Below are 62,494 nucleotides of genomic sequence, written 5' to 3'. Positions count from 1 at the left end.
TCATAGATTATCACCTATAATTAGTTATATTTAATATTTCGATCCATATATCTTCAAAAGTTATATTGAGATTATATACTTACGAAGGTGAAACATTTAATCTCATTTCTTTTCACACCGTCAATCATATTGACGAAAATATTGTAGAATTTACTTATGATTTATAAGAAGAAATAAGATTAAATATCTCAATATAAACTTTAAAAATATATAGATTGGAATGTTAAAGATAACTAATTACATGAGATAATTTATAATTAGCCTTAGTTTGTCATTATCATCGCTAAGCCTTTTTATTTTCTTTGTGAACCATGGCCTAGGCAAGAAATAGATGATAAGCTCATTGATGATGATTCCCCTACAACATGATTAGCTTCCTTTTCTCTTACTTTCTTTCTTTGTTCTTTTATTCTTGTTGGTCCCAAAAGACTTCAAGTGGGTGTGTACATCATGACTCAAAAAATGCCACCCACTTTTTGTTTGATCTGGTTGGATGTCCCATTAATCATTCCTTGGATTTCTAATTGATCACTTCCTTTTGGATCCAGTAATCTAGGATTCTAAGCTACCATTTTCTTGCTACTGCCTGGCAGTTCTTGGATTGCATTAGTCTTGCTATGCTCATTTCCTAGAGCTCACTTCTTGGTCTCCCACAGAAGGTTAAAGCAGTTTTAATGGGCATGAGATTTTGATCAGAGTTGAGCACCACAAAACATGTGCAATTGAGGATGATAACACAAGTTTTCATGAACATCAATTCCAATATAATATGGGAGAAGCCTTTTTTATGTGGGAAAACTTCTAAAAGCAATGGTTTGGAGCCCCCCAAAAAGGAATAAAAAGAAATACCCCATTTTAAAGCTAATTATAGTGCTTTCTTTAATCATCTTTCTTGTGGGTTCTAAAAGCAAAACTCAACTTTATATTAATGGCATTGGTTCATCCAAAAAGCTAAACATATTAATACTGATCTCAGATGATATTTTGTTTCCTTTTCTTCAGCATGAGAATGAGAAGAAGAAGTGAACTCAACCAATAAGCTGTCCATATCTCATCATAACTTTAGTGTGAGTCTAACAATGCAATTCCTATTGAAGAAACCAATGGGTTTTGCACAATATGAAACCTTTCTACTTCCCTTATTATTTATGAACAAGCAGCTATCTAATCTCCATAATCAAATGTTGACACCTGATACTATTTGATTTGATTGCTGAACTGCTAATATTTCTTAGGTCAACAAGGAAGATTAAAGAAATAGTCATCTCTCCCACCAAACTTGGTGGTTTGTCTTTATTTAGGTGTTAAACTACTCTTGGATTGAAAATAATCATCCCCAATTCTCAAACAAATCAACCACTAACTTCTCATCTTCAGATCAATCATATCAGTACACTCATTCAAGTTGACAATTTATCGGATATCGGTGCCTAATAAAATCATAAAGTCATAGCTATTTAGGGTTGTTATATTTATAGTCCTATGAAAATTTATATTTTTTATTATATTAAAAACTTAAAATTTTTATTTATAGTTTCTAAAATTCTTTTTAAAATTTTTTTCGTCTCTTCTCATACCACTATTTCATATCTTTTACGAGTATAAGTTTCATTTGCTTACAGTCATATCATCTAAAATGATATTCTCATATTTTATCTTTGGTTGAAATATGAGTTTATTTCTTTCGTAGCAACTTTTGTTAGCAAGACTACTTGATTATAAAATTAATCTCTTTGTTCTAAGGACAAAGAGTCAGATCATTAGAAAAAACCACTAAATTCTTTTTCAGAAACATGAATGATAATATTTGAGTTTCCAAAGTAGATTCTTCTTTTCTGATGCAAAGACTGTTGTCTGAGTCATAAGAATATTTCTTCAGCATAAGTAGTCAAGTCTTTTTTTTTTTCTTGTTTGAATTGTGGAAAACAGATGCACATCTCAGTTAATCCAAGAACAAGTTCTAGCCTCCCATTCTCTCTCATCCAATTTCTTTGAGCAGCCAAAGCTGACCTGCTCTACCTTATCATTTGTTGTTTCTGACTAGTATTAGTCAAAGCAATGGAAGCTCCTGAAAGAAATCCCCAACCCCTTCAAACTTAAAACATGGTTGTTGCTGTCACCAGCTTCCCCTGTTCTCATTTGTTTATAATCCCCCCTCCCTCTCTCTCTCTCTCTCTCTCTCTCTCTCTCTCTCTCTCTCTCCACTAATTCTCAAGCACAAATAATAATAATAATAACATTACAATCTCATACTTCTTGTAAACACAACAAGATGTTGTCTGCATTCAATCCTTCAATACAAGGAAAAACAGAAATTGTAGAACACCAAGCTTCATTGTTTAACTGTAGCATAGATGAGACAGAACAGGATGTCTTCATTTGCTCATTCCACTATGGCTGAGAGAAAATGACAGAAACTCAACAAATTAACCACCGCCAAGAACAATTTTTACTGCACTGAGGAATATCTTTTATATGCTCTCTTTTATTTATACATATAATCAAACACCAACAGCAAAAAAAATTGGCACCTAATGACTAGTTTTATGATACTTTAGCCTTCCTTCATCTTAAGTTACCTATCCTTGATTACATTGACTTTTAAAGGTCTTGACTGTTGATAAATATTCCTTCTCTTATCATTTTGTCTAGTAATAACATTTGGATCAATGATTTTAGTTAAATTCATTCTGAGTTCTATCCATCCACCAAACACAACAAGATGACTAATTTTTTAATCATTTAGTCTTCCCCTTAAATTATTTATACAACATTGAACACATCAACCACATTTGACTATTGATAGTATTTTTAATTATTTTATTTTGAGGAAAAATTGTTGCATTTCGAATTATGATATTATTTTAAATTCTTTAATTTTATCATTTCATCTGTAAGCTTAAGTCAATTTTTATATATACAATTTGAATTGTTCAAGAAATCATTCACATAAAATTAATTTGTAGAGAAGAGGTCAAATCATGATGAACTAATTTTATGATGAACTATTTTTCCTCCTACAAATTGAAGTAATTCCACTGTCCAATTACTACATGCTTACAAAGTGGAGCTGTCTATTCTCACTATTACCTCTCTTTTCTACTGTGCAAAAGAAACAAGCATTTGAACTAAACAAGGGGAATCGAAGCAGGTGTGCCTTCCCTCTTATCCTGTTCCGGCAAAACGACGCCCCCCCACCGGCGACCCGACGACCGCACCGTTACCGACTCCGTTTCACTTACGCCACACTGGTCATGAGCCGGCATCGAGAATGACGTCGTCAATTCTCTCACCTCGTGTCTTCTGTTGGGTTGTTGAAAGGGACGCCGAGGGTACACCGCACCGCGGTCAGCCTTCCCCTCACAGCTTAGAAAAGTCGACGCTTGAAAGCACGCAGCAATCATTCTTGCCTGCCTGCTTTGATCCGTTTCTTGATTCCCAGTCCCCCTCTCTCCCTCTTCTCCCATTCTTCCGCATCCTCTCCAATCTTGGTAAGCACTTGTTGCTCTTGATCTATTTGTGTGGTCGCTTGATAAATATTTTAGGTGGTTGTGATTTACTATTAGCTTTCTTTTCCCCCTTTGAATTTTGACTGGTTAAATGAAAAGATCTTATGATGTTTTGATTTGATACTTAAATTGTCTTGGGAGATTTTCGTGCGTTGATGCCCGGCCGTGATTTTGTTGCTGGTGTTGTAGTCGATAGTTTGATTTCGAGCTTTTGGAGCTAAGAATCAATCACCGGGAGGCATCTCGTAAATCATTCTTTCAGAAAGAAAAGAAATATGGATTTGCCTGATGACTAAGATTGCGGTGCTTTTCGATGGATGCTATTGTAGCTAAATTGATTGTGACTCATGCTTTGTGTTTTTGTGAGAATTAAATGGTCTTTTAGATATGGATGCTGTTAGCGGTGGCCAATTGGATTCAGATGGTGTTGTTATCGATTGTGTTGACTAGGGTCTCTTAGGTTGGGAGCAGAAAATGTCTGGAGGAACGCAGCAGAGCTTGAGGAAGTATTTGGGTGCCCTCAAAGACACGACCACTGTCAGCTTGGCCAAAGTGAACAGTGATTACAAGGTTGGAAGTCATTGTTACTGCTTTTACCTCTACAACTTAATTCTATTTTATTTTTCTTTGTTCCCTGATCTGGTTAGCTTGATTTTCTTTTTCTGTTAAACCAGGAACTGGATATTGCCATTGTGAAGGCCACAAATCATGTAGAGCGTCCTGCCAAGGAGAAGTACATACGAGGTAGGCACGGCATCGTTTGGTTCATTTGGCATTCAAAGATAATTGGAGCTTCTATGATGGGCCATTTTGTTTGCTTTTTTAGGTTATAGTGTTTCTTGGTGATGTTTTGTTGGAGTGGCATCACTTGTTAATTATTTCTTATCGACATACATGGTTATGCTTCAACATGATATGCCATATTTTGAAGTCATATAAATCTAATTACACTATGTAATCTTTCATCAGGTTGACAAAGATATGTCATCTTTGTGCTAAGTATCTAAAGCTAATTCAGATGAAATGTCCCACTTCACTGTTATCGTACCACTCTCTGTTGGTTCATTCTCTTCATCCTTCTGATGAAGAATATATACAGATAATTACATTTAAAATATATATAAGATAGGGCACACAAATTAAAATCATATTCTTGTCTGCCATCAATAAGATGACTTCCTGTCGTTCTATTGTACAAATTTCGATCTGATTCTACTAGGCATTCGAAACCTATCTTGTTACACAGATTAAGAAAGAGGCCAATGGACTAAAAGTTCAAAGGGCACCATTTACTGCATCTGCTATCCTTTTTGCTGACAATGAGAACTTTTTTAACCTCAAACAAAGATGGAAGCTAAATCTTGAGAGCTGAAAGAAAGAATCTCTGGAGGTTACCCACCTTTCCATTGTGGTAACCCCATTACACTTATTCTGGAGTTCTGGTGAATATTGAGTTTGCGCATAAATGCAGTAATAATATGGTTTCCTCCAGAAGAATTTCCTTGTTGGGCACACCTCCTCTTTGGTTCATTTAAGTCAGTTCCAAATAAGAACCACAGTTGATATTTGGAGTTCCTTTTTCTAAGTTCAGTGTTTATTGTTTTTTGTTCATATATTTTTGACTTGATGCTTGGTTAATTTGTTATTTAATATTTTTGCAGCCATCTTTTATGCTATTTCAGCTGCCAGACCTCGGGCAGATGTAGCTTACTGCATTCATGCTCTTGCTAGGCGTCTTGCAAAGACGCACAATTGGGCGGTATATACTCCACTATGATATTTTCTCTGCAGTGGTTCTATTTTTTTGTGCATAGAATAAAAACTGAAAAGAAAAGAATTTTGATTGTGCTGTTCTAATATATGTCTGGAACTAAGCTTCCCTTGCTATAATAAGTAGTTGATTTCTAACTCCTTGATGACTTGATCTCGAGGGACAATTTAAAAGATGTTTTTAATTTTGATCGAGGGTGGGCTTTGGTACAACAGTAAGGTTGTTTCTCTGTGACATGGGTGACTAGGGTTCGAGTCACAAAAAAAATCTTTTTAAATATTTAAAGGCAAGGTTGTGTGCATTGGCCCTCCCCAAACCCCGTATTGGTGGGAGTCTCGTGTACTGGATATGCCCTTTTTCCTGACTTTGATCAATTGATGCAGCAAATAATTTCACTTATTGCACCATTTCACCATTACATGAGCATTCACTAGATCATATATTGCATGGCAAGGTTCAATACAGAGAAAGACTTTTTTAGTAGAAAAGTAGTTAGAAACTTGTGGAAGAAGAACTCTAACTGGCGAGATATGAAGTAATTAACTATGTGCAGCAGAACAAGATTTGAGAGCTGAAATTATGATTTGCCTTTTCTTTTGCTTATTACTTTTAAACTTGTATCTTGTTGGAAGCTTTTCTTTCCTGGACTTTCCTTTTTATGTAAATCTCAATAATGAAATGTGGAAGGATTTGAAATATCCATAAAAAATATGAAATAAATTTACAAGTTAATATTTTTATGTTTATTTTCAATTTCCAACTCAATGTGCCTTATTAAAAATTACTTGCAGCATATGTGCAACTTACTTATGTTTGCAGTGTCACTGATTTAATATTGGTTGCAATTCAGGTTGCATTGAAAACCTTGATTGTTATACATCGTGCTCTGAGGGAAGTGGATCCCACATTCCGTGAAGAACTCATTAATTATGGGAGAAGTAGAAATCATATGCTGAACTTGGCCCATTTTAAAGATGATTCCAGTGCATATGGTATTCATCCTGCTCAGCAGACTGTAGTGAGATAAACAAACAACTGTTTTATTGTTTTACATGTATGTTCTTATTTGAATGGTTTTCAGCCTGGGATTATTCTGCATGGGTACGTACCTATGCGTTATATTTAGAGGAGAGGCTCGAGTGTTTCCATGTTCTCAAATATGACGTAGAGACAGATCCTCCGGTATGCAAATGTTAATTTTTTTTTTCTTTTGTTTCTAGTTTTGTGTACGTAAGTGCTTTAGAAGCTTCCTCTGGTGATTTTGTTGATTCAAGACAGAATTATTTTTGACTGAGCATGGCAAAAAGTTGGGTATCATAGAACACCAAAAACTTAAGAGTTTCCCGTGAAGCCTCTAGATATATCAAAGGCCTGAAGGGTGAAGGACAAGTACATCCTTCCCTTTTCTAAGAACCATTATCTTGAGAAACATATTCAATTTATTGGCTTATTCATAACAATGAGTCTGTCAGCTGGGATTTCAGTAGATCAATCAAGACGCTGCATAAAGAGAATCCTGAAACTTCATAGACATAAATGATTTTTGGATATGAGTTTTGTGCATGCTGGAGATACTATTTTGAGATACTTATTAACTTGTTTATGGAATAATTTGACAACTTAAATAGTATCTAGTTATTTGTAAATCGAATTCCTTTTGAGACCATTTTGTGCATGCTAAACCTTGTGGAATGGGAGTGTCATTTAGTTAGATTTTTTCACTTTGTTTTAAGGATACATCTGATATTATATTGGTGGGATGCTTAGAGCCAACCTTTTAGTACTTAGCAAATTGCGGTTTTCTCATCTCAAAATATTTGCCCTCTAGGTGGGTTCGGCTCCAAGTAAAATACCCTGAGATTTTAGCATCTAAACCCTGTCAATTTTACCCATTACCATTGTTTATATATTATTATGATTTATCTTAGACACTAGAGATTGAGCTTTGGCATGACAATTATGTCACTCCTTCACTGTATAGATGGTTAGAGTTTGAGTCACAAAAACAACTTTGAAAAATCTTTTTGTATAATTCTAAAAGTCTGGACATAGTCAAATTACCGGTAGGATTTTTTGTAGACCCAATATTTTTCATCATACACAGAAAGCTTATAACACTATGCGCAAGTTAAAAAAAATTTCATACAGAGAATTTTTAGTCGAGAGTTTTAACTTTATTCTGAAGTAGTTAATTCATTGCTCCCGCCATGAGGTAGAAATTAACATTGCATGGTAGATAAGTAGCTAAAATGAGGGCTAACATATCTCTTTTGACACTTGGGTGTCAAGAATTTGAGTCACAGATATATTTGAACTTATAGGGGTAAAGTTGCTTACATGGACTGTACCCAACATCAAGTTGGAAGTATAAGCCTTATTTTTTTGGACTGCTGTAAGATATTACTGTTGTTGAGTTATCCTCAGGAGATATCATCATGGATCATCATAATGAATTATTACTTTTGCAGCACTAAGTATTGATGTGCCCAAATTATCCTCAGGAGATATCATCATGGATCATCATAATGAATGGTTACTTTTGCACCATTAAGTATTGATGTGCCCAAATATTATAGTTAGTTTTACTTGCTACAGTTATATCAGAATTATAGGAAAACTGTTTGGATCAACTTTATGCAACTAAGAAACCCTAAAACTATATACTTCCTAATAAGGGCAGGTGATTGAAACATAAATTTATTTTCTGTGACATTCCTTAGACCTCATTTAGATGATACATATTGGCCCCACATTGGGAGGAGTCTGGTTCACTGGGCCAAACTTGTTTCCTTTTCTTTCCTTTTTGTTAGCATGGTTTCAGTTACAAACTCAGAAAGATAGTTAACATCTATGAGTTTTGTCATATACATTCCAATTCACTTTGTAATTTATTAACTGATACATTAATATGTGTGATTTCTACAGAGAACTAAGGATCTTGAGACTGCTGAGTTGCTTGAACAATTGCCATCACTACAACAACTGCAACATCGTCTACTTGGCTGCCAGGTAAGCAAGCAAGATGCACTAGTTATTATATGAGTCATTAAAGAATTTAGTTTGTCGTGTTAAAGAGTGATTGATTCTATTGTCAACATTTTGCAGCCACAAGGAGCCGCATGCCATAATGTTATAATTCATCTTGCACTTTCTATGGTGAGTGAAGTTTGTGTTTATTCTGTATAATGAATTATTTACTGATGATTCTCATGACGCTTGTTTTTTCTGACTTGCCACTGCTAGGTTGCTGGGGAGAGTATTAAGATTTATAATTCCATTAGTGATGGTATAATTAATATGGTTGACAAGGTATTGGAATTTCATAAGTTATTAGTTGAAGGAACCCATTAGTTTGAATTTGTTTCTAACTTGTCTTTTGGCAGTTCTTTGAGATGCAACGACATGATGCAGTAAGGGCACTTGATATATACAGAAGAGCAGGTCAACAGGTACCTAAAATAATTAACCTGACTGAGAAATGTATTGAATTTTCATGTTTGAGAAAACCACATTTTATTGTATATTATATCATGTAACGATAGAAGATGTTTGTTGCTATATAACATCAATGCTAAAGTAACTGAAATAGGAGGATTTTTTGCTTTGGAAATTCAATTCAGATTTAAAATTTAGAGCAAAATGTTGCTTGATGGACAAAATAGAAACAAGTTAGTCTAGAAGAATGTTCTTTGTATAAGTATGGTTTAGATGTGTCAACTATTAAGTATATCTGGATTATGAGGAATGATGATTATCGGGATAATGGTAGTACTGATGGGAATCAAAAAGTAACTATCCAATAATGTTAGGAGTAGGATAAATTTAAAGGACTAGTTTTCACTGAGAGATGGATTACCATTTTGTTTGGCAAGTTGATCTTCTTGCTTGAAGTCAACAGACTTGCATCAATATCCTAGAGATGTCCAACTGAATTAAAACTTCAATGTGACTACCTGAAGAGACACTTCAAATAGTATCAGGCAGACATTTCTTTACCCTCTTTTTCCAATCCTGGATTCTTTATGGTCCAATACTAGCCATCAGTACAACAACCAGGTTATTTGAGTTCAGATGATCCGAGAGACTGAGTTGGCTTGGCTTGGGTGAACTTAATTGAGAGGTGATTGGACTCAGTCCAAGCTCAACCAAGCCTTGAAACATAAATTCAGGCTTCATTCTGTAGTGATTTGATTAAAAAAACCAAATAATCAACCTGAAATAACTTCTGAAAACTACAATGGAACAGAGCCTGAGCTGAGCTTGCCATTAGCCTATCCACTCAACCTTGTTCAATCGTGGCTTATTTTTGCAATAAATCTTGAAGTAATATGCCAATGACTAGACCTGAATTTAGAGCAAGTGTTTCAATTTGTTTGCAGCCATACTAACACAAATTTTTTCTGACCTTTCTGCAGGCAGAAAGATTGTCAGAATTTTATGAAGTATGTAAAAGCATGGACATCAGACGTGGAGAGAAGTTTATAAAAATTGAACAGGTCCTAATACTTTAGCTCTCTCGTCGTTCTCCTGTTGGTTAATATGACAAGGAGTACTTTGTACAAATAATTGCCCAATCTGACGGAAGTTACCTTATTAAAAAATTGCAGCCTCCTGCATCATTTTTAACAGCCATGGAAGACTATGTGAGAGACGCTCCACGAGCTTCCACAGTTCGCAAGGATCAGGTTGGAAACCTACTTAATTGTTTGATTTTTTTTTTTTGTCTGATTATGATCAATATGTTCTGCAAGCCTGCATATCAATAAGAAGAGTGATTTCTGTAATCTTTTCTATCAATACAACATTTAATAATATATTTTTATATCTAGTGTTGTAAGCAAGCAATAACAATTTAACCTACTTATGATGAAAATTGGAGCATCACTTGCAAGGCAATATAGTGATAATGGATCAATGATCTTACCAGGCATATAAAAAATAGACCTTCATTGTGCATGTTATTATATTGTTTTGGTTGATGAAAGTTTAATTAGGAATAACCCTAAACTTGAGTTACCGAGACAAATTTTAGAAACTAAAGGCTAAGCAGGCTAAAGGTCGAATTCGTAAAATGTAATTTAACAAGGTAAGAGAAGAACTGAAGGTGACTATTGATTAAGATGGAGGCATAAAAAGTTTCTACAAGTAAATGCTTTAGGTATATTAGATCTATTATTCAACAAGGAGATATGAAGATATTGCTCGTAGAATAAGAGCAAAATGGTAAAGTGGAGCAATGCATTGGGAGTTTTATATGATTATTGTATTCCTTAGATTTAAAGAAAATTTTCCGATAATTGTATGTTGATCATGCAGTGGATTGAAGTATTAGTCAATTGAGTTGTGTAGAAAAAATTAACATAGTTGAGATAAGAATATTGAGGTGGATATACAAATTTACTAAAAAAAGATAGAATAAAAAATTCATGGGCAAACAATTAAGTATAACTATGATAAATGATAATGTGAGAAAAAAAATATTTAAGATGGTATACAAATATTCAAAAACATCTATAACTATCATTGTTAGATGAGGTGTGAGAACAGATTGAGGAAGAAAATGTTACCAGAAATCATAAAATGAATTTGATTGCTCTTCATTAAATTAGGAATATTGTCCTGTGTAGAGTTCGGTGATGGGAAAATATCCATGTATCTGACTCGGAACAAAATAAAATGTTACTATTTGTTGTTGTGTTATGGCTTTAACATATAACTAATTTTAAAATTAGATGAAACTTGAATTCCTGATATGACTTGTGGCATGTGAATTGTTTAGTTTAAGAATTCACAAGTAAAATCATCATTTAACTTTTAGTTGGTAGTAGTCATGGAATTTTGCTGCTAAAGTATTTATGAGATCCTTTGACAGTGATTACATGATTTTGTATAGAACTTATTTCATGGGAACTTATTTCATGGTGATGATATACATCACTTATTCTGATCCGTCTTCTAAAAGGAACTTGACAGTACTTGATGTCCGTGCAACAGTACTTAGTGAGAAATATTTGGAATAATTGTTAAATCCTGAACTAAGCTCTATTATGTATTTGTCTGAATATCATGTGGTTTCATCTGAAAATTTTTTTTTATCCTACTTGATTACTGTTAACTGTTTGTTTCTTGAAAATGTAAACGATCTCTTAGTCAAGAGATGACAAAGATGCTGCTTCAAAAGTAGTATTGGCAATAGAGTACAAGAAGACCCCTGAAGAGGAAGAAGCACCTCCACCACCCCTTCCACAACCAGAACCAGTTAAAGTGGAAGCCCCTGTATCTGTAGTATCAGAACAGACAGATTTGCTGGTATGAAACAGATCCAGAATCTCAATTTTCCTTTAGCTTACAATATCTCTGAATCTTATCTCAACTTATTTGTATCAGGGGCTAAATGGTGCAACTCCAGTTGCATCAGAACTAGATAACAAGAATGCTATGGCACTTGCCATTGTTCCAGTTGGTAAACTCCCTAACCAGCATTGCTAATGTTCCTTATTTAAGCACATGGACTGGTCCCTTGATTTCTTTTCTCCTTTTAAATGCAAATCATTTCAGATAATGTTCCTAGCTCTGCTACCTCCAGTAGTCTGAATCCAGAGAATGGAACTACAGGCTGGGAATTGGCACTTGTAACAGCTCCCAGCTCAAATGAAAGTGCTGTGACTTCAAGTAAATTGGTAAGAGTTTCTTATACTGCAAAGATCTGCGTTCTGACCTAGGTTCTCAGTTCCCTGAAGGACTCACAATTAGCACAGATAGATAGCTCAGTTGGGATGCCACCCATGCAAAATTATGATGATTGCCTTCTTGACTATTATAAATGCAATCGACTATCGTGCAGGGTGGAGGATTTGACAAGCTCACATTAGACAGCTTATACGACGATGCAGAGAGGAGAGCAAATCAGAATGTGAGCTACAACCCGTGGGAGATGGGTCGGATGGCAGGTCCAATGATGCAACCAGTGGTTCATGACCCTTTCTATGCCTCAAATGCAGTCGCTGCACCTCATTTTGTGCAGATGGCAGCAATGGCCCAGCAACAACAAGCTTTCCTACTCCAGCAGCAGATGATGATGTCTGGTCAGCAGCCTCAGCAGACCCCTTTGAACCCTTTTGGTAATCCATATGCAGATGTCTCGTATGCTTCAGGAGTGCCTCTTCAACCATCCAATGCATATACTCGCCTCATCTAGATGAGAGAGGAGCATCTTTGTATTTTGTTCTTCGATAGGATTATTGTTAATAGTGGTCTGCTGCAATTTTTAAAGAGTATATTGGTCGATAGTCTGATTTATTTCTAGTGGTGATTGTAAGATGTGCTTATATATATGCATTTGCTTGCAGTGTGAGGCAAGAAGAACAAGATTCGATTTGTTACAGTAGATTGTAATAATGGATAATAAGAAATATTCTTTTGTGAATTTTATGACCTTTGTTCCAGCAACTAAAGTTGTAAACTACAATATTAGTGCTTCGACTGTTAGAATGAAACTGTGTTTATTAATGAGTTAATTTAGTTTTTATTGCTTTGTTGATTGCCGATAATTCTTGTGAAAGATTCTTTTTGCTAGTGTCACACATTGGTTGAACGAACAAGAGATCCGACTCTCCCCTGCTTCTTTATTTACATGATTTGATCACTGAATGGGAAATAAGAATTAGTGATTCACATTCTTGACATAAGATCCAGAGGAACATGATTCTAATTCTCACTCAGGGGAATCCAAACACCAGCAGGTAAGATTTCGATTGGCATTTCAGAGATGGACTGAAAAAATGCTTTCATATAACACCTCATTAAGCGATGGTGTCCATCACTCTGACTTGTTCAAAAGAGTCAACTTGGTCGAAAGAGGATTAATTACGTAGTTTCTATAGTTACAAAAGTGAAACATCTAAATTTATTTATCTTAATGACGTTAGTTTTACTAATAAAAATATAAAAATAAAAGATAACGACAACATCGTTGGGCCACGAGTGGTTATTATAGATAAGAAAAGTGATTACGAGCTGAGGATCGCTTTGCATCAACGCTAGTAAGTGAAAGGACTGTCAATGTAGATGCAGAGTGATTCTCACCAGTTAAAAATATTTTGTTATTTTTACTTTTATATTTTCATTGATTAAATTGTTATCGTGAAGTTAAATAGATTTATATATATATATATATATTTTTTTTCGTAACTGGATATCAATATAATATTTTAAAATATAAAAATCGAGATAACGAAGATAGCTAACTACATATTAGCGATCTAATTAGTCCATCTAATTGCTGATCTAATCAAGATTAGAAAAGACTGCAAACTAGTGTTCGAGAATGAACCGTTGGATCGGGTTAGAATTGCCCCCTTCAAGTCAGGCAACAACTCAGTGCAAGCCCGTCGGCGGGCACCTACGAAGACCGAAGTCTCAAGCCAGGCAGGATTCACGAAAGAGGCGCAGGTGGCAGTCTGTCTGTGGTCAATCAACATCAGACCCTGTTGACAGAATACGGGGCCCATCTGAACCCCAATTCGATGGTTCATTTCGGTGAAACCGGTCTCGAAGGTCACAATTCGCGGGGTAATCATAATATAGGCGTAGTTTTAGCGCAATCCTGCAACCAATCCAACTTAATACAAATATCAAATGTTCCGAACGCATTGTTTCAACGCTGAGAAATTGCATATTAAGCCATCTAAAGTTCAATATAGCATATGTATCCTCCAAATATTAAAATATTATTCATATAATACCTGTAAATATTTAAATCCTCCATACGTGTGTACCAATAAACAACCACTATTAATGGTGACCGATAAATTTAGAAAAATCGAAGAAAAACACATTCTTATAGTTTCATTTATTATTTCTTATTTTATGCTATACTTAAATTTGTAGGAGCAAATACAGAAAAAAATACTTTAAAGGGGTATATATGAAAATTTCCTTAAATAAAACCACGCCCCGTTGCCTCTCTTGCTTTCTTTACCTCTCTTCCTCCTCACCGAAACCGTCGAAGCCCTAGCCATGGCGGTGCGTGGTTTTCGTGGCGTGAGGGACGACCTCTCCGAGCTCGGCCGCCACCTCCTCGACATCGCCTGCTTTATCTCCCCACTCCTCCCCCCGCCCCATCACGACTCCCCCCCACCGTCGCCCCGCCTCCCCGCGGCACCGCCGCCATCGCCGCGCCTCTCCTCGAGGGCCCTAGCCGGAATCCTCAGCGACCTCGCGGAGATCGGAGGAGGCTTCCGAAGCGGTCTCTCTCGCCTTTCCGGCGCGTTCCGGAGCCCTGCCGATCGCTACGGAGGGTACCCCGATCGCGCCGGCTATGCGGGTACCGTCGGGGTGTCTGAGGAGCTGCTTGAGTTCGTCAGTGATCTCGTCAAGTGCCCCGAGTCATGGCTGGACTTCCCGGTGTCTGTGGATGACCGTAATTTCCTTACTTCATTAATTGAAGGATGCTTTTGTTGCAATTGAATGTGTGTTTTTTTGGTTGTCTTGATTTCTTGAATTTGGAGGTTTCTTTTTTTGACAATTTATCCCTAAATTAGAAAGACGTGCGAATCATAGTGGACATCAGCTCGGACGATAAGGGTAAAAAGTTGTGATAATTGCGGGCTACGTGTTGCATATTATCTACTTCCTTTCAGCTTTGTCTACTAGCTATAATCTATCCACTCCAAGTATTGCTTATGGCAGCATGCCGTTGTAACGGCCTACTTTGGTGGACACCATTTCTGCTCTATACTTTTACCACAAAATCTTAAGCCTCATTATCTTCCAATTAAATGTAACACTTATTCCACTTGTGATTTATCTTGGGCAATTTGCCTATGTTTCATCTGCCAGTTTATCTGTGTTACTGGGTTCAGTTGATGTTTTCTTGCAGGTTCAAATTCATATGTTTAGCTAGGAAAAATTCATTTTTTCATTGTAACATTGGTTACTTTGCAATTAATCTATTTTATAAACACAGGTCTATGTGGTATGGCCATTGTTGGCTTGACTAATTTATAAGAGGAGTCTTGTTTAGTTCTTTGCCCCTGGAGTGCTACCTAGGAGGTCCAGCCAGCTAGACCCTAGTTAGGTTCTAAATAACAACTATCAACTCTTTTGCATGTTCAACTTTAAATGTTTGTATTTGATGTTTCAAATCTGTAAATGTTCAGCTGTTTTGATCAATTCCAAAGTTGTTCTTCTGTGCTGTTCATTGTTTCATCTTTTTAATGTTAATATGTTTTTTACACATTAATTTTTTTTTGTTTTTACATTCACTGTCATCAAGATTTTGAGTCCAATGATGCCAGTCAATGGTTGCCGTGACATGTCAGGATATTCCAAAATATAAGTGTTATGAATTATAGCCCGGAGATAATGTTGAAAGGAAAGGAAGAAAAATAACACAATCACAGACCATGCATCACAGTGGTGGATATATGTAGCCACTTTCTTTTGCTAGTTGATCTTCCCTTGTCATCCTGTACTTGTGAGTTTGGCAGTGCAACCTCCGCTCTCACATCCTACGAAAGAGACATTGAAGGAGTGGGTGATGTAGGACAAGTAGCAGTGGATTTCCTTTTGATGATAGAGAGGTAGAGAGAGAAAAGAAAAGAGATAATAACAGAAAGATAATAGAAAAAAAGGATTACTACCAGGGTTGCTCTGGCTCAAGGAGCAAACTCCTAAGATAAAGGCCTCGCACCTCCGTACGTCTTGCACATGGACAATGGAATGATTCCATTGTAAAACAAACATGGCCTCACACCACTCACACACAAGGTGGGAAAGAACTCACCTTCCTTGAAGATTTGCAATCTTCAATCAATAACGAATTTGATTTCTTCCACTCTTTTCTGCATTTGTTTCCTTTTTCTTTGTCTTGAGTAGATGTTGTCATATAACAACTTATGACGAATGCAAAATATTGCTAACTAATAAAATTTATTCAAATAACATATAGACTAAATTGCTTCTGCATCAGTGGGTTAGAAAAAAAATGTGAAACCTGATGGGTTTGGCTTGGTTCTAGGTACGTCAATCTTGAATATTGCCATTATGCAAAAGGATACAAATTTTTTCTAATTTGATAACCCAATAAGATGAGGGTAATAGTGTTTTATGGAAATGCTTCCTTATCTAACAACTGAGATTAGTTATGCAATATTCTATTTGCAAACATATTCAAGATAATACAAGGGAACAACGCCTGAAATGAGCGGAACCAGTGTATGAGGCTCCTACCAATGCAGGATTTGGGAAGCATCAATGTACATAGCTTTTACCATTGTCTCCCATGTTAAAGGCGGTTTCCATGACTCGAACCCTGATTTACCAATTCACAAAGGGGTAACTTTATCATTGTGCCAAGGCCCACCCTCTATCTTAAGATGAGGCTAACAAAACCTGAAATACAGTTAGTATTTTAGATGTTCAAGGATTAACAAGTTATTGGAACATTACTAGAGATGCATACACTTCATCAGTTCCACCTTTATATAATATTCTTGGGAGCCATGAAGGAATGGTTTGTTAAAGAAAACTATTGGAGATTAACCTGGATTTTGTCTGATTGAGCTATTTTTTAGGATAGAATTGTATGCCCTGACCTTCCTCAGACTCCGCGTTGGTAAAAACTTGGGCTTGTTCTTTTCAACATACTGAAATAACATAGCTTATTGATAAAGAGGAATAAAAATTAACATTAATTTCATCAAATTAGAAAAAATTGAACTGATGAACATGTTGAGAATATCATTGACTTGAGTCAAGAAATAGAGTATTTGAATCCTTCATGGATATCATGTAGATATTGCCAGAGGCTGCATTAGTAGAAGCCTTGTGAACAACATCTGTTGTTTTTTATAATGATATATTATGGTGGATTGTAAGAATAATTCCCTCATAAATTTGGTTTTCTTGATGTCATCTTAGACTAGGCAGGGTTAGCAGGACCCTTGTGCAAGCCTTTGTTGTTTTTAACTCTATATATTATGGTGGTGGATTGTAAGAATATTTTCCTCTTAAATTTGCTTTTCTTGATCTCATCATAGTTTATGGTTAATCTCGTTAATTTCTTTTTATGTCCTTTTTGATAACATTTGTGAAACAACTTTTTAGTTTTATTTACTTCTTACGCTGCTTATTCAGGGCTACAAAATGTTTAGGGACATAATAAGTGTTTCAAAACTTAGAGGAAGTATCTGCATAAGTACTTAGTACCAGTATGCACGTCTATCAAAGATGCACAAAAAGGCTAAAATTTGCTATATTAACCATGGTTGTCTTTAATTTACTTCTGATTTTGACAAATCTGGTGTGGTTTACTGCTGATAGACTGACAATGGGAAGCGACAACTAAATTGTTGGTATAATTTTGCAGCGTTTAATATGTCTTGCACTCAAAGAGAACACATTTCAACTGTTGAAGATGCTATTCCTGATTTACAATCTCTTCGACTCAGTCTTTGTCCCACCTACATGAGTGAGGAATACTTTTGGAGAATATACTTCACATTATTGCATCCCAAGCTGAGCAAACATGATTCTGAATTGTTATCTACTAGTCAGGTATGTAATTAAATTCTTCATAGTACATATGAACTATACTTAAGAAAAATTCCCATGCTTCAAAATTTCCAAATGATTTTCTTGCTTATTGGTATATTCAAGTTATTAGCTTATCATGCTTCAAATAGTGGGTTTCCATGTAATTTTCGTGAAGGTAGTAGCCACCTGGCCTTATCTGGCATATTAGCTTGTACTACTAATCTGAACAGCCATTAGATCCCAAACGTACGGTCTGATTTGTGCAATTTATGTTAAATTGATCAAAACTCAAACATATTTAGGCTTTGTTGGTCAAAACAGTCCAAATTAGCTGATGCACCCCTTAAAAACTATTGTGGGTCTTTTTCTATTTGTCTTTTTTACTGAAATATGTTTCGCAGCCCCCCTTGTTTTTCCTCCTCTCTAGCTATCTATCAATTTTTTAGATCTGGCCACCAGTGTCCACCACCACTACTTTTTGCTGGCTAGAGGTCCCATTTCTCCTGTTAGATTTTGTTTTTAGATGTTGAACTTGTAAATCTATGTTGCTATAAAATAGACTCGTCCACCTCCTCTGTTGTCCTTCATCCTAATTCTTCCTGATCTAGCGTTGACTATCACCATAGATGCCTGTAGCTGGTGACCTGCCAACAACTAGGTAATGCTTTTTTTTTCTTCTTTTGTTGTTTCATGTACTGAGAAGTATTATATATGCAAGAATTTCCTTTTATTTTGATCTGTTTGTGAGTTATTAATTAGAACTGTATAAAAGTAGACTTTCATCGCTTGTATGTTTTATAGTTACCCATTTTTGACTGCTAGCTTAAATAAATTTTCTGTTATTTGCTTTACAATTATATATGTCTCCCTCGTCATTCTAATATTTTACTTATGCAATTATACATGTTTCACTTGACAGAACAACTTCCATGTACCGAACTGGGGACTGCTGAATGTCGTTTACTGGAATTCTTTAATCATATAAAACTTAAAAGTGCAGCTGCATAGAGATTAGAGATGGACAATATCTTGTGCTAGATAGATAGCTTATGTTGATGTTAAGAATGTGCAAAATTGACCATCACCTACTGACCAAATATCATACCTCAGACTATGTTATCCTATTATTTTTTTTAAAAAAAATCAAATAATATCTGAAGAAAATTAAATATAGAATTATAAAAGAAATATCAGTACTTAATCTTTCATCTTTTGCAAGGATTGAGGAACCCATGAGGAGGCTGATGAAGAAAAGAAACTGCACCGACAAGCAATAGACAAAGAGGATTGAGAACATTTAGGAAAAAAGGAATTCCTTACACGTATGAGTAGGCTTTAAATTTTCTATAACAATTTCTCCAAACAAACATATTTAAGACTAACAGAGTCACATAAAGTCAGGCTGAGGGTCCCAATTGTCTGGTTCAGCTAAAGATATGGTGGTAGGTTCTCCCAGTGGAATAAGTCTCTTTTGGGTTTTTCATAGTGTCAAAATTCCCTTAGTGTATTTCCTATAATTTTAATTTTAATAGGCATTTTTATGACAATTTGATCAGTATATGTTTAGTTATGTGGGAGAAACTACTACTGTGAGTGTTTCATGATAGCACTTGAGATTACTCGTCAATGTTGAAAAGCATGTATATTTATTAGCATTTATAGGTTTTGAGATATGATTGAACCTTGTGATTCTGCATGCATTTCAAATGGAATGACAATCATGTTCATATTTCTTAATTAGCTTTATCACGATTTTGCTTGATCGAAAAACTGATTCATTAGCTTGATATACATGAAACTATGCGACGTCAAATACTTAAACATAAGTTGAAGATGGTAGACTCAACCAATCTAATACTCCTCCCACTTCCAATCTGGGATTAGACTAGGGTGTTACAAACTTTTTTACATAATAGGCCTTCCTACTTGTGTGTCCCCCATTAAGTATTGGGTTAATTCTGATATCAATTGTCACAATTCAGTGTCATGAGAGAACTGGCTAACTTGATAGGCTTGATAGTATGTGTTTCAAAATGTTTAAATCCAAGTTTATAGTAATAGATCCATCTTCCATTTAAATTATGTTTAAATCCAGTTGATGTTTAAATTTTCCCACTTCCACTTCCACTTTATAAAGAATCTGGTTTGATGTTATCTTTCAACACTCTTCAGTTTACAACTAATGTGGCACAGATGGTTTAATTGTTTTCTTTGTTGCCTCAACACACACACACACACACAGATTATTTTTGTATGTTCTTTTATATTGTTTTTACCTCATCGAGAAATCAAATACATAGATAGTCATCTTGCATGACTCTTTGTCCATGTCACTCAGTGTTGTCTAAATCTGCTCATGTACTTGGTGTCTTGGTTATCATGTTTGCTCTCTCAAGTTCTCCCCTTTTGCTTGCTAAATTAAAATTATTGCATGTGTGGTATTCTGGCTCATACGCCTATTTACTAATTATTCCATCTCTTAGATTTCATGGTTAGAATTTCTTCAAGAATTGATTCTCAATATTAGAATAAAAACTTTGTTCTGAAAACAAGAAATATTGTGACATACAAAGCTGAAAATTTGCACGAAGGTATTTGCAAATGTTACTTTGAATCTGAATATTAATGGAATTTCCACAATTCTAGAATGCTAATTACATTGTCCAACCATGTTATCTTGTCAGTCTGTGTTTCTGCTGGCTTGAAAAGTTACTCTTCCATTTGATGTGCCTAGGTGATAAAAAGTTGACAGCCTAAATTTACAGTTATTGTTGCTCTGGTGCAATATTTTCCAGACACAGAAACATGCTTGTAGCTATATCTTGTTAATATGCCTGCGATATTTTACCAACATTTGGCCTTTCTGTTGACTCTTGAGAAATGGATGTGTGTGATCATTTACATCATCCTAATGGTAACTAGTTAAAGCAAATATTTGCTCCTCTCCTGGAGGTGACTTATTCCTAAGCAGTCTTTCTATGACTTATTGAACTCCTATGGCTACTCCTACTGCCTATAACACCCGGGTTTAGTCCTACACTGGAAGAGATTTACTTGTAAGGGCATATGATGGATGTGCTATATTAGGGAGTTAATTGGTTGACTTATAAGGAATGTCAAAGTATGGAGCTACCCCTAGGGTAGGCTAGACCTGATCCAGTTTGGTTCGAACCAGAACCAAACCGGCCCAGTTGTTCATTGGTTCCAAACTAAACCAAAACCAGCCCTTGGCAGTTCAGTTTCGGTTTGAACTGGTGATTCCAGAATTTAAATGAAAAATCAGGTCAAAGGGGCCTTGATTGACCGTTTGAGCCAACTGTTCGAGGCCCAATGGTCTAGTGGTCGATTGTTTAAGGCTTCAAGGGGTAAATTACCTATTTGCACTCCCAATAGTGATATAAATGCATTTTGCAAGGGTGTTTTGGTTATTTCATAGTGATTTGATCATTTCACTGATCAAAACTTAGAAATAAAATTATGATCTTTTGTTGCTTTAAACAAGGTTCGTCGTACCACATCGTATCGCTTAGTACGAGCGGTATGTATTGGTTCGACTAGGGATCGATATGGGTGGTACATATTGGTACGTCAGTATGCCCCACCATTCTGTCTATCAATATGTCGGTACAGCTCTGTACGTACCATACCGATGTCAGACGGTACACCAATACGGACCGGTAAGACAAACTATGGTTTTAAATTATTTTAATTAAAAATTAAAAGTAAAAAAAGGAACTGACAGTTTAAATGGAAATCAGAACCACCAGAACCGAAATGGGCCCTGTGTGGTTTGGTTTCGATTCCCAAAATTTAGGAATCGGAATCGTCGATTCTAGAACCGGGGTCAAGTCTAGGGTAGGCATCATATGCCCCTTGCTATGCATTTATCTGAGCTATGTTGGTACTTTGGTTTAGTACCACACAGAAAGTGACTTAGGTTTGATAAGTGGATGAATACGGTTAACTACAATTTAAGCATTTTGGGCATTTTGACTAGTGGTTTGGGCTCAATAAATAAACATGTCAGCATCCTGCTGGGCCTGGTCATGATACTGTTTAGCTTTTTTTTCCTAGTGTTTCAGGTCAAGGTTCTTGAACTTCAATAATGCTTCATTGCAAACATGCACCATATCTTAGCGAATTAACTGATCAGCTTTGGGCTTATTGTTTCATCTCCCTTTGATCATTTTACTAGTCTCTCGACAGATTTTGGACTCAATGCGCATAACTGCCAAGGAGACATGCAATAGGCCATCTACTCAATCTCAAAACCTTGACTCGGAAAGCTTACCTTCATTGATGAGTGAGAAATGTAGCACTATCCAGCAAGAACATAATGAAGCATGGCAAGATGCATTGATGGCCAAGTCGAGATCTCAATTAAGCATTGATCAGTGGTCTGAGGTAACAAATCCAGCGGATGCTTCCAGTGACACAATAAAATTTGTACCTGATGATGTTTCGTTGAGGGACACTACCGAAGGTAATGTTTTAGTGATGGAGAAGTACATGGATTCCCTCTTGACAGAAGAAGAGCAGGTGTGTTTGCCCTACTCCTTTAGGAGGAAACATGTCTCTGCCGGTGAGGAGATCATGATAAATCGAAAAATGCCAAAATTGAAGATGTCTTCTGATGAGGAATCTGGTGATTGGCAAGCAGTTGAAGATTCTGACTTCGAAATTCTGGAGAAATCTTCAGTTAATAAGAGCACTGAAAGTTTCCACCGCCATACATAAATTTCCTTTTTCCCGTTTATTTCTGTAAAGTGCTCGATCTGCTGAACCATCATATGTCTGCTGTGGCACAAAGTCTATCCCTGTATATTTCTGTAATTAACTATGCTTTTGTCAGATGGAAATCTGATGTCAGCTTTCATTTAATTCAAGCGGTTGCATCCACAATATCAGTTCAACAAATAAGTATTGTACAAAAAGCAAGTAAATGTCATTGCTAATATAATACGTAGATTTTGTCGCTACTAAAAGAAGTACATCTGCAATGTACAAAAAGGCTAGAGAACCAAAGTGTGGCATATTTTATGTAGGAATTGTCATGAATTATAAAGACTAGATGTTGAGGTAGTTGGTAATGTTGGATTAGATCATCTGAGATGATTCTATTTGTTGAGTTATGTTTGTATAATTCTACTTTTACCTTTGTATCTACAGCCGGTCGACCTTTCGGTTTTAATTCTGATAGATTATTTGGAAATATTTTGAGCATGGATGAATCGAGTTTTAAGATGTTTCTCAGCTGGTCAAATGAATGTTGGTTAATTTGATTATTTAGAGCAAAAATTTATCGAACGTGTTTTTGGGCTTGTGAATGTGATTATGAGCTAAATAACGATAAACCAATCCAAATTTAAATTTAGGTTGTATGCTGATTTAATGTTCGAGAAGTATCACCATTTTGTTTTTTTCATGAACATGCACTGAATTTGAGACCAATTTTCTAATTGATATGCAACACATTCCATCAATCATTGTGTTTTCTTAATTTTGAATCTCTCGATATGGAATAAATTAGTTTTTTTATTTAAAGATATGATTAATATGTGATAGATCTCTCTTTACCAATTGACATATTCCTTCGTCTCCTACGTAAACCCCTCTCTTCTCATTTATGTTGGTCCGAAAGCGATCCAACTAGCGAGGGGGTTATACTTTGATTTGTTTCGAGTATTGAAATTGAAATATAACATTTTGACGTTCAATCATCCTCCGACATCTATCGTCATGTGAAGACTAGCGTAGAAGGAAAGGGTCATCGTCACGTTTCACCTGCTTCCCTCCACGAACTATAATTTAAGAGAAATCATTCGGACTATCGTTTGGGCTTGTTCTCTCCCTATTGTCTACATGGGTAAAATTTCAAAGGAGAAAGTTGGGATGGTTGCATACTTGTCTCCTCATTTGGTCAGCTAGAAAAGCTAACTCCTAGTACTATACAGGGGTTCTTTTTTTACGAAAAATTCATACCCCAAAAAGATATCAAACTAATTTGAACATCAGAGGAACTAGGTCGGGAAACTTTTCATCTTAGTACATGTGATGCCTCAGAAGTTTCAACCCCCACCTCGAAACCATCTTAGTGCCACTACGAAACCACCCTAAGACCACCTCGGAGCCACTTTGGATGCTCCTATATCTTCAGATTTAGACCACGTAGAGTTGACTCGATCGTCCATAACGAGTTGCCCTAATAAAAATTATTATTCAATTTTATTTCATAAGTTAGATTATTATTTCATGAAAATTTATGTCAATTAAAGCAATGATATCCATTAATTTTATATTCTAAATTTTAAATTATATATATATTGGAATACCAATAATTTTAACTAATTGCTATGTACTTTTATATTGTGAGACGAGAATCGGTAAATTAGTTTCAATATTGCAAACTGATGTTAAAATTATTTATATCTGTATAGCTAAGTCCATAGATTAATATTCGTAACATATTAGTATTGCATATTCGATGCTTTTGGGTGATTCCAACATTAATACGAAACTAATATTAATCAATGGATTTAGTTATATAAATATAAATAATTTATTTTTAGATTTTGATTTTTGAGTCCATAATCATAGCTTAAATTTTATATATATATATATATATATATATACCCCAAATAATTTTTTTCGATAAATCACCTTATATATATATATGTATATATTAGATGAAGTATAATACAGTTTTATGTTAGATTTAAGACAATGAGGTGAACGTTCTGCATTGCCCTCCCCGAATAGCCTCGCTCACATACATACGCACGCACGCACGAACGCACGCAGACAAACCCTCTTCGCCTCCTCCTCCGTCGTCTTCTTTCCTGCCCCCAAATGTCCGAAACCGAGGAAGAGCCATTGAATCCATAGATTGCGATCCCCGACCAAAAGCAAAGGAGGAGGGAGATATATCCGAAGAGATCGATCGATCGATCGGGGCGCCATGAACACAGCTCTGAATCTCGCCGAGTCAATTTCGACGTCGTCCACAGCCTCGCCTTCGCCGTCGGGGCCGTTCTTGGAGCCCCGGCAGGAGGCGGCTGCGTCGCCCTTTGGGGCCGGGAGCGTGGCGGCGGCCGAGGAGCCCGGGGCCGCGCTCGTCTCCTCTCGGGATGCGGGAGGCGGCGGACCGGGGGGCCAGGACGCGGTCACGGTGGAGCGGCGCGGCCACCACTCGGCGGTGTGCCGGTGGACGGTGCCCCAGTTTCCCCGTGCAAAGGCCCGCGCCCTGTGGAGCCGCTACTTCGAGGTGGGCGGCTACGACTGCCGCTTGCTGGTGTACCCGCGAGGCGACTCGCAGGCCCTCCCGGGCTACCTCTCCCTCTACCTGCAGATCGTCGACCCCCGCGGCTCCTCATCGTCCTCCGGCGGCAACAAGTGGGACTGTTTCGCCAGCTACCGCCTCTCCCTCTCCAACCACCTCGACGACGCCAAGTCCGTCGCCCGCGACTCCTGGCACCGCTTCTCCTCCAAGAAAAAGTCTCACGGCTGGTGTGACTTCGCCCCCTTCGCCGCCGTCCTCGACCAGAGATCCGGATTCCTCCTCCCGCCCTCTGACTCCCTCGTCATTACCGCTGACATCCTTCTCCTCCACGAGACCATTGCCTTCAACCGCGACCACGAGCCTCAGCCACCCCCCGCCGACGTCGTCGGCGGCAAGTTCACCTGGAAGGTCCACAACTTCAGCCTATTCCGTGAGATGATCAGGACGCAGAAGATCATGAGCCCCGTGTTCCCGGCCGGCGACTGTAACCTCAGGATTAGCGTGTATCAGAGCTCCGTTGCTGGGGCCGACCACCTCTCCATGTGCCTCGAGAGCAAGGACACTGAGAAGACCGCTGCGGCCACCGCTGGTCCTTCTGCCCCTGCCCTCGAGCGTAGCTGTTGGTGCCTCTTCCGGATGTCAGTTCTGAACCAGCGGCCTGGGTTGAACCATGTGCACCGCGACTCCTATGGGCGGTTTGCTGCTGACAACAAGAGCGGCGACAACACCAGCCTCGGATGGAATGACTATATGCGCATGGAGGACTTTGTCGGTCCAGATGCTGGATTCCTTGTCGATGACACTGCTGTGTTCAGCACATCGTTCCATGTGATTAGGGAGTCAAGCAACTTCACCAAGAATTTTGGACCTGTACTTGGCAGCAGTGGGGGGAGGGGGGTGGCGAGGAAGTCGGATGGACATTTCGGCAAGTTTACATGGAGGATCGAAAATTTCACGAAGCTTAAGGACTTACTTAAGAAGCGCAAGATCACAGGACTCTGCATTAAGAGTAGGAGGTTCCAGATTGGCAACCGGGACTGTCGCCTTATTGTTTATCCCAGGGGTAAGCTCATTATATGATGTTCACTGTGTCTTTATTTCATGCATTTTGGGAGTATGGGATTTGATTGATGAAGCTATAGGAATTCCCTTTGCTAACTATTCCTTTGTGGTTGCTATAATTTTCTTGAGGAACTGATGATCCGTCCACTTAGTATTCTTGCAGTCAGAAGGGAATTCTGCAACAGTGCGTTTTCTTCAGTGGTTGTTTATTAATCTCAATATTAATGATATTCTTTGAGATCTTAGGGATGATTCATGTAGTACTAATGCTAATTGTACCAAACCATATATGCCCAGTTTGTGCATCATTACATTCTTTAGTAGTTACACTTCATTTTCAAAATATTTTGTTAGTAATCACTCATATGTTATTATTTTATTTACATGCCAATGGGAATTCTTGTAATTGCTTTATTAACGTATAGTGTAATGGTGAGGAAGTACACATGCTGATCGAGTCAACCTTTGTTTTCTCTTACATCTGTGACGGGCACCAGGACAGTCTCAACCTCCATGTCACCTCTCCGTGTTCCTCGAAGTCACAGATTCCCGCAACATGGCAAGTGAATGGAGTTGCTTTGTGAGTCATCGATTGTCAGTGGTGAATCAGAGAATGGAGGAAAAATCTGTTACAAAGGAGTCACAGAATCGCTACTCGAAGGCTGCAAAAGACTGGGGTTGGCGTGAATTTGTGACTCTGACTAGTCTCTTTGACCAGGATTCTGGATTTCTTGTTCAGGACACTGTCATTTTCTCAGCTGAGGTTCTAATATTGAAGGAGACTTCTACGATGCAAGAATTTAGTGACACTGAGCCTGCACTGGTTCCCGTGTGTCCAGCCTCCCAAGTTGACGCTATTTCAAAGAGAGGATCATTCACATGGAGGGTGGAAAATTTCTTGTCCTTCAAGGAGATTATGGAAACACGCAAGATTTTCAGCAAATTTTTCCAAGTCGGGGGTTGTGAGCTCCGAATAGGTACATTGTGTATCTAAGTTTCTTAATTTATTTGACAATACATTTGCTCTTATTTTATAATTTATAGGCATTTACCCTTTGACTAAACCACAGGTGTCTATGAGTCATTTGACACGATTTGTATATACTTGGAGAGTGATCAGTCATCTGGGATTGATTCTGACAAAAATTTTTGGGTACGGTACAGAATGGCTATTGTCAACCAGAAAAATCCTGCAAAAACTGTGTGGAAAGAATCTTCAATTTGCACGAAAACTTGGAACAATTCAGTCTTACAGTTTATGAAGGTCTCTGATCTGCTAGAATCAGATGCAGGATTTCTCATCCGTGATACTGTGGTGTTCATTTGTGAGATCATAGATTGCTGTCCCTGGTTTGAGTTTTCTGATCTTGAGGTATATTTGAATTCAGGAAATACTTGTGTATGGGATAGTTGGAGCCTGTTTATTATTATTTTCTGTCCAACCTAAATTTGCAGTTGATTCTTTCTATCACGAATTACATGCCTGTTGGTTGCCAAAACATGCCGGCATGCTTATGATAACTTTTGTATAGATGAACATGAATAAAGTATAAATAAGTTGGTCATGGTTTTTGGTAATAAACTCTTTTAACTGTTAGATCAACATTTACTAATCTCATGAAGATATAAGTCCAACTTTCCTTCTTATCCTCCTTTTTCTTTCGACCTAGTAATTTCATTTAGGTCAATTTATATATGCTATACAAACATATTTCTCAGTTGTTAATAATCACTTGCTATTAGATTTTGTTTTATTTCTTAGTAACTAAACTTTCCATAGCTCTTAATTCACCTACTTTTGAGTAAATGATCATTGATTGGAAAAGCAAGAAGATTCTAGCCCGTTAGCATATTAGGTAACATGTTGCACTATATTCGTTGTGGTGGGTTAATCAGGAAGCAGGAGCAAATCATATCAAAGTATACATGAGATAAGAATATTGGGAAGGGTAAACGGCATAGGTGCATTCCTGGAAAGGTGGAAATGTAATGATTGAGCACTTGATGGTTTTCATCATTGGAGTTGGTTATTTTATTGTGCATGCATAAGAGTGAGCAAATTTAAGCTAGTTGTACCAAATCAGTGGCAGAGAACCAATATCTGGCTGTAAATAATCAAAAAGGCATTATGGTTCTTGCATTAATGAAAGATGTGACTTCTAGATGCTTAAATATTGGAAAGGGATTCTTGTGGCCAAAACAGAATCTTTTTGTCCTTGTTTTGTATGTATCAGCCAATTAAAATGCTGGCTAGAACTTGATATGCTAAAAAAGAGGATAAGCATGTCTTATTATTCGACAAAACTTTGTGCAGATTGAATCATTTATACTTGTTTTTTTGTTCCTTTAATCAGTTACTATTAGGTTTAGAACCAAAGTTTGCAATTTCGGTTGCCGGACCCATGCCAGTCCATGGCCTGACTGGTATGGGTCTGTTCATTCCAGCATACCGTGTTTAGGAGAGGGGAGGAAGAAGGAAGAAAGGAGGAGCAGGAGGTGTATTGGATTGGGCGACGGGCTTGGGAATGGCAAGTGGCAATAAGTGAAGATATGATAAGTCGCATCACACGAGCCAAACATTAAGACACACACACACACACACACACACACACACACACACATATATATATATATATATATATATATATAAAGAGAGAGAGAGAGAGAGAGAGAGAGAGGGAACCGGACCACACAGTTTGGGTTGGTCTGCATAGCAGTTAGTTATTGGACCTGTAAAAATTAGCCGAATCATGTCAAACCAGTCGATTTTTCAATCTATGAATAAAACAATGACCAGGAAATTTGCAAACTCACATCACCAGTAATTGGTACAATTTTGTAGTTATCCCCTTTGGAAGATAAATGTCTTAATGTTAGATTCTAGATTTCACTTTATGAACACTAGCCAATTGCTGATTTTTTCCTTGAAGAACAAATATCATTACTTTTTATTTTACTGCAAAAGAAAGTACCACTACTAATCATTACCAGAAGAGCAGAAATATAAATAGATTAGGATGATAAGGCATCCTTTAACAGAATTGCATTAGAAATAACAATTCAATAAAGTAATGTTCGCCAAGTACAAAATTATCCATATATCTGAAGCCTCCATAACAGGTTAAACACACTGATACTTTGTATATATTCATGCATTCAGTTTCATCCAGAAACATCAAAATTCTGCAAACATTGCTTAACTCAAAAAACATGATACCAGGCTTCGTAAAGCCTCTGCAGTCTAACAGATTCATTTTTCATTGCCTTAAAATTTTGATTTCTGAGGGTTAATTATCGTGGTTACTTTTAGGAAATAACAGACCCAATGGTCATTTTAGTCATTTAGTGAATCTTATTCTTTGAAATGGTCAAGGTTTAACGACAGCCTTGTTTGTCAATGCACAAGCATCCTATCATATGAAAAAGCCAAAGTATATTATATATTCGATAATTGGGTTTCTCAATTAGGCCTTTGCGCTGTTGACATGGCTTATATGTATCCTTAAATAATGTCCAGTTCAACATGACAAGGAGATTAAGAGAAAATATTGGGACACACAGGAGAAGTATATTCATATAGACTATATGTGAACTTTTTTCAATGTTGTGAGAGTGCTATGCGGAGCACCAGATTGTAAGAAGACTTTGGGAAAAAGGTCCACTTACCTTATTGGGACTTGTAGTTCATGGTAGTATAGATCTAGCACAATTTATAGGTTCAGATGTGTCCAAAAACTAGGGTCTAATTAGGAAAACCTTGAGACAAAATGCTGCATATACTAAAGCTTATCATTTATCTTTCTTTTATAACATTTTCGTGTCAAGTACAATTTGATTGCTTGCAATAATTTTCAGCTTTCTATTTACTGTAACTTTAGGGCTTTGGTAATTGCTATTGGGAGTATGTAATTGCGACTTTCTGATTCTTCTTTCTGTGTTGATAGGGTCTTTATATGTTTAATAAATTTTCTGCTTGTGTGCAAATTAACAAAGCTACTAGGGAGAGGATTATTGAAAAGTCTTCAATCTATTATTGTTGTATTAAAACTTGAAAGTTTATGCTTGTTGTTCTTTTGAATTCTAGAAGTAATGACCAATAAAAAAAATGATGACATGGATTAGAAAACCTAGATATGTTTCCATTTAAAAATTTTGAGACTTCTGTAAAGGGAATAATGTAATTCATTGATCTTTGTGCACCCCCTTAAAAAAAGGAAAACCTTTAAGATAGTTCTAAGACCACCTAGCCTTATGGATTAGAGTGCTGAGTAGTTTAAAAATAACATGTATGAAAAACTATTGTGTCTAAGATCTGGATGTTGAGATGGATGTTTACTAGGAAAGCTAGAATTGAAATAAATGTATTCATAAACAATTAGTTGTCATTTTAATAGAGGATAAAATGAGGGAAAAAGATTTAAGCTAGTAGGAATACATCCAAAGACCTATAGTTCCCCCTCTCTTGCTAAGATGAGTCAATTGGTATTAGTAACCTGAGATAAGAGAAACGCAGACCCTGGAAAGTTCTACTAGAAATAATGAAAAGAAGAGCTGCTTTTAGTTTGAACTCTGATATTATCATAAACAAATTTCAAAGATAGGAAGAGATCCATGTGTCCAAACCCAAATAATTGCAACATTATGGCTCTTATTGGTCACATGCTGTTTTGCCCAACTATTTTTCTTGGGTTCAGTGACCCAATTTGCTTCAGCTTATCTAATTATTCAGTAACCATTTTTATTATTTCTGAATGCAATATGGTTACATTGTAGGTTGAGAAAAAAATGATGCAAATTAAATCACATAATTTTCTGTATATTTAGGAAAAAATGATATGGCTAATATTAGTTTTTCTTAGAGAACATAAAAAACATCAGAAGTTTTCTGCTAAAACCATCTTCCATTCTAATTTTATCTCTATGTGGTACTTGTGTTAATACCTTTTTGTGCACTCTCATATTATGAATTTTCCCCATATGTTCTATTTATTTTTAGTCAAAGTTGAGAATCTTGACTTAATACTGGTTTAAAAATATTATCAGATAGAATCTTGACCTAATACTACAAAAGAAATAGAATATTAGTTTTAACATCAGCAATTGAAATGTTCAAATTGATGATTTGCTGAAGGTATTAAATAGTGTCACTTTGTCATTAGCTCCATTCACTATTTTGTAAAGCAAGAAAATATGCTTCTATTTCATGAGCGAGCATCCTCAATGTAACTGTAATAGCATGTTTGTAAAATCAGCATATGTTAATCTTTGACTATATTGGTTCAGTAGATAAGTTAGGTGATTAGATGTTATCCTTCTGTGAGATCTGTCTATGATTTCAAGCCTTGTGGAATGCAGTATGTACAGTGGACTTCTTCCAGCATTTGCATATCTCTTTCCAGGATTTTTTATGTATGTTATGTCATGACCCAAACCCGAAAACCACGAGGGGTTGGGTAGCAACTCATTGTAATCACAGCCATTCAGCACACCCAGCATTATGTAAAGGCCTGCTGGTTGACTTATGTAGGCCGTGTCATGAACACTCATTTGCATCTGTTCCATGCACAACAGTTCAGATTTTATTGATATTTACTTGTCATCTGTTGCATTATTCAGCTCATCTTGTTGGTATACTTGTGTGTGCATCCTTAGGTTTCTTGTCTCTTTGTTGTAAGGTTTTGGCTTCAGAAGATGAGCAGGATGCATTGTCGACAGATCCAGATGAACTAATTGAATCTGAAGATAGTGAAATTATTAGTGGAGATGAAGAAGACATGTTCCGGAACCTTCTCTCACGAGCAGGCTTCCATCTGTCATATGGAGATAATACCTCTCAGCCCCAGGTTACATTAAGGGAAAAGCTTCTAATGGATGCTGGTGCAATTGCTGGATTTCTGACTAGTTTGCGTGTTTATCTTGATGACCCTGCTAAAGTCAAGCGCTTGCTCCTTCCTACTAAACTATCTTCATCTAGCTGCAGCAAGAAAGATGCTTCAAATGGTGATGCAAATTCTCCGAGCTTGATGAATTTGTTGATGGGGGTTAAAGTCTTGCAACAAGCTATCATTGACTTACTCATAGATATAATGGTGGAGTGTTGCCAACCTTCAGAAGGAAGAACTGGATATGATTCTTCTGAAACAAGCTCAAAAACTTCTGGTTCAAGTGGTGCTAGTACTCCACCAGAAACTGGTGGTGATAGTGAAGTATCAGCAGACTATGCACAATGTGATATGTATCAGAGATTGGAACCTGGAACAGGAGAAATCAACCACACATATGCAGTACAAAGCTCATACCCGAATGCATGTGAGATAGTGGACAGAACTGACCAAGAGAGACACATTTTTCCCCATGAGGCTTCTTCTGGAGATCAACCAGCATGTGATGATCTTGTCCAAGTTTCCAAGGTAGTTTGTAAACTTGAGTTATTACCACAATTATCTTTGAGTTTGATATCCTTTATTAGTACTCTACAATGATTTTTTCATAGACAAAATGGCCTGAACAATCTGAGGAGCTTTTGGGATTAATTATCAATTCACTGAGAGCCCTTGATAGTGCTGTGCCACAAGGATGTCCTGAACCTAGAAGGCGGCCGCAGACAGTCCAGAAGATTATTCTTGTGCTTGACAAAGCTCCGAAGCATCTTCTTCCTGATTTAATCACCCTTGTGCCCAAATTGATTGATCCTTCAGAACATTCTCTAGCCGCTTGCGCACTTTTAGATCGCCTTCAGAAACCAGATGCTGAACCTTCACTGCAATTATCGGTATTCTATTAATTTCTTTGAGATCATTTTTTTATTTATTTATAGATGTTTTTCAGATAAACCTATAATCTTTGTGCTAAAAGTTACTTTGGAAGAAATTTCAGCTTTATATACATGTTATGCTTGTAATGTATATTTTGCCTTTTGTATTTCATATCTAATCCTGCTTTTCAGGTTTTTGGTACTCTAGGTCAGTTGGAGTTTGGAAGTGAAGTGTGGGAACGTATCCTATATAAGACATTCGAGTTGTTGATGGATTGCAGTGATGAACATCTTGTAGCAGCAATGAGTTTTGTTTTCAAAGCTGCATCTCAGTGCCAGCATCTTCCTCAAGCTGTACTTAATGTTTCTCCATAACCTTGATTAATATTCATACACTGTATATCAAAGGACTGATTGTTGACATTTTTTTCTTTCTTCTTTTTTCTCCCTGTAGGTCAGAGCTTTTCGTTTGAGACTAAAAAGTCTTGGTACTGAAGTTCCTCAGTGTGTGCTGGATATTCTGACAAAAATACTGCATACTAGTGCTGACGTGGCTGAAGCCATTATGAGTGATATTGACTCTGACAGTGGGCTTGACGGTAATTGCACGATATCTTGCGATACTTATTCAATTGGTGCAAATGAGATCTCTCCTGATGGGTTGCACGTGGGGATAGATCAGGTTGTGCATGGATGTCACAATCACACTGATGTTTACATTTTGATAGAGATGTTATCCATACCTGGATTATTTGTTGAAGTTTCACAGGTCTTTGAAAGAGCGTTAATTCGAGGGGCCATTGGGCTGCAATCGATTGCGCTGGTATTAGAAAGGCGACATTCTCAAATGTTGAACATCAAATCTAGGTCCATTTTGGATGATTCACAGAACAGGCAAGTCCTGGTAGATGGAAGTATTGATTCATTGCCTGTCCAAGAAGATGATTTCACATCAGTTCTTTCTCTTGGTGAAGTATTATCTCTTTCCAGGGATGTGAGAGTCCAGGACTTTGTGAGGATGCTTTATGCCATCATGTTTAAGATTTATGCCGAAGAGCATTACCGATTTAGGATGTTGAAAGGACTTGTAGAACGTGCAACAAATATGTCAAATAGTTGCCGTGTAGTTGATATAGATATGGATGTCTTGGTATTTCTTGTTAGGGAGGAAGATGGAATAGCTAGACCAGTTATGAACATGTTGCGTGAGGTTGCTGAAGTTGCCCAAGTTGATCGTTCAAATCTTTGGCACCAGATATGTTCTGTTGAGGTTGAACATATTCGTTTTCGAGAGGAAAAGCAAGCAGAAATTTCTAAGGTTGCTGATGAAAAAGCTTCTTTGTCTCAAAGGCTAAATGAATCTGAGGCAACCACAAACCGTCTTAAGGTCTCTATCTTCTTGTTTGAGTTGCTGGGGATCATTACCCTCTGGCTCTGACCATATATTTTTTCCCTCTAACTATCTAGTTGACTATTTTCTTGAATGAATGACAGGCTGAGTTGAAAGCTGAGGTGGAGCAATATGCTCGGGAAAGAAAGGAACTAACTGAACATATGCTTGACATTGAGAATCAGTTGGAATGGCTTCGATCTGAGAAAGATGAGGAGATTGCAAAGCTCTCTGCTGACAGGAGAGTTCTTCAGGACCGTCTTCATGATGCAGAGACACAACTTTCACAGTTGAAAACTAGGAAGCGTGATGAGTTAAAGGTAATGTAAATGCTTGATTGGAACAAAAGAGAGATTTTCCTTTCTGAATGTTACTACTTGTGGTTGTTATTTTATTTGTCGTGTCAAAATGTTAAAAAAATGTTATGCTAATTATTTTAGAAGCATTACTTTTACTTGATTCCCATTTTAGAAGCATTTTATATCACAATATATCTATGTACAACTGTATTGCGAATGCATTATCACATCCATTGGATATATCTTTTGCAAGTTAACACAGCTTACTATTTTAAATTTTTTATTATTATAAACATAATAGTAGTATATATGGAGATATTGTTATTCTGGATCTTGGGCAGTCTTTGCAAAATCTCAAAAATTAAAACTTAAAATCCTTTAGTTGTTTTCTAATTGTTTGGTCACTGGATGATTATGCCCTTGAAGAATTTCTCAGAAGATTTTTTATGTTTGGTTTTTTCTTTTATTTGCCCCACCTCTGAACAAGACATTGGATTATAATGGTTTTTTATGGGTGACATTCTCTGAACAAGATATTGTATTATAATGGTTTTTTATCATTTTATGTTAAGTCAGACTTTCACTATGTTATGCAACTCTCATTAAGTCTTTGTTTCAAACAGAAACAAACTGAACCTTCAAGTTATGGAGTGTAAATATTCCACATGAAGGATACAAGTGCCCTTTTATTTCAATTTGTCATTTTTAACAATTGGATTCTTGTTAATTTGATTTACCTAAATTCTTGCACAAGTTACTAATAGGTTCTATTTCTTTTACTTTCTTGTGACATTATAATGGTCATCATTTCCTGCATTTGTTCTTCGTATCAACTAACTTGCAACATTTTATGTAATGTGTCCTGTACACTTGGCATTGGGGCTAATTGGTATGAGAAAATAATTTGACCTTATAATTGATGCAGAGGGTAGTCAAAGAGAAAAATGCATTGGCTGAAAGGTTGAAAAGTGCAGAAGCTGCACGTAGAAGATTTGATGAAGAATTAAAGCGATATGCTACAGAGACGGTGACTAGGGAGGAAGTCAGGCAATCACTCGAAGATGAAGTGCGGCGCTTAACACAAACTGTTGGACAAACTGAAGGAGAAAAAAGGGAGAAGGAAGAGCAGGTTGCTCGATGCGAAGCATATATTGATGGAATGGAAGCAACATTGCAAGCATGCCAGGTTTCTTTCTTTGTCTTAAGTTTTCACTACAAGTTTCTGTTTTTAGTCCCTTTCTGCAGCAAATTGTTAATGACCTTATAGGCTCTGGATCTTTTAGATTATTCTCAATATAAGGGCATTTTTAAATGTTTAACAACTTGTAAGCTTCTTCAGCTTGAGATGTCAGTGAAGATGCTCTGATAGTACGTGCAAGATAAAATTTGTTCTAGAGGATAACCTAATTCCTCTTACTGTTTCTTGGCAGTCTACTAATATCTTCTTGTGCTTGTTCTACCTCGACTTTCCTATTTTCTTCTCCTCCTCTTCTTTTTCTATAAGCTGTGACATCATCTAACATTGTTGGCCAACTGGGGTTTAATTAACATGGATTCTAGTTATTCCCACCTATTTCAAACCATGCAACCAAGAAATCTGCCAAAAACCATACCAATATGGATCGGGTGATGCTGCAAAGTGCAATCTATGGTATTTAATTTTTAAATTCTAATTTATGATAATGAATTCAGACTTTTTTATGGTTACAGCGTTGGGGTGAATGATTGCTCAATTCTTCAATGACCATGAAGATTTAACTGCATATTAAAAGAAGCTTCTATTGCATTAAGAGATAACAACAAAATAAAAATGTTCGAAGGATTTTAGATGTTCAAATAAGGCACATGGAAAAATTACTTTAGCATTGAGCCCTATCTTGTTTATTTCTAGAAGGGGGCATACATTGGCACTATGGTTTGCTCCTATTTGACATGGGAGATCAAAGTTCCAGTCATGGAAACATTCGCCTCTCAGACATTGGCGGGAGTCTCATATTCGAGGCTGTCCTTTTTGAAATATATTTTCTGATTCTATTCTTGTTAGAATACTCTTGTCCACTGATAACCAGCCTGCAATTAGCCGGTAGGTAAATTTTATTTTTCTGACAATTTCAGTGTAGTAACCATTGGAAAGTAGAAGTGTGTTCATGTCCTGGGTCTACTACGTTTGCATCTTACAGATTGTGATTTTGATGTGAACCAGCTTTTGCAGTTGGATCTGTTAAACCTTGAAAACCTGTTATCTTGTGCTTCTAGTTTCCAAATAATTGATTTTGCATTTGCTCGAGAAACTTCATGATCAATGACTAGCATATAAGTTGGAAGAAATTTTTTCATCTGGGTAGCTTCTTTTGTCTCCTTGCCTCATCAGATCAAACTATTGGATACACATGCAAACTTGTCACGTTATGTAAGATAATTTTTTGTTAGTGTTTTCATAGTGCTTCCACAGTCCACAACAGGTTGACCAAGATATGTTGTCCCTTCAGGAACTTTTTCTGCTGGACCTCTGTGTTGTCTCCTCTGTATATTGTAGCATCTTCTTTTTCATGCACGTTTTATTTTCTTTGCCTACTTCCTAGAAATCATTCATCAGGAGGCTGATTGTTCAACCAGGCAATCCTAATCAGACTGCGTATCTATGTGTAGTTGCTTTTGTTGGATAGGCTTTCTGGAATGAAACTAGCAAATTCAAATAGATTACCTTTCCCCTATCACTAACTAAAAGGGATGTTACTCTGGGTTTTTCTGCAAATGAAAATTGGAATACTGAAGATCTGTTCTCCTAATGCTATTCCTTCATTGATTCGCAGCAATATATACATACACTCGAAGCTTCACTCCAAGAAGAGATGGCTCGCCATGCCCCACTATATGGTGCAGGCCTGGAAGCCTTGTCGATGAAGGAACTTGAGACACTTGCCCGCATTCATGAAGAAGGGCTCAGGCAGATCCATGCAATTCAGCAGATGAAGAACGGTAACAATTCTCTGGTAAGCGGGCAGTCGCTTCCGCAAGTTCATGGCTTATATTCTTCAGCTCCTCCAATGCCTGTTGGTATGCCTCCATCGATAAACCCAAATGGAGTAGGAATCCATGGAAACGGGCATATGAATGGTTCCGTCGGGCCCTGGTTTAGCCCCACCTAAGAAACAAAAGGTTCAAGCAAGATTGTTGTTCTTCTGGCCTTGTGTCAAGTAATTGATATGATAGCTTTTCTCACTCAAATCTCCCCAAGCCCCCCTATTCATTTGAACTGGTAGAACTATCGGATCATTACCCGATATGAGAAAGGTATGTCATGTACAAATAAGCTAAGAAACATGCTTTGAGAAAAAATAGTTTTGTAATACTTGGAAGCGCAAGAAAAAAATCCGATGGAGCTAGCAGTTGGAAATGAAAGCTTTTTTTTCCATATGGTTGATGCCACCATCTTTTGGTTATGTTATTTGTTGTTATACACTCCTAAGGTAATTTGTGATTATGTTTATATGCCCATCTTAGACAGCATTCAGATTCAGTGAGGCCATGTTGTACTGGTTATTGTCACAGATCCTTATTAGCCACTGAATGAGCACAGAACAATAGCACAATCATAGAACTTGTTTCTTCTTTTTTGGAAAAAATGGGTGTCTGTTTGTTTCTGGGAGATTGATGTGAGTAATTGCCTTTGGGTATGACATTTTTGTTTTCGAATAAGTCAATTTAAATAAATTTATAATATCTTATTTTATTTTCTATCAATAATGCATATCTAACTATTTAGAGTCTCTATTGAAGCACTTGATTAGTTAGTGTCTTATTTTTTATGAGCGTTATATATATCATTTAATGTAATAAAAAATTTATTTTTTTATTTTTTTAAATATTCATAAATAAAAAGATTATTTTTTAGTAAATGCATATATTCATCTTAAAATTCTCAATGAAAATTTATTTTTCAAAAAATATTCATAATGATAGAGAAAATATTTAGGGGTCAATCGTCATGTGATCTTATTTTTATAAATATAAAAATTTTAATATAATTTTTAAAAATATAAAAATTAGGATGTTAAAGGGCTCTAATTACAGTAACTAATTATTTATTAGCCCAACCAGTCACTTGGGAAAAGGAGATCCGACGAGACATAGAAACAAAATGTACAAAGCTGGCGCATCGCCTTCAGCGCCCAACACTGGAGCCCACATCCTCTCTCTCTCTCTCTCGGCTTATAACGTGGAGCTACGCTTGCACTTGCGAGGAGAAACAGGTCGCCCGGCAAAGGGAAGAAGAAAGCCATGGACACCACCAAGCTTGCGGTGCTCCTCCTTGCTCTCGTCTGCTGCACCCTCTCCGCTGCCACCTCACCATGCAATCCCGAGACCCCCAAGCCGAAGACACCCACGCCATACTTCCCTCCCAAGACGGCGCCTCCCAACCCATTCTGCCCGTGGGACACCCTCAAGCTGGGCGCCTGCTTGGACTTCATCGGCGACGTCGGCCTGCTCGTCGGGGCGGCACCCTCCCGTGGCAAGTGCTGCGCCCTCCTCGAGGGCCTGACGGACGCCGAAGCCGCGCTGTGCCTCTGCACCACCATCAAGGAGAGCGTGCTCGGCGTCACCACCAAGTGGACGGTGGCGCTCAGCATCGTGGTTAGCTCCTGCAAGAAGCAGATCCCGGACGGATTCAAGTGCGTGTAGGCATCTCGTTGTTGCCTTTGGACTGCTCTCGACAAAGCTTCGTTCATGATGTCTGTGCGTGCGTCTTCTTTTGTGGGTAGTTATGTCTCAGCCTTGTTCTTGTGATCACTGCAACCATCCGCTCTCCTTGTTCTTGCCACTGGAATCATCTCCTCTATTTATGTCTTAGCCTTGTTCTTGTCATTGTTAAATACTGAAACAAATTTTGAATTGATGGAACATGAAAAAAGAAAGAAATGAAAAGAAGAAGGATGTGAAGAAACATGGATTAATAATATTAAGTAAACTCAACATGTTGAGACATTAAGGTTAGTGTCCATCATATTATTTACTTGACACAAGCAGTCATAGACTTCAAATGCCTACCATGAAGGCATCATCTAAAGTGAAACTCCATCTAAGCTTGTGATCGAATCCTTTTGAGCTGTTCTTCTGGTGAAGGTTGGGTGATATGGTTCCAAACACTCGGGTGTTAGGTTTAGGGAAGAGGATAGGAACTCCTCAAATGCAATCTCTCTCTCTCTCTTCTAAACTGATGCTTCATGTAACTGTGACCACAACATACCGGTGTTTGGAATTTTGCATGAAACATGCACGGACGTGAACTGTGTTACTTTGGGAGCAGGCCTGCCATGGCAAGCAGTGGAAAAGCAGGGGCGCAAGGGAGAGAGAGAGAGGACGACAAAGAAGTCTGAGGAGATGGGAGCCCGTGAAGAGACTTTGTTTGTTATAGCTGGCAATGAAGTCTCTTTCTTATCATTCATCATATCATATTCTGATGGAGATGGCTGTTGTCTCCCCCTTTCTTCTCTCGGTTACTTCACTTCTTTTACCTCAGTAGAGACGGATGAAGCATCAGAACCAGTGATTGGTATTCATGCTTTGCTTCATATCAACACATATCAAATATCATCAAAGAAGAAACCAATTGAATTGATTAATATGTTTTACTATTCTAAGTGATGTCTGCAATCTCCTCTGTTGTTTATTCGATCAAATCCTCACTCCTACATTTCCTCAATTGGGGATTATATATATATATAAACATATATATATATATATAATACTCATATTTTGGATTTTTTCAAAAGGTACCTCTTTTTTGGTTTATTCTAAACAATACATTTAATTTAAAAAACCCAAAATACACATCAAAAGTTTTTCTGTCAAATTTTTTTGCCCTTTTTTTCAGTTTTCAACAGTTACAGTGTTTTCATTTAGCTTGTTTTTCAATAATGGTTATAGTATTTTATTAATATAGTAAAAATTATTATAAATATCAATGAAAAATACTGTAAATAATATTATATCATATGTTCTTGGTTGTCATTGTAATACCATTACGATGTCATAATTTTAGACTTATAATTGATTCGATTGAAGTTACGAGTCTATTTAGATTTTTCATGGTGTTTTTATTATAATGATCAAAACACTTTTATAAAGAAAATTTTTTTAGGGATAATTTAAGAATTTTTTAAATTAATGATACTATTTGAGAAAAAAACAAAATGAAAGCACTAATGAAAAATATCCAGTGATTTTCTAGTAATAATAAATATTATTACAAAAATATTATTCTGATCAATTCAAGTTTGATATTATGGATTTATGTCAATGCAATCCCCACATTAAGACTAACAATTATACTGATAACTATGTGATCAATTCAAGTTTGATATTATGGATTTATGTCAATGCAATCCCTATATTAAGACTAACAATTATACTGATAACTATGTGATCAATTCAAGTTTGATATTATGGATTTATGTCAATGCAATCCCCACATTAAGACTAACAATTATACTGATAACTATGTGATCAATTCAAGTTTGGTATTATGGATTTATGTCAATGCAATCCCCACATTAAGACTAACAATTATACTGATAACTATGTGATCAATTCAAGTTTGATATTACGGATTTATCTCAATGCAATCCCCACATTAAGACTAACAATTATACTGATGACTATGTGATCATTTCAAATCAGGGCTCGACTTGTTGCTTGCTAAACCAACTGTTGAACTACTGATTCGCCACATCGAGGCCCCTATTTTGATTTGATTTAGTTCGATGTACAAATAACGCACCCCATAGAGACATTAACATCTGAAGACGGTGACGTTTACTTGGAACTAGGGCGGTAATCATACCTAGTAAATTCGAAACACGGATGGATCCCAAATAACATTAAATCCGATTTAGTTTAATTCCTATATAAGTAGCGGCAGGTCGGTAACCGACTTCGAGTTTCTCTACTTCGACTTCTTGCCTTGGGTTGGTCGGGTGCGATGGCTTCTTCCTCGTCGCCTTCCCTTTCGCCTCCGCCCAAGTCCTCCTCCGTTTCGGACAATGCCGGCGAGGAGGGAAAGCAGGAGCTCCAGGGAAAGGTGGGTCCGGATCAGCGATTTCTCTGGCTCTAGTGCCCTCGTCCTCCTTCCTGATTAGGGTTTCGTCTTGGCTTGTTTTGCAGATTCGAGGGCATGAGGTCGCCATCAGTGAACTGGAGCACCTCCAGCCTTCCCGAGTACGTTCTTCCTCTTTCTTCCCTCTGGGTGATGTTTCTTCTTTTGCTTTGCGCGAGATCTGGGTTTATTTGCCCCCGAATTAGATATTTGTTGAAACTTGACATCCATGTTTCTTCACTCTTGCCGTTTAGTTCTATGTGAATTTTCTCGCTATTATTTTGTTCTAATGTTGGTCTGTTTCTGGGTTCGCATTCTTGAAGTAACTCATATTACGTCGATTGAAGATACTAAGGTAAAAGTGCGTCGTGTGGGAGGCAAAACCGTCTTCAACTTGTGATTCAAGGCTTCTGTTGCCCCCGTTTGGGGTTCTTGTTATGCCATAAGTTCTTCATGTGATTCTTGGGTTCCGATGCCCCTTTTAGTGCCTTATTATCTAGGGTTGTTATGTTAGATCACAGGGCGATGCAATTCTGTAGATGATGAGACCATTGACCATGACGATTAGTAGCCTTGTCAAAACTACTTAATCAAATCTAGCCATGTATATTTGCCTGTGCTTTCATGTTAGAGGTGGCTTTTGTGTGCTATTTTTTCACAGTCTGAATTGAGTGTGTGTGTATATTCACACATATACATGTATTTGTGTGTATGAGCATATACTGTAAATATTTTATTTATTGGAACACATCATTTTTATTTCGTTCTAAAAGCTTTCATCAATGTTATTAGTTCTCTGAATTCCTTATATATCTCAGCTTGGTTCGTAAAAAAAGGCATTCTAATATGTATAATATCTTAATTTGTTTTCATTTTTTGCCTTCTTTCTTTAAGAGGTCCAGTTATTGCCACATATAATTTTATCCTAAACTAATTTTGACTTTTCTATGCATCCTGTTTTTTCTCAACAAGATTGTCTTGCTGCTCTTTCAGTTCTTTGTCATACTTAATTGAACGTTATGAAATTTGTGGCCTCGTTGCCATTGTAGGACCTACACCCAGGTCATCAAGACATGATTCAAGTGACAGTGAAGCACCTTGACATTACCAATTCAGCTTTCATTCTATTTCTTAATGGTTATATATTTTGTCTCAGAATGTATAATACTTCCATGCTTTGAATTTTAAATCGAAGATACAAATAGGTGACTTGTGTATATGTTAGTTGTTAACTGTAACCTGCAAAATCAGTATATAGTCTAGTGTATATACTGTTTATCATCTGGAGCTATAAGTAACATTGTTATAATTACCAACTTGAAACAAGCCTTTTCTCAATTTTAAGAGGAAAGAGCCTCCCAAAAGCCAGAAATTAAGTAGCTTTATTACAACAAAATAGAGAATTCCAACCATGAGTCACTAGGTATATGGCTGCCATATTTATAGGGGTTTTTGGAGAAAAATAATCTCGTCACTTCATGAAAATCTGTTAAAAAATGTCATCCAGAACTCTCAAAACATGATCCTAATGGTAAAAGAACTTGTCTAGCCTATATGATGCATTAGCAAAATTCTAGGAAACTAATCAGACTGAAAATATTCCCTAAATAGGCTACAAAAATTAGTATCAATTGGCAGCATGAAAATAATGAAAGAATTGAAAATTGCTGGTGAGGAGGCTTGGTTAGCCCTCCCTTTATTACCTTGGAGTCCTGAGGAAGGATTTCTCCACTCTTCCCCTCACTAGAAATGGACTGTTCACTCTCTTCAAAGTTGGATAGAGCTGCTTTGCTTCTTCAAAACTATGTAAGAGTCCTCTTTTGACCAAGAGATTCTTGTACTAAGCTGGAAATCCTTCATACCATGCTGAATTGAGCATCTTTTGCCGAATTCTGCTGGAATGACATTGAACTGCTGCACCAACCTGGGTTTGACGACCATGCTAAATGGACATATATATGGGCATTGCGGTTGGTCAAGAAGGCTAATATAGGACCAAATTGAACTACATCTTATCATGTTTGATAATATAATGATGAGAGAATCTTCTATATTTTCATTATTGCTCGAGTTGGATGAATGTTTTTGGACAACGTGATGTTTTCTTGGCCATGGTCAAGTGGCTTCGTTTGGGAAATAAAGAAGTAAATGCATAGCTATATCACTTATCTGATCAGGTAGTCATAGACTGTTATTCACTGTTAATTAGCAAATAAGTCTCTTTCAATTAATAATAGATCATTGCTTCTCCAATATTTAGCTGAGCTTTGTTTCATCAGCTGTCAACTCTTAGGACTCTAGGCTGTGATATTCTTGCAGAAGACCATATTTCCCAAATTTAGCATTCTTCACTATCATATGTAGCAGTTTCAATTGTTTTTGTTTTGATAATAGATTCTTTCATTTCTCTTTTTATATTTAAAAAATTGTTGACCACACAACTTAACATCTAGAATATTTTGCATGTCCTCGGACAATGGACTAGGAATCTCAAGTTATTTAAATTGACATATTTATTTTTCTTTTTAAAAATTGGTAATAACATGAGTACTTGTTGTCTAAAGCTTCCTTAATAACCATTTTCAGCATGTAATATACTTTGGTGACTACTCACTTCCAGATATCACATCTTATTCCATTCATAACGTGGGTCAAGATAGAGGTGCTAAAGTTTTACATTCCTCTGTGTGTTCTTCATGTTAGTTTCCGAGACACTCCGGAATTTTTGATGCAGTGTCATTTGCTATTAATATGTAACTTTCTTCTTTATATCTACTCTAGTCTCAGAGTGTTAGTCATTGTTGGATGTGACCTCCATTTTTATGTAATATGCTTGTGAAGCATTCTCTTACCTGAACATTTTGAGATGCAGAATTCTATGATGATGTTTATATCATCGGAATAGCTCAAAAAATAATGTTCACCCAAGTAAGAGACAGGAGATATTATGAGTTTTTAGTGTCATACTCATTTACTGATATACGAAGTGATGCCTTGATGTTTACCAGTATATAGTTTTTTTCGTTTTGGAACTGTTATAATAAAAAAGGTACATATGACTGTTTAATATATATCAATATGGCTTGGAAGACCTTGGATGCGTATCGTTATGGGCCTTGAGCAGTTGAAGAGAATAGCAATGGGTTATTACATACCCAAGATTTTTTATAGAATCTTTTGAGACTTGGGTTTAATGTGCATATCATCAATCTTGTGTAATGAAAGATAAACCTCTTTCGTTTTCCCTGTCTTCCTTTCTCTTCACATGTACTGTAGAGTTTTAAAGATGATTGTGCAACATTTCCTTAATGAGCTTTTGTTAAGAATTTTAAAGATGATTGTGCAACATTTCCTTAATGAGCTTTTGTTAAGAATTTTAAATCACACTTCAACAAAGAATTTTACCTGCTTGTATGTGATATTTGTGGAAAATTGATGGGAAAATATACTACTCTTTTGGCCACAGGCAGTATACCAGAAGAGTGGCAATATCTTTTTTCGCCGAAGCATCAAGACAGCAATAGCATCTGAACAGAGTAACTCTCCATGCAATCCTGAGTACTTTCATATTAAGTCTTCGTGGTACTTCTTGCACTCTTACTATTTTAGTTGTGATGGTCAGAACAACTTGATTTGGCCAAATCTCGGTTGCAAAAATTGAATGCTATTTGATGCCCCCCCCAGCACACAAAGTAACCGCACGCAAGGTATGCTCCTGTCTTTAACTTCTTTCTGTGCCCCTTTGTACATTAGTGCCGGTCATTGTGTCCAACTTGCTGATGATACAAATTGAAACTATTACAATAATTGATTTAGAAATTGAATCAATAAAATTTTTAATTTCTCTGCAATGCATATCAGAACATCCGATAAATTGAGTAGGTGAAGTTGTTGCTTTATATTTTTGTGATATGCACTTTTGTTCTGACAAATGTGGGATTCCATTAGATGAATCTTTAATATGACAAAAGTATAATTTGCACGTGCTGTTTCTCTGCTTTAAATGATCTAAATTTTGTTTTCAGTTGAATGCCAGTTGGAAAAGAAAATCCTTAGGATCCCATAATTCGGATCATAAAAAAGCATAATGGTATGTTCTTTATCATTATCGTCTGTTGCATTTGAATAATGCAATATTTTGATCGGATCTCATGGCAGGCTCACTTTTTTAACCCCTTTTTTTAACGCAGATATCTGCTGGAAGTGCTATTCTGTATCACTTGAACATGCTGAACAGTTTGGTTTTAAGACAGATTTTATGGTCTTGCATTTGTTTAAGTTTGTGTTAGGGATGGATTACTTTCAATTCATGAAAGTAAACGGAATAGAAAACAATTGATGAAAAACCTGTTTATCTTTAATTTTTCTGGATGACATTCAAATTATAAAGAATTTTTATTTTTTAGTATTTCAGATCATTACTGAAATGTAAACGGAAAATCTAAGTTGAAATCGAGTTGAATGACGCTTCACGCGGCTATCCGGCAATACATCCCAAGGTGCCGTTGCCTCGTTTGCCTTGCTGCGCCCCTTTGACCCGATCTGCACTTACGGAGGAGAAAGCCCAACATAAGAAACCCAAACATATGATCTGAAATGGTGTCATTTACTGATATCACAAACTAAAGAGAAAAAAGAAAGTTATCTCGTTAGTCTTAAATTCTCGTTCAGCAAGAAATATCCTAAGACAAGAAAAAAAGATACATGATAAGAAATCCTTACGTTGAATCAAAAGTATGCAACTGACCTTTAAATCGAATAAATGAATACAATTTTTAAGGAATAGTAGTTATTCTAAATCATGCTTTGACTTCAACTCTATTTAATTCTTGCTAATGTCAACTCAGATGATTCACTTACATATTATGAAAATTCTATATGCTATTTGTGCAGTTCTAAATTTTTAACTTGGCTATATTGTTGAACTTGTTATTTTGACTGACATATTGGTTTCATAATAGCATCATCAGCGACTTTAGGAAAACCCTGCTATATATCTATCGGAGGAACTACGTATTCACCAAAAAAATCGTAAATGTAAGAACCTTACATAAAAAACATCCTAAAATCAAAGGTATATCTTTAACTGCATTCCGGAACAATCACAAAATTATAAAAGATATAAAGACAGTTTTTGGGTTAACCTTGTTTCCTGTGTGAAAGTAATCATCCAGAAATTGGTATTAGTTTCATCAAAAGATAAATAAAAGAGCCTTTAAAGCTCAAGCATTCTTCGGACTATGTAATCTCCCAAACAAAACAAAATAAACCCGGATCCTTAAAAGTTGTGTCCATTTCCGTAAAAATAAGCTTTAGAATCATAATAACACAGTCATGTTATTAAAACAGTGTTTGGCAAGACCCTCCAATGCAGCAACTCACTCTGAACAATAGAAGGAGTGGAGGAATAGTAAGAGTGCAAGAAGTACCACGAAGACTTAATATGAAAGCATGTATTTGATTTAATAGTAGGAGTGGAGGAATAAAAGGATGAAGTTCCATTCAGATATAATAATAGTATATGATCCAAGGGATATATACCATCAAATGCTTTGTATATTTTCCTTCATAAAGAAGAAAGAAGATATTTTGAACATCAAATCCTCTGCGTATGGAATAATGAAAGCATGTATTTGATTTAATAGTAGGAGTGAAGGAATAAAAGGATGAAGTTCCATTCAGATATAATAATAGTATATGATCCAAGGGATATATACCATCAAATGCTTTGTATATTTTCCTTCATAAAGAAGAAAGAAGATATTTTGAACATCAAATCCTCTGCGTATGGAATAATGAAAGCATGTATTTGATTTAATAGTAGGAGTGGAGGAATAAAAGGATGAAGTTCCATTCAGATATACTAATAGTATATGATCCAAGGGATATATACCATCAAGGAACATATGAATCTTTTCATAGAACAACATGACTGAAGAAAGAAAGGAAGAGCATGATTCATTCAACAGATATACACAGAGTAGATAAGAGAAAGATCATCAATATTGTTGATAAAATGATAGCATAACAGACTACAATATTACACTAGACCAAGTCAGACCATCTAGAATGAGATGTAGAACTAGCAACAAGACTACCTAGTGCTGGCATGATCAACGACAATATAAGATCACCAGAAGATCAAGATTTTTCAGTATGATTCTCTACTGCATCTTTCTTGAAATTTTGAATAACCTATTGTTGATTCACACCACAAGCAGCTACAAAAGAGATGAAGACAAAGAATTCCATGGGTGTCTTTCCATCATTCCCCAAAAGAGAGATCATAAGAATCGTCTTTAGGATACAACATGATAACTAGATAGAATAGCATCAGAGAGGTAGTCCATAATACGATCATCCAAAGAAAGATTTTAAAATAAGTTAGTACGCCGCGTATATTGCTGACCCTAACAACAGTCCCTGATCCATATTATGGCTATTTATAACCAAAATCGCAGAAAGACTACCTTTAAGGTACACAAGAACTAGGTACAAAAATATGTGATCCAAAGGGACTAGACAACATTACAGAACGTATGAATCTTCTCAACACATGCAGAGTAGATACTGAGAAAGATCAACAATAGTGTTGATACTACCACGGCATGACAGACTGCAATAGCACACTAGACCAAGTCAGACCACCAAAAATGAAAGGCAAAACCAGTAATAACCTAGTGCTGAAATGAAAAGCAATAACATAAGATCACTAGAAGATCAAGATTTCTCAGTAGGTTTCTCTGCTGCATCTTTCTTGAATTTCCAAATAACCTATTGCTGATAGGCACAGATGGAGACAAGACAAAAGATGAATGCCTCCATGGCCAAATAACCTACGTTATTGCTCAAAAGGGAAATCACAAGAATCATCGTTAGGATTACATGATAACTAGATAGAATGGCATCAATATCAATAGTCCATAATAGGATCAATGAAAGCAAATCTTGAGTATCCAGATAACCTAATCCACATAATCCAAAGATATTAGACAACACCAAAGAACGTATGGATCCTCTCATAAGACACATCGTGATTCAAGAAAGTCAATAAGAGCATCTGGTGTATTTAACACTTATAAGTATTAAGATCATGCAAATTTTAATCGATAAAAGAAGGAAGAGATATTGCAGATAACCCAGTGCCGGCATGAAACACAGCCTAGACGAGATCACTAGAAGAACACTTTCTCATTAAGTTTCTCTGCTGCATCATTCTTTGAAATTTCAAATAACATCTATTGCCGATCCACAACACGGCCAGCCAGAACAGAGAAGTACAAAGATCAAAGAAGATCACTGCCTCGGTCGGTACCCCTCCATCTTCTCCCAAAATGGAGATCACAGAAGGATCATACTTAGGATATAAATGAATAGATCGATCTAGGAAAAATAGAAAGATCAAGAGACACGGTCCCCAACGGCACATCTCCTCCAAGAACAACAAGAATAAAGAATGACAGGAACAAGCATCTAATTCATTCTACACGCAAATAGCAGAAAGATCGTCAAGAACGTCGAGTGGAAAAGGGAGAAAAGGAGTAATACCACCTTGATGCGTTGCAGCTCCGTGCCTCGGAAGCGAAGCGCCCGAGTGCAGAGGTCGATGCGCGGGAGGATACCACAGCAATGGAGATCGGAGATGGTTGGCTAGGGCACGGCGGTGGTATGGGTTTTGGAGGACAGCGCAGAAAGGGAAAGGGGGCCAGTGGCCAAGGATCTCGTGGAGGCGGTGCTGAAGAGGGGAGATCGAAGTTGGAGAGACAGGAAAGAGATCGGAGGAGGCGAACCTAGTCCTTGATCACGGCTCTCTACACGATCCATGCCCTAAGTCTCCCCCCGTCCTTCTCTCTTCGTTCGCCTTCTCCTCTTTGGGTCGTCACCGAGGGAATGGAAGGTCTAATCTCCCAAGCAGCCACTGCTATTTATAGAGGGCGAGGCGGGAAGGACTCTAACAGAAAAGAAGACTGGGCTGCGGCCCAAGGATGCTGTTTCGGGTGACGTCACGCATTTCCTTACTGGTATGGTTGTTATGGAATTAATGATGTGTATATATATATAGGACATTCAAGTTAATCCACCTTTAGTTGTGGTCATTATTAATTTATTTTAATTATTAAAATATATGTATATAATGTACTTGTATTCCTTTCATCATGACAAGTTTCTATAGAGTAGTAATATAAATTTCAACTGATGGTTAGCTATTTTGATATTAAATATAAAATAATTAATGGTGAATTTTCGATTTTTTTTTTTTGTTTCGAGAAGTGTCTCATTTTTTATCTAATTACTTGAAATATATTTTGTATTGTGTTCTAGTGTTTTCAAAAATATCAAAAGAATATTATAACACGATATTTTTATACAAATTTTATAAAAATGTTATGTTGATAATTTTTACACTGTGTTATAGTGTTTTTTTACTGTCTAATATATATATATATATATATATATATATATATATATATATATATATATATATATATATATATATATATATATATATATATATATATATATATATATATTGCTGTGGTTGAAAACATTGTAATTAGATTAATTGACGTTGTTATTGGAACAGTCAATAGAAAAGGGAGGGAATAATAAATAAATAAATAAAATGGCAGAAAAAATGATGATACTAAAAATAATATTTTACATTATTACATCAAGATGTCAATCACAATATCAATCAGGTGGGTGCTTGTCGGCTTTCCCAGAAGTCTATCGTGCAGGAAGCAAACGTAAGGCTGCACTTCTTGACCTGCCACCAACATCAGCAAGTTTTCCCTTACATCATTTAATGAGGAGAAAAATAGCTGCTCGCTGAACGAGACATTTCACCCAGACATGTTCCCAAACAATATGCATGATCATAAATTTGATAGCTGCACTGATGTGTGCAAATTGGCTTTACTTGTTCTTATTGATAGGCACACTGGATGGTGTGCATTGACTTGTTTATGCTGTGCATTGATTGCTTCGTGGCTCATGGATTATGGTTCACGTGATGCTATATGGGTCACTAAAGAGATCCAACATGGAATTGAAGAGGAACAGCAAGCAATCAATTTGAAGAAAGATAAATGTCTATACTCATTTCAAGTGCCAGAAGGTCTTGCAGTACTGATGCTGCAGTGAGATTAAAATTAGGTTATTGGAAGAACCAGACATGATGACACTTAAGTGGGAGTTCAGCCCCATAGTTCCAGTATTTGCTCCATCTTATACCACTCTCATCTGCAAGTATCATATAGAAAAAGGAATCTACTCAAAAATCTAAACAAGAAAAATGCTGGATATTTTTATGGTGATGATTAAAGTTTAGAACTAAGATAGAGTGGATGTTTGCTAGCATCTGCTCTAGGGTGGCACTTGCTGGTTTCCAAACTTACAGTGAACAACCAGCAAGTTTCATGTCTGTGAGTAGAGAAAGTTTGTGCAGTCTTTTTACTGGAAACAGTAGATCAGCATCACACTTCACCAACTTACCTTTTGACAAGAAGCTACCTGACGATGAATCTATATATATATATATATATATATATATGAAGTTTAAAGGATGAAATGATGACAGCTTGGTAGTTTACCTGCCCACTCAATAACTTTTCTATCTTTCGTTGAGAGAGTCTCTCTATCAAGATTGCTGAATGATCAAACTTCTTTTTGGTTTCTGAGGCTTATGAACAAGCTTTAGTGTTCACATCAAGCAGACATGCTGTGATAATAAAGACACAAAAGTAACCCATCAATCTTTAATTTTGGCTGCTAGCTTTTGAGAATTCGAGTCGCATTTGATGAAAGGACATGGTCTGACTGCTTCATTGTTTTATGAGAGAAGCAGCACAAGGGACAGAGGGTATGATGGTTCAGTGGCCTCCATTGTCCAACAGCACAACTGCACCCACTGTTACCTTGACATGAAGTCCTTGAGCAAACGGAGTCTGGGCAAGCACAAGGAGGATGCATGCAATCTTTGTGCTCAGAACCGGCTCTCATCAGTCTCTCAGAACCCCACAGGCAGCTCTCATTCCATGGTTGAATAAGCCTGCAAGAAAGGCCAAGACTTGCACTGTGCATGAGGATGGTAATCCATGTCAGAGGGACTCAGTGGATGGTCTTCGTCGACACATCCACTCATCAAACGTAAAGGGGAGAACATGAAAAGAAAATTCACTGGGGGAGCGTGTGACCGTATGGCCACAAATAGAAGTTTGCTTCAGCTCACAAGTACTCATGGAGGACGAGAACAAACCCAAATAAGGATACACATGAACAGGCTTCCATCAGCTTCGCATATGCGTGAGAATAATGGGAGTATGGGAGGAGGAGGAGGTGAGCAGGCGGTGATTTGAAGTTTCATCATGAAGGGAAGACGAACACACATCCATACATAAATTGCACACGCATTTGATCCATCGAAAGGACTGCCGGAGTTCGGAGCACAGAAACTTCATCTACTCGTTCAATTACACCGTGGGAGATCGATCATGCAGTAAAAGATCACCGAGTCGGAAATCATTCACACGGATGAAACTGGGATTACCTCCTCTTTCACCTCGTTATTTATCTTTCTTACCGGGCTTACCAAGCACAAAAACCAGAACTGCGAATGCATCCTCCTTTACATGAAACATCACATGGCCAAGGAAAAAGAAAGCAGCAGAAAGATCTCCATGCATACGCTTCTCAATTTGGTCTCTCTTTGTGACTTCCCACAGCTTTATTGAACCGCAGCTTAAGCCTCCGTCATAGAGCAACCGATGCAGTTCAAGAAAGCTGTGGAAAACTACAAAGAGGATCATTTACAGACTTCACATACACAGACCTCCCCACACACACACACACAGAGAAGAAGAAGAAGAAGAAGAAGATAGAAGAGAGGAAACATGAGAAGGGGAGAGGGAAGGGGGGAGGCTATTTATAGAGTGGAGACAGGGGAAGAAGGGTTCATGGGATTGGGTGCAAATGAAGGTCCCAATCCCGAGAAGAATAATAGGCACGAACACAACACTCCATTCTTACCCTCCATTTCCTCTTCTTCACAAGGAAAAAAGAAGAGACGCAAACAGCACAGCAATGACACATCCAACATGAAGGTTTAGTAGAAAGCTGAGGAAGACTTTTGAGGGCCATCAACTCGCAATTGTTAATCCAATAAAAGTGATGTCCTTCTTTAACGTGACACGCAGCATATAAAAATGCGTAGGTTTTGGGTTGGTTGAGATAGTGGCCAAGAGGTGGCCGGACTTATTAATCCCATAAATTCTCATTTAAGCCCTAAAAGGACGAAGTCACAGCCAAGCATGTTTGCTCCAGCCAGGCATGTCGGTAAAGATACGCTGTCTCTAACCCAACCATGAGATCCATACATCATGAACACCATTATTCACTACCAAACATCTTAAAATACATACTACGTTTGTGTTCATCCAACTTTGTTTCACCTTTTCTTCTTATTTTTATTTGTATAAGAGATAAATAGGAAACCTACAAAAAATAATCCATCAAAAATTACAGTTTACTCTTATTTATCAATCGATATATATTTTCTAATAATCTAATAATTAAGTTCGATTATATGATTTATGGAAACGAGTAAAGTACTGAAAATTGATGACTCCATCTATCTATGTTTATACAATGATTTAATCCTATTCTTTAAAGGGCCTTAAAATGCATGCCAATTTGGTTCCCACTTATAATGACACCAAAAAATATAGACAAATTGCCCATATTTATCTATCAGAAAATTTCTAATCATCAAACAAAAATAACCTAAATTTTAATATTAACTACAATTAAAAAAAGTTTCAATTTCAAAGTAAATGGACTGAGTAATTAATGAAGGCAGTAATTAGTCATGCAAGTATTACCATGTCCACTTGATGATTAAATGCTTCCATGGCATGCCCTTCCACAAAGGAAAGAGACAAACATGGATTCCATCTCTCTCTCTCTCTCTCCCTCTCTCTCTCTCTGTGTGTGGTGGTGGGGAGCTACGGAATTAGTGCGCGGCGGGAATCGGACGGTGTCAGTGCCCGGTGTTCCACCCTTCCCCGCCATGGGGAACGTAGCACCACCACCTCGGAAGACAGTGAGAAGCCCATGGAAGACGGTGATGTCTCCCGTAAGCAGCCGGAACGGGCGGTATCGGTGGGCCGCGAGGGGGACAGCCATGTGACGGCAGACGCACCCCCTCCACTTACCCTGTGTGGATCTCTTCACCTCCCACCCCACTTAACGTTAGCCCTCGCCACACGTGCACGCATGTGCAGGGCGGTACACCGTGTGTTTCCAACATACACTATTTTATTTCCATGTAATTTTGGACGCATTATAAATTATACTCACAATTAATTATCCTTAATATTTCAATCCTTATATTTTAAAATTATAATAAAATCTTATATTTAAAAAAAATAAATAAAATAGTTAACCTGCCTCCGACAAAACTCATCTTTTCTTTTTTTATTTTTAACCATATAAAATCTTGATATTTAATTTTGATAAATATATAGATCCTAATATTATTTTTAAAAATATAAAAATTATTAATACTGAATGAGACTAATTACATGAGATAATATATATTCTTTTTTATCGTACCCTTTAATTGAATTCTCATAAAAAAAATTAAGTTATTCAAATACGGAGAGATTTGCATGTATAATACTTGTTATTAGGTAGTCGAATTGACTCAATTGAACATAGTTAGTAGGGTTCGAGTTTAGATAAAATTAGTGAGCACCTTATTCATCATTAGTCGGTTCGATTCGGCTCAACCCAACATGGATGATGAGCCCATAAAGCTAATATGACTTCTAATAGAACCGGTTCGATTTGGATCGGTTTAAAGATGATTCGCCGGTTTGGGTTCGAACCGTTGTCTTCCTGAGTCAATTGTTGTGGGTTGGGCCTCCGATCTCCTTCGACTGACAGTCAAAGAAGCGTTCTGGCTGAACCCATTTAAGCTCAATTGTGGTCTAATGTTAATAAAAACTGGACCATATTTGACTGTGGATCGTCTCAACTTTAACCTCAAATGCAATGATAAAAAATATGTTGGCATGATATTAGCAAATAATCATGCTGATGTTAGAAATAATTTCATGACATTTGGATCCTCGGTAATAGTCATGATTATTTGCTAATATTCATCAAATTAGGAAGTTTAGGCTAAAATTTTCTAGTATTTAGGAATTTATTTTCTGTTTTGGAGATTTGTCTTGATCTTTTCTTGATTCTTAATGCATATAAACCAAGGTATATTTAAGTATACATACAAATAATTAGTTTGTGCTCATGGATCCAAATGCTATTGACTCCAAAAAGACTAATAGTTCTTTACACAACAAATATTAGCTTTACTCATGGTTCCAACATTGTTATGGATAATGACTTATAGGCCAATAATATGATCCATGGAAAGGTTCTCTTCATATCCAAATGACAATTAGATAAGGGCAAATCTTATCCATTCCCAACTTGACATGTGGATGCCACTGTAGCACAAAATGATGATATTGGTTGTCAAATCTGTCTCCCCTCTCTCTAGACTCTCATATTAGTGGTCATGTCGGATCGAAACGCAACATATTGACTGTTCAGCTCTCATTAGATAGTTTGACTCCTTGATACATTTGGGTTAGATCAATATGCTTTCCCTTTAGGCTCGGACCTCGTCGAGTCATCCCAACACTTTGGAGATAGCATCTAGCAATACAAAATTGATGGGAATTTATCACATCAAAAGATCATGCAACAGAGCCAAGTTTTTCTTCTTGCGTTTGAGATCTGTGTGAGAACAGTGAGAGTCGTATAATTCAAGACTCCCGTGAGCATCCACTGTTGAAAGATCTTGCAATCTTATCTATATTTTGGCACGTAGTAATAATGCTCCAATAATCGGAGACAAACACTGAGATCTATATCTCTGCTTGCATCCACATATTGGCTATGGTAGCATCTCCTTTCATTCTTTATCTCATCGATCCGAGTCTCCTAATCATCCATGAACAAACAACGTGCATTCTTTCTTTACTGTCGATTGTTCTTGACGGTATGTGGTAGCATCGTCTACCACGACTTAAGTCGTGAGTTTAGTGTTGGCTGTTTTTGATGCGCGGCGACACCGTCGGCCGCGACTTACACTGCGAGTTAAGAAGAGAACGAAAAAGCTCTTTATACGTAGACACATGCATGGGAACTCAGTGTACAGCAGGAACACACAGCTTTACGTTCATTTCACACCACAAGTACGCTAGACAAAGAACATCGTAGTAAGCTTATTAAGCTTTCACTTCAGACTGTCCGTAGAGTTATTCTCTTTCCGAGATCCAAATAACCTGCAACAAAAAAGATTAGGGGAGATCTTACATTGTAATTGTTCAACAAGGAAGACGAGATTAAGAAGAAGATACCATTTGGAGTCTAAGCAGGGCATTGATAACCGGGAGGAAGGCTCTTCCCGCACCCAATAAGCAACTCCAACGCAACGGGCAGCACAAGATTGAGGTTGAGCAACTTCGCCTTGATGGTGGTGCAGAGGCACAGAGCGGCGTCGAGATCTGCCAGGCCTTGCAGCACCGGGCAGCACGTCGACTTGGCGTCCGCCCCGATCCGAATGGGTATCATGCCGCTGATCAGGTCGACGCAGGCTCCCAGCTTCAGCGTGTCCGCCGGGCATGTCTCCTTGGGCGGCGGCGGCGGGGGGCACGGCTGGGGTGGGTACACCACCGGAGGTGGCTTGGGTGGCCCGACAACAGGCGGAACGGGCGGGTACACCACCGGAGGAGGCTTGGGTGGCCCGACAACGGGCGGAACGGGCGGGTACACCACCGGAGGAGGCTTGGGTGGGCCGACAACAGGCGGCACGGGCGGGTACACCACCGGAGGCGGCTTGGGTGGACCAACAACGGGCGGCACTGGTGGAGGATTGACGATAGGCGGCAAAGGCGGAGGCTTCACATAGGGAGGAGGTTGGGGAACAACTACAGGTGGGAGTGGTGGTGGGACAACCGGAGGAGGTTTAGGAGGGCCAACTACTGGTGGCTTTGGAGGGTGAGGTTTGGGCTTAGGGTAGGGTTTCACCTTGGGAGGGTGCTTCGGGTGGTGCTTAGGGTGTGGGATGGAGGGAGTGGGATATGGACATTTGGGACACGCAAGGGAGGAATGCAGGAGTGTGAAGATGAGGAGGAAGAGGGTGGCTGCAATGAGCCTCCCCATGATGGGAAGAAGAGCAGAGAATAAATCAAGGACTGAAGAAGAGAGAGGTGGGCGCAGAGCTTGAAGGTGGGTTGGGTGTATTTTATAGAGGCCTCAGGAGGGTAGGGTTTGTGACCATCATGAGGAGGAAGAAGCTCTAGAGCTTGGATATGGTCCTTGTCATGTACATGATATAGTTATAAGGTAAAACCATACTAGGTAAAATTCCATATGCATCCCTTATATACATGATATAGTTTCTAAGGTAGCCATTAAATTCAAATTATCAAATAAATCAACTTGGAAAAGAGTAGAAATTGAACAAGAATAATTATTGAACTTATGAGCATCACTGCTCTCGCTTAAACTGCAATGGCATGGAAGCACTTGTAAGTTTGGTGCCAAGTGTAGATGCGGGATATCTATCACCTAGTCAACTCTCAGATCATCTCATTCCTCTTTCGCCTTGGAAGTCGCGAAGGACTCGCAGGTTTCGGTCTAAGTTTGAGAGGAAGTAATGAACAGTGCTAAATCTGTGATAAGAAAACAACGCAGAATAAAGCCATGAAAAATAGTTTCTGCGTCGGAGTTTACGGTTAAGTGTAACAACGAACAGTGCAAGCCACCGTCCACACAGCGGAATGAAGTGTGACGCAGAATGCTTCTGCAAGGCGAATAGTAGGTGGCAGTACGAGTTTGGAAGTAGGTGCATGGCCTCGAGGGTGAGGGAAGAAGCCATGATTCCAAGAACAGTTGCTTCCTGTCGCGTCACCAGTAGGGTTCGTACGTGCAACCCGTGACTCCTGCAAGAAAAGAAGAGCTTCACTTGGGTTGTTCTCCTTCGTCAGGTGAGACACCGCAGTACCATCACCCTTGGCCTGATTCAGCTCAACTCCATGGCGATGGTAAATGTAAGGAGTACAGTGAGGGGAAGGACACGGAAAAGCCGAGACTCCTCTCGTCGGCGGGACACACCGCACACGTCCACAGTGAGCAGCTCAATCATGAAGGCCTTCCGAGGGTTCCAGCTATTGTGGGATGAACGTTTTCTTTGAGCAAAACAGCTGAGCAAAACTATTGAATGGTTTTATTGCCAACGCATTCGTTCACATCACTGCTTTTTGTCATCTTGGCCGGTAACTCAGTCATGCAGCAACGTATCAGTGACACTGCAAACGTGAGGGGATTAAAACTAATGCGTGGAGGAATGTAAACAGGAAAAATATAACCAGCAGCTTTTCTCCATATATCAAAATCATATTCTTCAATGGGACAGAGAGGGGATTATATTATTTTATTTGAAGAAAAGTATGAGAATTTTTCACGTTAAAGATCCAAAATGACAAATAAAGAAACCATTAAAGTACCATTTTCTTCTTTCAGTAGTGAAAGTATATGAAAGAATGATACAGTATTAACCACCAGATTTTCTGAAATATATGGAGAATATTTTTTCGAAAAGTACAACAAATCAAGAATTAAATTGTTTCTGATGTGATGTTTCTCTCTCTCTCTCTCTCTCTCTCTCTCTATTTTCTTGATAGAGTCGACCCATCCTTCACTTCCATCATGGTGTCATGTGATTCAGCCAAAAGAAAAACGAAAACTAAAGGCCTTTTAATGATGTCTTAGTCTTCCCTATCCATCACCATTATCAGTGTTTATGTCATCCTTGTCTCACCTTGTTGGTTCCATGATCATGTCCCTCATTATCAGTATCATCCTTGTCCCACCTTGTTGCCAAAAATCTAAGTTGCATGGTTCTTGTGTAGTTAATGATATATCGATAAATTAATGCACTAATATTACATGCACAATAATTGCAACTTTAATTTTAAGTGAAAACTACAGTCATTCATGTAACCTTTGTCCATTTTTTCTAACACAAAGTGCATCTGTTGTAAGATTTTGGCGAGTGATAATTGATAAAGCATAGGATTTCCCCACATGAACACAACCTCCGACCATATCAGCGTAAGCACGGAACCTCCGGAGAAAGACGTGACGCCACGTCGGATGCGTCATTGGGAATTTGAGACGATGGCCGCTCCTCTCCCGCGTCATCTGGGGCCACACGACCCGACGCCATCCCGACAAGGATTGTTCCGGGAAGCTTGGGATGGCGTCGTTCCATACATACCGGACGACGATCGTTCGAATGTACAAATTTGTTATCCAGCGAGTCGGTCGTCGCGCGAAAATCGTGTACGACCGGCCCTCAAGCACCAAAATAAAATCTAGTGTACGGGGGCAGAGGATTTTTCATAAAGTTCTACTGACTTAATCCTTGGAGAGGCCTAAGTCGGGATACCCCTCCCACCCCGACCTACGCCAGTGTGTAGGGATCCGACGATAACAAGAGTGAGCGTACTCGTTGCAGAAGTGCAACTCGACCGATCCTGAGTTCAACCAGACCCGACGAAGATATCATCCCAGAGACATCTTGGACATTGGTAATCAGAGCAAGCCGTACAAACTCTTCGGCCACGGTGTAAGATTTACAAACAATAATTAAGAGAAATAATCAAGATACTACATGTTATTTTGTCCCTAAAACTTGGAATTTATCTTTTTTGTTCTCAATAGTCCTAAAAAAATAATAATTATAGGTCTTATACGCATTTGGTATATTGCATAAACTTCATAAGCATGAACAAATATCTTTTTAATTAGTGTCAAAACATTGTTTCTTGACTATTACCAAAGTTACTGATGTAGTTAGAAACACATTTTGTTCAAAACCTAACGAGAGCAGTGATGACAAAAGATGTCATCAAAACCCAACGTTGATGTGTCTACCATCAATACATCACTACGTGATAAGGCATACTTTTCCCCCAGGATATGTCACAACCAATGCCACATGCCACGTTAGAATCCGTGCTCCCAAGACACTATTAGACACGTCTGATCCTGGTAATCCCGGGACGACAATGCCCTGCACGTCGAGCCAGAATCCGTACTGATACTGTGCTGTGCCCACCACGCCAACCCGTGTACGACCAACCCTCTTACAACAGTATAAAAACCTCGATCCCGGCCTCTAGTGGGGGGCAAGAGAAAAACAACAAAACCTACTACTAACTTGCTCGTCGGAGGGACCAAAGTCGGGATCACCCGACGAAGATCGTTTTTGCAGGAAAGCAACCCAACCTCAGAATTCGAGGACCGGTGTCCCCGCGATGCGCCATCGAGCTATCTCGGACTGGAGAACGCCGATCAAGGCCCCCGTCACGAGGACCCGATCGATCCTGAAGCTAGCTTAGCCGACAGAAGACTTCCAACATCGACCCGTGGACCAAGTTGTGGTGATTCATCAGCCACTAGGTACTATGTTCCTTGTGATTATTCAGATTCAAATACGATAAATTTCCGAAATAAACCTTTATGTCATCGTTACTATCCGTAAATTATCAAATCGTGAATGCTAGAGTGTAATAATCTCTTTGAAAAGACATTACGGTGGTTGACGTTCAATCAGTGACTTTTGGAACCCATCGAGGAAGTGTTGCTGACTGAGTTGTGGAGCTTCTTCGACTGTTCTCCCTCATCAAGTGAGGAGTGCTCCCCATGTGGAATGAATGTTACGTGTAAAGGAAAGGCGACCCCTCCAGAAAAGGTGTGTCGGCAAGGCAAACTTCCAAACCACATGTGAACTCATCCAAACGCGTCTTGATCGATTCGGCGCAGCTCAAAGAGACGGAGACGCGAGGATAGGGAGGGTGCGAGAAAGGAGATGGGAGATAGGAGATGGGAAAGATTGGTGCAAAGATAAAAAAGTATACCTAAAAGGCTGTCTTCAGTCACGCAGAAGTCTTGGGAGCAGAAACTATTAGCTGAAAGGAATTTAATTAAGAAAAATAAATAAATAATTGATGAATTCTTAGAAAAAAATTTAAATTTGAGAATTTTCTCAGACCGCTTCTATATTGAAAAATTGCCATATAGCACCTTTTTTTTAAACAATGATTATTTTACCGTTGGCCTATGTTAGATTTGTTATCGTCTTCGTTCTATATCTTCGTCTTGCATCGCATTTGTCGATCATCCTTATGTGCACAGAGGCAATGATGGATACAGGAGTGATCGAGTTTAGGGTTATGAGCGACAATAACAAACTCTCATACGAGGATCTTTGGAGTCAATTACATGGATTTTTTTTATGATTATTGAAATATATAAAATTATATATATTTAATGAAGTATAAAACACTTAATTTTTGATGTATGACCTATATTAAAGTATTTTTAAGTTTTCCTTTATCTCTCATCGTACTATTAATATTAATTATTTTACCTCTTTTAACTAGTGAGGTCTTCTTAATACATACTTATATCATTTTAAGTGAGATTTTCTCATCTTATCCTCTATCAAAGTGATACATAATCATTCATGAATAAAAATATTTTTTTTATAATCTTTCTAGTAACTTTATATATATCTATATTAATATTCTAATCCAAACTTTTTGTATATATTTTTTCTTAAATGTCAGACACTCAAATCAATAAAATATTATTGGTCTTACAATTATCTTATAAAATTTATTTTAATCTTAAATATATCCAATGATCCCACAAGACTCCTGATGTCTCTATCGTTTTAACCATCATGTTTTTACTTTATGAATAATATCTTTATCGATCTCTCAATGTTGTTGAATAATTGATCTGAAACACCTAAAGCTTCTACTTAAAGGAATTTCTTATCCATCTAATTTAACTATATTCTAGAATCATTAAAATTATATTTTATATATTTAGACTTAGTCATACTTAATCTAAGATCTTTAATTTCTAAGGCTCACCTCCATAACTCAAGCTTATAATTAATCAACAAATATATACACACTATATTATATATATACACCATATTGAATGAGTTTTTGAAATCTTCAATTTCTAATAAGTGAAAATGATGTACCATCGTAAGTGTAAGCATAAAATCTATAATGAAAAATAACTTAATGTTAAGATTGAAATCAAATGATATAGATCAAAGATTAAATTTTATGTACTTTTGATACCTACGACAAAAGACCCTTCGTTGTCTAGGAACGCACCATAGTCTAATTCGCTAATTCATAAGAAGCAATAGTAGCATCAATCGGAAATTAGATTTTCATTCTCTTCTTTTCCTATCTTTAATAGAATCATGATTAATGATAGAGTCAGGACTAACTGAAAGATAAAGAATAAATTTTTATATTTTATGTATCTAGATTCTTAGAGGTTTTGTCTATACGCGAGATGAGGTCTTAGAAGGAATAATGAGAATAGTCACTCTTATCAAGATCATCTACATTTCTTTTTTATTGATTGATAATCTTAATCAAAGTTAAATTAGAATTTTAATATATTTCAATTAAAATTAGTTAGGATCACATAATCTAACAACTAGATGATGACTAATTTTTTTACAAACCATTTGAATGACACAAAGAGGGCTTAAGCCTTCTTTGTATAAAGATCGACTAAATAATCATAACTTATAATTAAACATATGAATTGATATCGGTTCACAATTGGATCAGTAAATACTACTAAATACACATCATACCAATCGATATTTAGAAACATGATGATG

General features: G+C 37.3%; 7 protein-coding genes across 8 annotated transcripts in view; 5 read left to right on the top strand and 2 right to left on the bottom strand.

Moving 5' to 3' along the window:
* Window positions 1–3,256: 3,256 nt before the first annotated feature.
* Window positions 3,257–12,711, top strand: LOC135641662 (putative clathrin assembly protein At5g35200). Of its 2 annotated transcripts, none has more exons than XM_065157226.1 (16): window positions 3,257–3,491; window positions 3,970–4,079; window positions 4,184–4,253; window positions 5,171–5,268; window positions 6,131–6,272; window positions 6,362–6,462; window positions 8,206–8,289; window positions 8,386–8,436; window positions 8,524–8,589; window positions 8,664–8,729; window positions 9,696–9,776; window positions 9,888–9,965; window positions 11,431–11,589; window positions 11,668–11,743; window positions 11,839–11,960; window positions 12,125–12,711. In XM_065157226.1, the coding sequence occupies exons 1-16, from the start codon at window positions 3,272–3,274 to the stop codon at window positions 12,476–12,478; spliced, it is 1,878 nt and encodes a 625-aa protein (XP_065013298.1). In that variant the 5' UTR covers window positions 3,257–3,271; the 3' UTR covers window positions 12,479–12,711. The 2 variants fall into 2 exon arrangements, with proteins under 2 accessions (XP_065013298.1, XP_065013299.1); XM_065157227.1 differs by having other exon boundaries at window positions 3,353–3,491; window positions 3,960–4,079.
* A 1,534-nt stretch (window positions 12,712–14,245) lies between these two features.
* Window positions 14,246–22,703, top strand: LOC135641794 (uncharacterized). The gene is made up of 3 exons (XM_065157514.1): window positions 14,246–14,701; window positions 17,651–17,838; window positions 22,024–22,703. The coding sequence occupies exons 1-3, from the start codon at window positions 14,299–14,301 to the stop codon at window positions 22,552–22,554; spliced, it is 1,122 nt and encodes a 373-aa protein (XP_065013586.1). The 5' UTR covers window positions 14,246–14,298; the 3' UTR covers window positions 22,555–22,703.
* Window positions 22,704–24,563: 1,860 nt separating this feature from the next.
* Window positions 24,564–38,016, top strand: LOC103986829 (uncharacterized). Its single transcript, XM_009404937.3, has 10 exons — window positions 24,564–26,159; window positions 26,656–27,135; window positions 27,229–27,530; window positions 31,834–32,568; window positions 32,652–32,930; window positions 33,105–33,266; window positions 33,367–34,299; window positions 34,407–34,622; window positions 35,527–35,787; window positions 37,415–38,016. Exons 1-10 carry the CDS (start codon window positions 24,776–24,778, stop codon window positions 37,748–37,750), a joined length of 5,088 nt encoding a protein of 1,695 aa, XP_009403212.2. The 5' UTR covers window positions 24,564–24,775; the 3' UTR covers window positions 37,751–38,016.
* Window positions 38,017–38,828: 812 nt separating this feature from the next.
* LOC135639722 (14 kDa proline-rich protein DC2.15-like) lies at window positions 38,829–39,452 on the top strand. The gene has a single exon (XM_065153590.1). The coding sequence runs from the start codon at window positions 38,883–38,885 to the stop codon at window positions 39,282–39,284; it is 402 nt and encodes a 133-aa protein (XP_065009662.1). The 5' UTR covers window positions 38,829–38,882; the 3' UTR covers window positions 39,285–39,452.
* A 2,093-nt stretch (window positions 39,453–41,545) lies between these two features.
* LOC135640577 (uncharacterized) lies at window positions 41,546–46,102 on the top strand. The gene is made up of 6 exons (XM_065155170.1): window positions 41,546–41,682; window positions 41,766–41,819; window positions 45,164–45,233; window positions 45,320–45,404; window positions 45,723–45,787; window positions 45,888–46,102. The coding sequence occupies exons 1-4, from the start codon at window positions 41,584–41,586 to the stop codon at window positions 45,367–45,369; spliced, it is 273 nt and encodes a 90-aa protein (XP_065011242.1). The 5' UTR covers window positions 41,546–41,583; the 3' UTR covers window positions 45,370–45,404; window positions 45,723–45,787; window positions 45,888–46,102.
* Window positions 46,103–55,860: 9,758 nt separating this feature from the next.
* LOC103986825 (36.4 kDa proline-rich protein-like) lies at window positions 55,861–57,026 on the bottom strand. The gene is made up of 2 exons (XM_009404933.3): window positions 56,124–57,026; window positions 55,861–56,048 (listed from the first exon to the last, which is right to left on the bottom strand). The coding sequence occupies exon 1, from the start codon at window positions 56,926–56,928 to the stop codon at window positions 56,134–56,136; it is 795 nt and encodes a 264-aa protein (XP_009403208.2). The 5' UTR covers window positions 56,929–57,026; the 3' UTR covers window positions 55,861–56,048; window positions 56,124–56,133.
* Window positions 57,027–62,488: 5,462 nt separating this feature from the next.
* LOC135639366 (ras-related protein RHN1-like) overlaps window positions 62,489–62,494 on the bottom strand; it is a 4,619-nt gene continuing 4,613 nt past the window's right edge. Inside the window, exon 7 of the mRNA XM_065153097.1 lies at window positions 62,489–62,494. This exon is cut by the window's right edge and continues 432 nt beyond it. The gene's annotated coding sequence lies outside the window, so the exon portion shown is untranslated.

The sequence above is a fragment of the Musa acuminata genome, chromosome BXJ3-6 (assembly GCF_036884655.1).
Source record: "Musa acuminata AAA Group cultivar baxijiao chromosome BXJ3-6, Cavendish_Baxijiao_AAA, whole genome shotgun sequence".
NCBI lineage: Eukaryota > Viridiplantae > Streptophyta > Magnoliopsida > Zingiberales > Musaceae > Musa > Musa acuminata.
This window is presented reverse-complemented; position numbering and strand designations above follow the sequence as displayed.

Coding starts and splice junctions, on each gene's coding strand:
- LOC135639722 (XM_065153590.1), top strand. CDS start 38,883: ATGGACACCACCAAGCTTGCGGTGCTCCTCCTTGCTCTCGTCTGCTGC.
- LOC135641794 (XM_065157514.1), top strand. CDS start 14,299: ATGGCGGTGCGTGGTTTTCGTGGCGTGAGGGACGACCTCTCCGAGCTC. Junction 14,702..17,650: donor CCCGGTGTCTGTGGATGACC/GTAATTTCCTTA, acceptor ATAATTTTGCAG/CGTTTAATATGTCTTGCACT. Junction 17,839..22,023: donor AATTGTTATCTACTAGTCAG/GTATGTAATTAA, acceptor GTCTCTCGACAG/ATTTTGGACTCAATGCGCAT.
- LOC135641662 (XM_065157226.1), top strand. CDS start 3,272: ATGACGTCGTCAATTCTCTCACCTCGTGTCTTCTGTTGGGTTGTTGAA. Junction 8,590..8,663: donor TAATTAATATGGTTGACAAG/GTATTGGAATTT, acceptor GTCTTTTGGCAG/TTCTTTGAGATGCAACGACA. Junction 11,744..11,838: donor ACTTGCCATTGTTCCAGTTG/GTAAACTCCCTA, acceptor AAATCATTTCAG/ATAATGTTCCTAGCTCTGCT.
- LOC135640577 (XM_065155170.1), top strand. CDS start 41,584: ATGGCTTCTTCCTCGTCGCCTTCCCTTTCGCCTCCGCCCAAGTCCTCC. Junction 41,683..41,765: donor AGCAGGAGCTCCAGGGAAAG/GTGGGTCCGGAT, acceptor CTTGTTTTGCAG/ATTCGAGGGCATGAGGTCGC. Junction 41,820..45,163: donor AGCACCTCCAGCCTTCCCGA/GTACGTTCTTCC, acceptor TTTTGGCCACAG/GCAGTATACCAGAAGAGTGG.
- LOC103986825 (XM_009404933.3), bottom strand. CDS start 56,928: ATGGGGAGGCTCATTGCAGCCACCCTCTTCCTCCTCATCTTCACACTC.
- LOC103986829 (XM_009404937.3), top strand. CDS start 24,776: ATGAACACAGCTCTGAATCTCGCCGAGTCAATTTCGACGTCGTCCACA. Junction 32,931..33,104: donor AACCTTCACTGCAATTATCG/GTATTCTATTAA, acceptor CCTGCTTTTCAG/GTTTTTGGTACTCTAGGTCA. Junction 34,623..35,526: donor GGAAGCGTGATGAGTTAAAG/GTAATGTAAATG, acceptor TAATTGATGCAG/AGGGTAGTCAAAGAGAAAAA.